At 37.9% G+C, this 72,089-nt stretch overlaps 1 protein-coding gene and 1 long non-coding RNA gene across 3 annotated transcripts in view; one reads left to right on the forward strand and one right to left on the reverse strand.

The window, feature by feature from the left end:
* The first annotated feature begins 19,056 nt into the window (after nt 1-19,056).
* Nucleotides 19,057-49,428, forward strand: prkcq (protein kinase C, theta). 2 transcript variants are annotated; one of them, XM_006633341.3, is made up of 19 exons: nt 19,057-19,213; nt 26,757-26,952; nt 27,059-27,201; nt 30,490-30,689; nt 32,016-32,076; nt 33,555-33,723; nt 35,103-35,134; nt 35,230-35,315; nt 36,632-36,761; nt 36,909-37,018; nt 38,567-38,690; nt 40,077-40,231; nt 40,824-40,997; nt 41,581-41,672; nt 42,524-42,586; nt 42,995-43,133; nt 43,713-43,901; nt 47,517-47,645; nt 48,973-49,428. In XM_006633341.3, the coding sequence occupies exons 3-19, from the start codon at nt 27,087-27,089 to the stop codon at nt 49,144-49,146; spliced, it is 2,142 nt and encodes a 713-aa protein (XP_006633404.1). In that variant the 5' UTR covers nt 19,057-19,213; nt 26,757-26,952; nt 27,059-27,086; the 3' UTR covers nt 49,147-49,428. The 2 variants fall into 2 exon arrangements, with proteins under 2 accessions (XP_006633404.1, XP_015207938.1); XM_015352452.2 differs by lacking the exon at nt 19,057-19,213 and adding an exon at nt 26,026-26,043.
* An 11,242-nt stretch (nt 49,429-60,670) lies between these two features.
* The window catches only part of LOC107078002 (uncharacterized), an 11,906-nt gene continuing 487 nt past the window's right edge, over nt 60,671-72,089 (reverse strand). The window contains exons 2-3 of the long non-coding RNA XR_001478980.2: nt 65,029-65,142; nt 60,671-61,657 (exon numbers count right to left, since the gene is read on the reverse strand). This is a non-coding gene — a long non-coding RNA (uncharacterized lncRNA). The remainder of the gene's footprint in view (nt 61,658-65,028; nt 65,143-72,089) is intronic.

Consider the following 72,089-nt stretch of genomic DNA (forward strand, 5'->3'; position numbering starts at 1 on the left):
GCTGCCTTCAATCTTCTTCACACATAACAGCGTTCAATCTGATCATTATAAATTGGAATAAGAAAACCGAGACCAGTATGTATTATTAGAGTTTAACTGATTGAATTATTTTCATCAGCACCTCAGAAGGCTGGAATATTTGCCATATGTCTTTAATAAACTATTTATTATTGTAAGGTTGTCTACTTTCAAGGTTTTCACTTATGCTCAAATCTAACAAGCTTACTTTTGAGTTCCATATCTTTTTTTGTTTTCTGATTTGGCCTAATTTAGAAGTCAATTACAAGGGACATAAATAGAAACTAATAAGGATACTAATAAGTGCAATCCATAGTACACTCAGCTTGTCTGGACTATTCACTAGAAACAGATACATTGCTTTTACAAATCTTTATTTCAGAGCATACATAGTCAATCCATTTTGTACTCCCTAAAATAGTTATTTTACACTACAAAGTGTTTATAACAGAACCTTTGGGTTTGTGATATTGTAGCTCTAGAATGCATCGCAATTGTTTTGATTCCAACGAGTTTCCATCGTCAATGACATTTTGTGTAATGTGAACAGAACTTTTTATTTAACTGATTAAAACTGATAACTAAATCGGAAAGGTTTTTTCTTTATCATGTCAATGTTTGAAAAGTGCAAAGCTGTAATCCAGGAAGAGCACTAAAAAATAAAATAGATATTTGCATTACTCATACAGTATGTGTATTCCAAATTATGTTAATTATTTTATTGCATTTTGTTACATTAAAAAAAAAACAATTTACAATTTACATACAGGTCTTCACATTATCTACATTATTTTGACATTAAAAAGATGTTTCTCTGTTTCAGGTGTAAGAATATTAGGTTTTGTAGAACCTAATGTTAATCTCTTTGAAGTAAGATGAAGGGCTTGATTCAGTCAAAGGAACACCCTTATGATAAACTGTAGGGAATTAAGTAGCTTATATTGAAGCTTTAATGAATTATGCATATCTGCATAAAAATGCTTGTTCATGAGGCTCAAATGTTATAGAATTGCACATGCCAACAGTGTATCCTAATTCTGTTGTAATAAATTTCTAGAAGTTACATTTCCCAAATGTGGAAAATGCATAATTCAGATGAAATAATCTTATAAACCTAACTTTACATATCAGAAATTCTAATTTAGCTCCATTAAGAATACAATCTAATGAAAAGCATTTAGAGCAAGGAGCATTAGCTCCTTTGTTATTAGCATCCTATGGGGTTACTAAAATGAGTGATTTTTTTATTTCACATAGATCTAGCTATTACATAGCAATGAGTGTATGAGAGAAATGACAGTACCCCTCAAGATGTTTTTGATGATGTGGAAAGTCACAAAGTGGCCATGTTAATGGACAAATCATTTCCAAGGTAATATGGTTCAGTTAGTCATTCCCATATAAAAACAAAATCACAGATTTTTTTTTTGCAAGTTATGAGTTTTTTATTAAAACGCAACAATGTGGGTATCAGGGACCCATTTTCCGAATCCATCTCCACATTCAAACTCTAATTAGTTTTTATTTAGGATTTCAGACATTCAAGACACAAAATACATCTGATAAATTTCCGACGTGCTGCCTGATTTAATCTTTCTGCTAGTCAAATCTTCTTGCATCTACCCTGTGCAAAGCTGCCAGCTAGTATCAGGTTTGGAGTCTTCAGCTGTCAAGTGTGTCAAACTTAATCCAGGCCCAAGTCAATGCCAGTAAACACCAAATTTTCAGCTATTTTTAAATTATAAATGCAAGAGCACATCAGCTACTTATTTTAGGATACTTTACGTTGGAAATATTATGTAATTAATTTGGTTATCTCCAAGGATTATATACTATTCTGTAGTTCAGCATCCAGTGTTGGGAAAAACAAATCCCTAACAGTTCAATTGACCTGTTGTCAAATCTATTACCCGCTTTAACTCGTATTCAGAGAAGGCTAGGTGATGGATCCTTACAAATATTTTTTTTTGCAAAGTGTACATAAACACTGAAGAAGCGTACTGACTGAAGATCGACTAGCTTTCTTTCCTTCTTCTGACAAATTCTTAGGCACAAGAGGAAGAAATGCACTGCAGAAAACATGTTTTCCACTTACTGTTCTGTTGTCATGGCAGTCCCTTTCCTAAATTATTCCAGATCTGTAGCTTATGTACAGTATAACAATGGAGAAATGTGAACAAAATGAATATTGATTATATTCTTGAGGCTTATTTGGGGCTAAAGGAGATACTAAATTTCACATTTTGATATATAGAATGACAGATTAATTAAATGTATGCTAACAATATATGACAAAGTCTTTTTCCTTTATCATCTTTATGGAAATTTGTTTCCAGACCTGTGAAAATCTATAGGGACCTGTCTCTGCTCCAGTCTTTTTTCTGACAGGCAGAGATGTGCTTTCATAATGATTCATTTACAGGTTTTACCAATACATTCCAAATGCTTTGTGAAGGGAACACAGACACAAATGTAGCAAACAATGGGTGCAAGGATTTCATATATTCTTTGTTCAGATTTTTCAGAACTGTTTTTCAAACCTATTTGTTATCATGTCAGAAATCCATCCAATAAGACATCTACTCAAATAAGAATATAACAGTTTGTTAGCATCAGAAATGGATAATCAATAAGCTCCAAGATGAACATAAATATCACAATCAAGATGACAAATTCTCACAAATAAATAAACCTATCTTATATATAAAATGTATAAACACATTAATCTCTATTTGTTTAATAATGATAATAGAAAGATCCCCGGTTCACCAAACACCAATATATTTTATTTTTTTAAATAGCGCAATGGTGCTCTGTGCAAGTAGCTATTTTTGGAAACAATGAATTTTAAACATCAGGTGAGTTTCACTGCTGTAGAGTACACAATGTAGCTCATGCTTCTATGCTGAAATGAATTCAATTCTCAATTCTTATTGCTGGTGCAGGGGTATTTATGTGCAAACTGGAGAACAGATTCTTAAAAATAAAAATCAATAACTATTTATGTGAACACTCCCTGTGATCGCAAAAACTATTCTTTTTCCACAGAATGTACTCTATAAATAAATCTCTCAAGTGTCTACCAGATTTACACAGGAGAGGACCCCATGAACAGATAGATTGATCGTGATAAATTCTGTGTGTTCTGATTCATATCATCCTTGTACATTTTGTCAATATCTGCCATTCCATTATAGCCATAAAGATAACCTATAACACAGTAAGCCTTAATAATAATGGTGAGCTTTATGTGATGTTTGTTCAATACAGAGGGGTTATTTTCTCATCACAATGAATCTACATGGCAGTCTACTGTATGAGCTATGGGGTCACTCTTCATTAAAATGATAATCACAGAGCATGTGAGTGCGTGTTATCTGTTTCAATAACAAAGAATGAAGAAGATTATTCATCTCCATTGGAAATTCCCTGAAATGACACAAGAAAACAGATATTTCTTCTTTTCATGGGGGGCTTTACTAATTGCCTACCAAAAACAGAAACAAAACTCAAAGCAAGAGACAACTTTAAAAAATGGATGAGTGAAAATGAAAAAGGCACATACATAAATGCTCAAATAAAGAGTCAATCCAAGGAAACAACCAGTTCTCTCTGACTCGACTCTGAAACTGAAATGTTTCCATGGAGATCAAAACTCAGAACTATTCCTTATGATTAACCTTGCTGTGATTGGTTTGATAAATATACAAATGAATTATAGGTATAATTACAATTGCGAACAAAATCTTAACATCAGTGTACAAAGATTTGTCATACCAATGTGCCCTTGCAAATGCAGGTAAAAAGAGTACCATTGAATTGTAACTGGAACTAACAGAAAAGAAAATGTAAACATTGTTTTTAATGATAATCGACATAACCCAAAATCTTGTCATTTCTTAGGCCATTAAATTATTATGCTACCCCTTTTCAAAATGGATGATAAGGGCTCTAAACATCTCAATACCTAAGTTAGAAAATGGTGTGCACTTTCCTTGTTTTGGCTTTTTTGGTGAAAGTAGGACTTTGCATGAAGTGCAATTTATCATTTTATAAAATGTATATATTTCAATTAATCTCCTGTAATGTTCGGTACTTTTCTAAGATTAAAGCAAGGGGAAACAATATAAGTATTAGAAGATACTATTATTATATTGTTAAATGAAACTAAATTCTGAAAACTAGTTTGAGAGTGTCTTCTTGACTTGGGCCCACATCTGAACATGAATTTTCAGCTGAATTAAATCAAACTGGTCCTCCAGAACTTCTGCGATTATAGGAGGAGATACACTAATTTGCCTTTTATTATATTTCTCACTCACATAAATACAGTGTAAAGTATAACAAGTTGTTGTGTATTCATAGCAATACATAGATAAAATAAGAATGTATTACAACTGAGCACTCCAATGCCTTTCAATAATTAATTACAATACTTTGAAGTGCTCTAAAGGAAGATACACAATAACATTTTTCCAACTGTGAATCATAAACCCTACTGACCTACTGGGCACAATACAATTCCTTGGTTAGAACAAGAATGTAAAAAACAATTAACATTGCACACAAGGAATAAGTTAATTTAACATTGTAGTTGTGAAATCTAATTTGTCTCGTTAACAGTTTCTGGACTGAATGAACAAGATTGCATTTAGACAAATTGAATGTCTAACTTAATTTTTTACTGCATTGTGATACATTTCTGATCTTCAGTCTTTAGCCTATTATGCAGTACCAGAGAATACTATTTAAAATACTTTTATTGATTTGCAGCATCTGTTTTTATTAATGCACCAATAGCTATTCCCTTGTGTCACCTTTTCTACCATCACAAAGTAATTTTAACTAAATATTGGGCCCATTCCCTCTAAAATTATGCTGAGAGTTACTCCCAAGCAAAATATCATGGGACACAGAAACTTAGAGTCTGGAAAAATCATATTGGTCTGGATCTGTACAGGCTGACGCAAAAGCGTGCTTCTTTATATCCCCTTACGCCAACTTTGCAATCACCATCAGCAGGGTCTAAAAACATGAAGCGCCCCTGTACAGGCTGTAAGAGTAGGAATCTCATCAAGTTTGCCTTTTAATCATTGCACATCGTTAGAGCTCAGCTTTCTCTCTCCCTCTACACTGAGTTTAGAGCAAGGGAAGCACTGCCAGCCCGTTTGTGCCAGAAACATCGTTGAGGGGCCGCTGAAACATTTTTGTGACATTGATTCAGAAGTGAAATGCAGCACAATGCAGCCAGCCCGGACCTCTGAACTGAAAGTGAAAGAAGCACTCAACACATCGAAAAGAAACCTGGGAGATCCCAGAAAGGAGATCAGCTTGCAGAGCCCAGAGGAGAAGCTGTGGCCGTCACCATCCCAAAACATTTACTGACTGCAGCAGCTTTGCCTAGTAGTGAAGATTCTCCAGGGGCAGATAAACAATGTCCTCTAGAGATTCTGAACAGCAGAAGACAGCTTGAGTGCCACCCTGCCTGGAGACAGAGGAAAGAGACAATTAGTTCCTGAGTGGCAACACATCCTAGACTTACAGTGACTGGGATGACCCTGCTATAGTGTTGAAGCTGATGCCCTGGTTTGCATTTCAAGAAATGGATGAGACCCTCGGATCAATAAACCACTCACTACCAGACAGGCTACACAGGCCAAATGACTTCCTCTCTTTTATAACCTTTCTTATGGGATAGGGCATGACAGGAACTATGACCTGTACTAGGGGTCAGGACGTTGCCCCTCAGTAGCAGGTAGGGGTCCACAGCCCTTTTCAAAAAGAGACTGTCACCCAAGCAATCTCCTCCTGGGAGGAACTTATACAAGGTTCAGGAGTGATATACAAGGTGCAGAGGGATGAGGAAGGATGAGGGCATGACTGGTACTCCACAGGGACCAGCTGGCTCTGTATGAGGAGTGGAGGAGGAGCCAGATGACAGTGTTATGGGAAATTATTCATCAGAAGAGCAGGAGACAGTCTTCTGAGGTTCCAATCGTTATTGAGCTCAATACGTACAACAACGCTGTCTTGGGTCTGCCCTGCAGGACACACACTGCAAGGGTTTCCCCGACTTCCCCTTCCACAATGTGGTTACATAGTAATATCGTAGGACATATGCCACAATTGTCGTCCCTCCTCTAGAGGGCGATCCTACCTTTTTTATTTTAGTTTCGTTATTACGTGCACCTGCCCCCCTTTTGCTGATTACTATTTGTACTTACTAAGTGTGGCGTTTCCATAGCTCTCGGCTCAGCATCTGGAAGATGGACGTCCGGAAGCCCACCTACCAGCAGGTCCAGGAGCGACTCCAGAACAGCATCCTGACCATCTGGGTCCGGGGCTCGGAGTGCCTGGCCTCGTTATCCTTTTAACCTCTGTGTTCCTGATTGTGTTTCCCCTTCCAGGGGATTTGAATCGTCCTTGTCTTGGATGGACCTCCCGGTTTTGGATTATGGACTGAGCCCTGGTTTCCCTTTTTGGACTTTGTTGGGCTTGTTCGCCTGCGCCACGACCCCAGAGCACCGGATCACAGCCATCCTGTCTGTCATCCCATCCTGTTCCAGCCGTGTTTTCCCTGATATCCTACTCCAGTCACTTCCAGATTATACTGTCTACATAGGGTCCTAAACAACATATTCGTGAGTCAGGACCTGCTCCTGTTACAACATATATATTACACATATCTTGTGTCCCACTTCAACAGAAAGTTTTCTGAAGATTGGCCATGATGAAGTAGAATCTAAACATGCAGCTTTCTGTGCTCAATGCTTCTGGAACATACTTCCTAAGTTCCAAGACCCTCTTGCCGATTTTTGCCCTTTTTTGCCCTTTTTACTTTCTGCTAAAAATTGGATGGAAAGCCTGGATTGAGTGACAATATTGTGTATGTGTAATTTTAGATGAAAATAATCTCTAGCAGTCATAGATACAAAATAAAATAAATTAGTAAATGAACAAAGTGGTGCTGCATGAAACAAGCCTCGTTTCTCAAAGGTTCGGACTATTCCTGTTACTACTACGTGCCTGATTATTCTTGGGTCTGGTGTCAAGAGTTTCACTATTTATGCAAGTCAAATAGTTGGTTTTAAGTCTTACGTCAAAATCTGAAAGCAGAGAGGATGTGGACCTATGCCAGTAGTACCACATAGATCAACCAGAGAGTGGTTAATACAATTATTGCAAACAGAATTTTGAGCACTAGAGGGCATAAAGGAACAATCTAGTTATGAGTGGGTGACTACCATACTGCTTCAACTGAACTCCTGAAGAGCTGTAATCAAACATTGAACTAACAGATGAACACTAGCTTTTTAACTCCCACTTCTTTGAGAGATTTTATATAAGAATTGTAAAAAATAGCTACCAGTAAAATCTGTTTTTTAATAAAAGATCATTAAAGTCTTACCTGATTCCACAGGCTACTACCCTACAGGTCACAGGCAGCAGGTATCCACTCACTTTCAGCTTAGAGGGAAAACGCTATTTTGCTTTCACACTTTTCTCTAATTATACAGCTTTTGAAATGGCCTTTTAATCTTAACAAGGCTATAAATCAGATAAAAATGTAAATGTAAAAACAGAATACAGTGCCACATTTCTAACCACAATGTAACCATCCGCCCGATTTTGCACATTGATTTGGCCCTGTTATATTCACCGCTGATCTAATTTGTGACCCCAGATTGGATAAGTGGTTATTGAAGGTGTTGTGATGAGTCTTTTAAGGCAGTAATTCCTAACCATAGTCCTGGGGTATCATTGTCTGCTCATTGCCCTTTCAGCAGAGTTCTGAATCTCCAGTGTTAATTGATGATTTCAGTGGCTTTTCACTTATGCTTAACGTTTTTCTGCACTCTTAAGAGGTGAAAGCCAATTTATAAATGTCCGAATAGAAAATTGAAATCAAATAGCTTGGGATTAAGAATTCAATCGGATGAAAAAACATATGTCCTTGCTTGGATACCATTGCTCTAAAGTATTTTAAAGAAATCTGATGACAGTGGTAGAGTCCTTGAATAGAGGGGAGAGTTTTTGCAGCACAGTGAATGATTTTGCTGGTCTGATATTGCTTCTTGTAAGAACTGTTAGGGCTTTCATCCAAAAGTGATTAAGGTTAACATTCTACTGAAGCTGGCATAGAGAAAGCAAAACCCATTGTAAGATACTGTAACTGGTGAGAGAACAGTTCAGACCAGGTGGGTCTTCAGTCAACTCAATAACACTGAAAACTTTCTCCAGTATGCCAATTAAAAGCCATTATGTTATCCTTGTCATTGATAGCACAAGCGTCGTGTAACCAACTATTTAAAACTAACATTTACAGACTTTCAAAAAAAAAGTGAAGAATGTCACGAAGCGTTCTTTCAGGGCCCCCGGGGTGATGCTAGGGGCTGGAAGGAAAACAGGGGGCGTGTCCACGGTGCGCTGGTGTTCGGGGGAGGAGTGGCCGAGGCAAACAGTCCAAGGGAGTCCGAGGCAAATCCATGAATGAAGCAAAAGTCCAAAGCCGGGTAATCCATCCTGACAGACATACAGAGTTAAAAACCGAAGCAGGATCCGGCGGAGGGTCGGGGGAATAAAAAAAGGGTAATGGGACCAGACGCTCCCTGATCCCTGATGGTCAGGACACCGTTGTGAAGCCTATGCCGTCGAGTCACTCCTGGACTCGCGGGTAGGCGGGCTTCTGGGCGTCCATATTATAATTAATAATAATAATAATAATTATTTACACTTATATAGCGCTTTTCTGGACACTCCACTCAAAGCGCTTTACAGGTAATGGGGACTCCCCTCCACCACCACCACCACCAATGTGAAGCATCCACCTGGATATTCCAAAGCTGAGCCCCGATAGGCAGGAACATCTGGTTTATATAACACGGGGGGCTGGAACTGGAGACAGATGCTGGAGATGAGTATAAACAAGGTACTGTAGGGCTGGAGCGTCCTTAAGAGGAGGGGTTTACGATCGTGACAGTATAATATGGTTGTGGTATTGAGTATTCATACAGTATATTTGTTAACTCTTATAATATATACTGATTCATTTACAAGCTGCTTGTGCAAGGTGCAATAGCAGTGATCTTTTTTTAGCAACCCTCAGTAAAACAGATCCACAAATGCACCCAGTCATCTGCTGTGATGAAAAAACAACCTTGGAATTTAAAGCATAAATATGGCCTATGAAGGCCATTCCATTATTTTCCCAGGCTTTTAAAAATATATGTGTCACACCAATACATTTACATTTTTAGTGTTACACTATGCATACTGAAGTATAAATGTTGAATTTGCATGAATCATTTGATCAGGCTTGAATGCATCTGTACAGTAAAAATAAAAATGCTCTTTATTTCAGTGTGTACAACTCCAGGCCAAAAAACAGTCTAGCTCTTATTTGAGCTCCAGCTGCTCTTCTGTCCTTTTCCATACATAATTGGGCAGCTAAACTGCCTATTGGCGTCAATACCAAAACGTCTGTTCCAAAAAACTCACAAAAAGTTAGCTCTCCTTCCTTCTCTCCCTGTGGCAGAGGCACATACCACAGCACAGCAGAAGATCCACTGTCTTGTTCAGAGTGCAAAAACTGACCAACACAAAACAGCCTCTACTGCCAGGTTTTTAAATGTCACCCAACCAATTGTCTTCCTTCAATCGGTCAGGTGAAGGAGGGCAGGTAAGTCTGATTGCTCTCTTGATAATATGGTTCAGACAAGAAGCTTGTCTTGACCTTCCAACCTCCTACAAAACTTTAACGGTCTTTTGTAGAGAACACATTTTTAACCTTATATACTGTACCCTATAAGTATATCATGGCTTTTAAAGATTAAACTAATAAGATGTAGTAGTATTTTCAGTGCAAGCTTTATTGTCCTCTGGGGGAAATGTGTTTAATGGCACAGTGCAATACAACACTAAAAACAAGGAAGACGAACGTTACCAATAGAGAATAGAGTACAATAGAGTTACAGGAGATAAGAGAGTTTATTTTAGCTTATATTGTTTATAAGATAAAGCAATATAATACTGTTACATTGTTTGGGAAAGATATTGCAGTGGGAATGAAAGATTTCCTGAGTCTAATACTCTCTCTAACTCTCACACAGAGGTGTCTCCCAGAGAGTAAGAGCGGAGGAGACACACATCCTATAATGCTCTTGGCCTTCCTTACTAGAGGGCATTTAGGTAGATCTGATTTGCCCCAGTGACTTTGCTCCTCATCTTCACTAATTTTCCCAACCTGTTGCAATTAATGGTACTGACATTGCCAAACCAACACGTGAGAGAGTATCATAAGACAATTTTATTAAATGACTTGTAGAAAAGTGTTAAATAGTCTTTACAAGAAAAAAACAGTCTCTGTTGGCATTTTTTATAAATGGCGTGACAATATTTGTCCCATCTAAGGTTTTTGTCCCAAATACTTGTACTCGTTAACAATTTCTATAGTCTGGCCATTAATTACATTAGGTTGGAGGGGTGCTGCATTTTTCCTATAATCAATGACCAGTTTCTTTGTTTTTAAGACAATAAACTTCAAAGAGAACTCGACATACTGTGTAGTGAAATCGTTTAGAATGGGCCCATGATGATTTTCTGGGTCCTTTAATAGGGTGACCAGGGCGGTGTCATCAGCAAACATAATGAGATATCTATCTGTGTGTTTGCTCTTATAATTGTAAGTGTACAGCAGGGGGGATAAGACATAGTCACGTGGTGATTCAGTGGAAGTGCAGCAAATGTCAAATAACCATTTCCCCAATTTGACGTGTTAAGTAGTTTACAAATTACAAGGGGTTCATAATGAAAAAAGATGTAGTATATATTTTAAATGAATATTTCCTACATATTTTTACAATAGAATATGTCAACAACATACTCCATGATAAAGACAGTACTGGATAATTTTAGCATAGCTAACATGGATTTTCAACAGGGGCTAAGGCAGCTAAAATCAATAAATCATCAAGAGCTGATGGCATTTTCCCAGTCATACTTAAGGACTCGCGGGGTGGTATTTATGGATACCTAGTGGGGATATCTCAACTCAGCATTTCAAAACTCACTTATAATGAAAGCAGTACCCACAGACTGGAGAAATGCTGATGTAACATTAATTTTTCAAACAGAACAGAACTGAACCAGGACTTGGCAAATCAGTCTTAATTCTGTTATACATACATTTGTGGAACTGATAGAGCTAAATTTGAGGAATAAACCTATGGTATTTAAGAAAACAACCAACATGGATTTAGAAAAGGACGTTTCTGTCTAACTTGCTAGAATTCCTTAAACAAGCAACAAGGACAGTATATAAAATTTAAATATGTGATGTAATACTGTAACGCATAAGGCTGACATTACGTCACCGCCCTTCCCTGTGAATAGCAGGGACCGTAGCTGGCGGGCTGATAGGAGATTTCCCTTTAGCTCAACCTGAGGTGGCAGCGGCAAGGATGCATACCCATGTGAACCTGAGAGCGGTAGAATACATTTCAGCTTCCTTTTGACAAGGTTCCACATAAATGTATGATTCTTAAATTAAAAGACAATCAATTTTAGGCTTGTTGCCCTTCCTGATCTTTGTTAGTGATTTAGATTCAGGTGTAATTAACAATCTAGTTCAATTTGCGGTTGATATAAAAATAAAGGGAGAGGCCAACACAAAAACAGCAGCATAAGGCCTAGAATTGCATAAGGCTTTGGACAAAGTCATGGACTGGGCAGGCACGTGACACAAAATTGATCCACCTCAGTGGTAGGAATATGGTTGTCTGTCGTGGCCAATGATGACGGTTGTACTTCATGCAGTTTATCTGTTTGGAAGATGAGCTGCACGAAGACACCTGTGCGGGAGAGCTTTTTGAAGTGGGAAAGCCATTGCACTGGAGCAGTCCCACTGGGTCCTGGGGTACAAGTAGTCGTCTTGACTGATGACATCATTGACATCATCGCGATCAACGGCTGTCTTAACGCAAGCGCCAGGCAATCGCCACTGGACACCCATCATACTGTATATATACACACAACAAATATATAGTTCAGGTGTGTAGCTGCATCAGCATGCGTAGGCTGCAAAGGAACAAGAAATAGGTTTATTCCATGCTGAAAAAAAAAGAAAGAAAACACAACGTTTTGGCCGTGGAGCCTTCTCCAGATGTAAGTTGTGTTTTCTTTCTTCTCTTTTCAGCATGGAATAAACCTATTACTTGTTCCTTATAGTTTCACTGTATTGGTTGTCAAACCATTTTTATAAAATGGTAAAATGGTATAAAATATAAAGTGATGAAAAAATAACAAATTAAACAATAAAACATTTTCAGCTTTCATGGAAATTTGTATTACAACAGAGTTTATTTGGTACTCTATTCAAAAACAAAGGTTTAGGTAGTGTGGTATCATGCAGGGTGTATTCAGTGTAGAGGCAGAGCCCTTTTCTAAGGGTGACAAATTACCTTGACAACCACCGCTGGGGCAGGTAATTTTGGGGACAACTGTGGGGACCGTTTAAGAGCACAATGAACACTTCTCCGGAGGGACCAGCTAGCAGGACTTTAGTCTTGAACCCCCACAAGGGGAGAATATTACAGAGACAGTCCCAGGGGGGATTGTGAAGAAAGAGCTTAAGGCTGTCTTTTTTTTTCCTGTCGTCCTCACTGGGGCAGGCTGAGTCTTTAGGCTTCACTCTTTTTTTTTCTCCAGTCTGGACCCCGCAAAACAGGGATAGTCCAGGCTGGATCCCACTGTTTCAAGCAGTGTATTTTCCTTTTCCTTTTCTTCTTTTTGTTTTTCTCTCTTTTTTTTGGTTAGCCTCACATCGGTGCCTCCATGCCCTCAAACGGGGCGTTGACTTTTTCTGGTGTTCGCTGTGGCTCCTGCCCAAAAGGTTAGGAGGTTAGCAACCCAATGTTTTATTTTTCCCTCTCCGCCTCCACGTGAGGTGCAGGCTGGGGTTTTTAGGCCTCACTCTCCTTTATTTTCCTCTCCTCTTGGAACAGCGGCGGCCAGGCTGGACTGTCCTTATTTAGCAGGGTCCAGCCTGGACGCTGCTGTTCCAAGAGGAGACTTTTTTTTTCCTTTTCTCCTTTTTGTTTTTCTCTTTTTTTTGCTAGCCACACACCAGCGCCTTCGCCCCCTCAAACGGGGGGTTGACTGTTACTGGTGTTTGCCACAGCTCCTCCTCAAAACCCACAGTTTTAACAAACATTTAACAAAGTGTTGTTGAAATTCGATTGAATTAGTATTGCTTTCTTTTTGTGGCAGCACATAAACTAGAACGTGTCCCAAGAACAGTTCCTTTGCAGAACGTCTCTGAGATGTTAAATTAATCTGGGGCTCTCCTGCCACAATACAAAACAAGTTTTTTTTTTGGCAAGCAAAATGAAAATGTATGATTGTTTCAAAACAGTAATGGTTCTTGAAGTAAAAGACCGATAAGAGTTTCAGATTTGAAGAAATTGAATTGTTATGTTTATAAAGGTATTTTAAAGTACAGTTTTGTGGATCACCATCTCTTCTTTGTTTTACATTCCAATAAGAATGAGATTGACCTTGTTTACTCATTTTCATTAAATCAGGCTATCAGAATGAGAAAGGTATGAGCCAGTGGTGAAGGGATCCGGCCTGCCCCTAATTCCAGTCCCATGCAGCTGCTGTTAGGTCATGACACCCTGAAACACAAGAGAAGCATTGAAATGTAAAGCCACCAAGAATTGCCTAGGGACCCAATACGCACTAATCTACTTGAACTGCAAATACGACCCCATTCTGGACTCTAGTACAGTACTCTAATCTGCACAACAAAGTAGTGTTCTCCCCTGGCCACAAGTAAGCAATGCACTACAGTACTGAATGGATTTCTTTAAATGGGTGATTTCTCAAAGCCTGTCGCCAGCTGTCACAAATACAATTATGATTTTATTTCTTCGCTTGTGGAAACTTTTTTTTTTCCATTTTAAGACTGCTTCTGATTTCACTGAATGGCAGTGATTTTACTTATCTGAAAAAAAGCATTATATATATATTATATATATTTGAAAAGAACAAAATGAAACCTGGATTTATTGGTGCATGCATTACGTGAGCATTGTGGAACCATCTGTGTTAATATTTGACTGCCCCTAAGCAATGGCTTTTATCAGCATCTGTATTGGTTACCATTGTATTCCTGCTGCTATATTTATTCATTATCCAAACATATTTGTGACTACCTTATTGTGTTTTAAATCATTTTAAAGAGATTACAATGAGTTAGTAAATGTGTGATTATGGGGCTTTGAGTCAGTTACTGCCAAATGCGTTTGTATTATGCAATTGTTTTATTATTTATGCAAAATATAGAAATATAGAAATAATATAGAAATATTAATAAACTCAGAAACCCCTTACATTATACATAAAGAATTTGACCATGTCTCAAAGCTCCCAAAGTAGTAATGATCACATATTATAAGCAAATCTACTTTAAGAATGACACTTTCCTATTAGTATTCTGGATTTATTAGTAAAACTTTGCCTTTACAATACTATCTGTTAAAAATCCATATCTGCATTTTACAGTTATGACATATATTTTGACAGACAACCATGCATCCATCCATCCATTTTATAACCAATTATAACCATTTTATAACCACTTTATCCCAATGAGCTGGAGCCTAACCTGGCAAGCAGCAGGAGCAAGACAGGATACATCCTGGACTGGATGCCAGCCCATCACAGGGCACACAGAGACAATTACAGACTCACACCAGGGCTAGTTTTCCCAGAAACCAGATAACCATGACTGTGGGAAATTACCACAGCACCCAGAGGAAACCCACAGAAACATAGGGAGAAATACAAATGCCACACAGATAGCACCCCATGCCCCAGAGCTGCAAGGCAGCAATACTAACCAGAGCACCACCATGCCACCATGATTTCAAACACTTTCCAGTAGTTCTTTATGAACTGCAATGGATACTGCTGTAATGATTTTTATTGTAATAAATCTAAATCTTCTATGTGTTATACATGAATTAAATAAAGAGATTTGGTTACTGCAATGGCATAGTGGGCACATAGTCTTGCATTTTGCATTGTACCAGCTGTACAGACACTAAAGAATCTGACAAAAGCTTTTCATTACCAGCAGGGGGCAGAATACTAAAGAGCTCTGCTATGAAAGGCGGTTAATGGAAAAAAAAAGTCAATTTATCACATTTGGAGCACTTTGCTATTTGCAAAAGCTGGCAACATCTGAGTATATGCCCCATAACGGATATAATGGGAGTTTACCAGGTTTTTACTCCTGCATTTATAAATGGACGCAGAAACTCAGACATGTACTGGGATAGTGGAGAATTCCAGTCAATACACTCCACTCCAAAACCTTACCATGTGGTGTCAGGAAGACATACTGTATGTGAATGGCTGTGATTATGAATTCAAAGGTATTGATTAAGTCAATCCAGTGGATTTCTTCAGAATAAACGGTGAAACAAGAATCAAAGGACACAAGTGAAAACTACACAGCGTAGTATAGATGTAAAATGGAGAACAGTGGGCTTCTCTTATTTATGTTATGTATGTTATTTCTAATCTGTGAAGTTTATTTTGTGGATAACTAACAAGATTTGCTTTATTTGTTGACTTATCCTCATACGTGTTATATGAAGTAATGAGGAAGTACTGTATCAACATCCAATATTTTTCTAAGGAGAGAGGGACTAGTGATGTCAAAGTAGCAGGATTATAAGTAAAAGTAATAACTTACTTACCTAACTGAAAGCTTATTACAATGGTTTGTCTACTCTACGTCTTAATACAGAACTGCTAATAAATATTCAAGTGGTGAAGCAGTTTCTCACTTCTCTGCTGGTAATGCTATGTAGCAGGTCTGCAGAAGCACAACGACTTTTTCACCTCACCCAGGTGCTGCACTTAAGTGATGGAGTCCTCTTCTATATATAAACCAAGTGATAGGTAGTACAAATGCAAGACAATAATTATTGTAGTATGTACAGTATGTTATTATTACTAAGAATCTCTACAAGACTGAGGGTAGTATAGCAATGTTTAAAAGCAAGTCACATTTCAATATCCAACAGTCTACTTCCTGAAGAGGGTTAAGGAGGTTAACATTATCAACAATTCTGGTCAATAACATAAGCATTCATCCATCTATTTTCTAACCACGTCTTCCAATTCAGGCTCAAGGGGGAGCTGAAGCCTATCCCGGTAAGCAACGGGCACAAAGCGGGATACAGTTTGGACAAGACACCAGTCCATCACAGGGCGGACACACAGACACAGACAAACACACCAGGGCCAGTTTTCCCAAAAGCAGGTTAACCTGCCATTATGTTGTCGGTCTGTGGGAGGAAACCAGGGCACCTGGAGAAAACTTACATGAAGAACGGAGAAGACGTACAAACTCCACACAGACAGAACCCCAGGTCTGGAATTGAAGCCAGGGCCCCAGTGCTGTGAGGCAGCATTGCTAACCACTGTGCTGGCATGCCCTGTGAATACACTCATATGTGCTCTACTGTATATCTTAACTGAAGCATATTAGGGTATTGAAAATTAAAATGCCCAGTGAATTAGTATAATAAAATTACTAGGTAATTATACTAGGTATTATACTATACTTACTAGGTAGGTGAGCTTCTGTTGAAAAAACACCCAATCACAAATTAACATTTGTCAAAAGAGTTTTAAAATGTGTTACAAATATGTTATTATAGCTGTATCACCTCTAAAACTGTTAATAATCACAGTGCAGTCTGGTTTGTATTTTCTGTGAGGTATCCCCTTGACATTTTCCTTTTCAACATTTTTGATCAACTGTCCTGACACCTCAACTAGGAACAACTGAATTTCTTCAGAATAAACAGTGAAACACAAGACACAGGACGCAAGTGGAATCTAAACAGAAGTGCATTTAAAACGGAAAAGAGTAAGTACTTCTTTACCCATAGGGTTGTGGAGGTAAGGAATCGGCTAGCACAATGCCCAATTCATATACAGTAACTATAGTTGAGCTCAAGCTGCAAAAACACATTTCAAATTAATACTATTTTTTTTACAAATATATTTCATTATATATATAAAATATATAATATTATATAGAGAAAATATAGAGTTCTGTCAGTTTTTATTATGCTAATAAGAGTTACTTTCTAAGGTTTTTAAATCAAAGTGGAAAGTAAATCCTGACACAAATCCATGAATGATTTTAAATCCAATTAATCCATATTTTAAGCTACAGTCAAAAACATGAGAATCTTGATAATATTATTATGTGCATTCACACCTTTTAAAATGCTACACAAGAGATAATATAAACTTAAAAAAGCAATTTAAGAAACATCTGAATATTCAGAATGTTGTGATATGCAAATCAAAATAACTAGTGTGTCTTCAACAAGGGACTGCACATTTAAAATTAAATTAAATAAATCATGCCTACATCATTCAAATGATAAAAACTCATTTAGTAAAACTAATGTTCAATTCTGATTAGCAGTAATGTACCATATATATTTTGCCCCGCACTAAACATAGTGTGTTGCAGTGTTTCAAATGAAATGGATTGGTTAGGTTTAGCAAATTAAAAGTTTGAGTATAAAAGAAAATCTCTCCAAAATACAGTAAGTCAACAGAAACAGCATTACCTCAAGATGCAATGAAGAATGAATTACAGAATTCAGGTGGTAGAAACTGCTTTTGAACAGAACCCATGAAGAAATTATTACATAAACCTTCGCACCAAAGCTTGGAAAGCAATGAAAAGAGCTCATGGAACTATCTCTTGAATGTTTCTCCATAAGTGCTTTGAAGAAGTATTTTTATGTTCCTTTTCTGTTTTCAGTCGAGTGTGGGTGTTCATAACAGATCACACACAGGAAAGAAAAAATGATCAACTGAGGCAGTATTTTCCAAATGAGAAACACATACTGCTAGATATTTTTATACATTTCCACAACACAGCACCCACCATGCACCTTTTCACTTGCAAATAAGAGTATCTGTGCATTTTGATGGTAGTTCGTAAAAACACTTAAAGGTCAAAATGTTCATCTCTCAGTGGTACAATTTCTGATCATTGTTGGCTGTGGACTGATTTTCTCATCAAAAGAACATGGAAAATTGTATTAGAATTCCTCAGGCCTAATTTATTTGTGTGCAACTACGAGAGTTGAAGTTGCTTAAAACTAAAGGACAACAGGCCTGCAGAATCAAGATGACACAAATTGTTGGGATATTTTCCTTTCTTTTTCAAACCAAACCCTTCCTTTTTGAGAAGGTTTCTAAAGGTCTGTGAATAAGAAGGAAACTGGAATATTTCTTCTTTTGCTGCACAGTTAGTAATGAACTCTGTAGATACAGAAAAATACAGATTTATCCTGGATTTCTGGATCATTGATCTGAATTAAAAAAAACTACTTTTAGTTTTTACTTGTTGTTATTATGTCTGTTATATATTAAGGTCCTTTGTTGGGTTTACCTTATTATATTGCCATCATGCCCTTAAAGTCATAAAGAATGAGAAGTACAAGATAAACCAGTTTTTAGTATGTCCTGTATCATTGCGAACATGTACACTTATTTTTGTACGGGGTTATCCCCAGCTGATTATTTAAAACGCGTAATTTACACTGCTTTTAGTGTTGTATCTTTCTTGCATTTTAAATACCCATAAAAATGCATTCTAAAATAGTCATACTTTAGAAATCTGTTTAACCTCAGATAATTATATATTACCACATCAAAATTATACTGTGTGGGAATATTTTGTTCTTAATTGTTACTGTAACGTAAAGATGATCAAAACGTTAAAAAGAAAAAACAAGCTATTCCGCTTTGCGACATTATCGTTCTTAAGAGCTTTACAGTTAAAATAACTTATTCATATAACACATTTTAAAACTCTTCTGACAAACGTCAATTTTAGCTCGAGTATTATGAGCTCCAATGAAAATCCGACAGAGGCGGAGTCGTACCCAATAGTATCACAGCCTGCCAACTACAAGTCGGAGTAAGTGAGGGTTGTAACAATCGTGATGAGCAGTGAGCAGTTAGTGTACAGCACAATGATTTCACCATGGTTTTGACAAGTCACATCGATATTTCTGAGGACATTTTGTATTTTGTGTAAATAATGTGGCTCGCTTATTTGTAAATTAAAGCGGAGGTAATTTTGAAGGTAAGCCATTTCGCCCTTTGGGATAATTACTGATTTGTTTCTTACTGAAACTTTATTATTAATATCGTTATCAATAGTCTAACAATAGGGAAACCACAGATTCGCATGAAAATAACTTATATACTTAACCTAGGTTTGGTGGGAGAAAGATATTTTGATATTTGTTTTTTTAAAAAACTTTGCGCCCCTCAACCCCATAGAAGGTGAAGCAGATAAAGTTAAATATTGTATAGAAGTAGCTATGATTAGAATTGATGTCTGTGCAACAACACATATTTATTATAAAGTACTAGTGGGTTGTTTTACTTTTCCATTAGTATCCACAACAACATTAAGTCAAGATGCTGAAGTCTGGATTTCACAGGTTGCGACACGTCGAGGAATTAACTGGATTCCTGTTTGCTAGCTGTCTTTTTCCATTTAAATAGCGCTGTTTTAGCGTTTTCACATCAAATGTGGAATTAAGTTCCTTCTTCAGACTTAACGAGTTCGGTCGATGTATTAATAAACACGTGGTGAAAAAGAGCGTTAAGTTTTATGTGGTACGATTAACTGTTTACTAAATGGGAAATGTGATGCAGGTCTATGTAATGTGAAGCAATTCATGTGGAATATATTTAACCATTAACCAGAGACTACGTATGTGCAGTGGAGAAATTAGTCTTATAGAGTTCTGCCTGTATGTACTGTATGTCTCTCGTGCAATTAGAAGTATTTATAATGGTGTCAAAGTATGCTGACACAACGTGTTTTATTGTGGATATTTTCAGGTATTTTACCACCCCACGAAAAGTTTTGCGTTTTGTAGATGCAGGTGTATAGATGGACATTTGAAACGGACGACTTTTGACATCTGACCAGGGAACAATTCAGTGTAGTCCTACAGAAACTAGTTCGAGTTCTCTAGTACATCACTAGATGAAATGTACAGTCTGCTGTGACTAATGGTACAGAGGCAAACAAGGATTTAGCTATGTGCAAGAAAGGGAAGTGTTAGTGTTTTTGTTTTTGTTGTTGTTGTCGCTAGTATATATTTACTTGCAGAAGTCCCCACAGACAGAACTGTTGTGATTTTTGTCAAAGATGTAAACATATCTGTGACGTCAATGAACTGATTCCTGGCCACCTTCTTTAAAACAGCTTTAAAATGCATGCTAATCAAAATCTGCATAATATCAGTCAAGTCATCACTGGAATTTTGATTTGTAAGTGGTACAATAGGTGCAGCGAATGAATGAAAGTGAACATGCTGGATCATAGGGTATTTACAGGAAAAGTGTTGAAAGACTGGTGTTAAAAATAATCATTTTCTGATGACTGCTAAGAAGGATTATGTAAGATTGGCCTGCATCCTGTTGGATCATTTTGTACTTTTTTTTTTAAAAAAAGAGGCTATCTGCGAGCAGCACAGTGATGTTGCTGTTATCACTGCTGCCAAGTCATGGGGTGGATTCTGTGTGATTTTTCCATGTTTTCATATGGATTTTCTCACAGTGATCCAGCTTGCTGTCTGTGATTGATTGGCTATTCCTAAATTACCCCTTTTCTAGCCCTGCAATGGACTGGTGTTCTCCCCAGATCACATAATTTCTATCCTGCTTTGTGCCTCATGCTTCTAGGAGAAGGTTCTGTGTTGCCATGCCAGGCCCTCTATCAGGACAAGTGGCTTTCTGATAATGGATGGTATCTCTCAGGACTCACACCTTTGATCGCAGGACTGCCAATGTGACTAACAGCTGTGCTCTGTACAAGGGGGTCTCTCATTAATATCAACGCTTGAACACATCTGCAGGGATGCAGAGAGGTCAGCTCTTCTATCGCTGATCAGCCCTGCTATTTCTCACAACTGCTGCAAAAGTAAATACTGCTAAATAAGTTCTCCATTCATCAAAGCAAGAATGCTACTGATGCATGACATCCTCATTTAATGAGAAGTCTCTACATCCCCTGACAGCACAACTTGTTTTGCAACATTGTGCTTTTGGAATTAGTTTGGTTTAGGATTAAAATTGAACGGTGTTACCTGTCTCTTGAAATGTGGTTCCCCAGTTACAAAAAAATTGATTGCATAAAAATAGCATTTAATTACATTAAAGATGACTCAGTTACACATTTAAAAAGGACTACAACGACAACACCTGGCAAAATTAAAAGTGGTTATATTATTTACAGTAGCTTGTTTGAATTAGATAAACCTTTCTAAGAAGAATGTAGATAATGTAATACCATCCTGAACAAGACTAGTTTTCCCCTGGAATCAAAACAGTTCTGCATAATAAAGCTACAGTGTATTATTTTTCTGGCAAATATTAATTAATCGTGTAGTTCGTTTAATGTTGAGCACCAACATTGATACAGGTCAGGGTCCTGTTATTTAAACTTTAGCCAATTTGATGTTTTTTAAGTGAATACAGCAATATACATGACTGAAGGCGGCACAGTGGCACAGCAGTGACTGCTGCCACTTTAGAGCACTGGGGCCCTGGGTTCAGTTCTGGATCTGGGGTGCCATCTGTGTGCAGTTTTGATGTTCTCCCTGGGTTTGCGTGGGTTTCATCCAGGTGTTCCAGTTTTCTGGCCCTGGATGAATTTTGTCTGTGTCTGCCCAGTGATGGACTGCCATTCCATCAAGTGCATATCCCAACTTGTGCCTGTTGCTCGCCAGGACTTCGAAAATGGATGGGTGGATTTACAGTGTGATTGCTAAGACTGGAGATAAATTGGTAACAATATAGGGAATGTACCTGACGCTTTAGAAATGCATCACAAACAAGCTATTGACATTACATTGTCAGTTGATGAAATATTTATATATGAAAACAATGATTGATTAAATAGGTTATTAATCATCATTAGTAGGGATCAATTACTACAATGCTGTATTATTTTTTTGTTAATCCATTACAGGTTTTTAAGAATGTATCTTTATAATAACACTAAACTATTAAGACATCCATTAGGTTTCAGCAGACCTTTCAAAATAATGTTGAAGTGTTTTTTTTTCACATGACTTAAATGAAGAGCGCCTTAAGCTAACAATTTGCAAGCAGCACACCTCCGTTTTGAAAATAAAAGCTCAAAACCTTGAGCTTGACTGATTTAAGATTAATATAGCAGTAGTGAGAAGCTAAGAAGTGGCCCAGTGGATGTGCTGTTACAGCAGCTCGACAAGCATACAAATGCAGTGGAAGTTGTACATTACGGTTCTTGTTGGCCTTGTATTCGAGCCTCTGAAGGCAATAGATTTCAATTGTTGCTACACCTCTGAAGTTTCTAAATGTAAAGGTCAGTGTATTGATTTTGAACATTTCTGACCTTCTGCCAGCCCCTTCACAATGTCTTTATAGGATCAAATCAAAGTGTGCTTTTAGAGCTAGACACCTGCAGGTACTGCAGCTTCTGTAATTCTCTTTGAAGTCATGACAAAGCACAATAAACATAGTAAGTGTAACATCAATGGCTAAGTGTGAAATCCCATCCTTACAATAACATTAAAACTGTCATATTGATAGCTTGCTCTTCTTTGCTTGTGTGTAATATGTAAGACGCATTGCAATATCAAAAAAATAATCTTACAATACATTTTTTAGTTGTTTTCGTTGGGAATCAAACAATACTTTTCTACTGAGTGCTTTGGAACTGTGTGCTGACTTTTAGGTTTTTTAACCCACATTGATCATAGTTGTTTTTTTAATTAGTATGAATCACTCATTGCATTTGGTGGATGCAATTTAAATATGAATTATGCATTTGTAACAATTATGAACAAAGATATTTTAAAAAGTTTTGTTTGGATTCTGTCTGGATTTTCTGGATGACTGTGCTGTGCTTTGCAGTTTATGCCCCTGTGGTAATAAAAAAAAATACTTTTTTGGTGGAATTAAGCAGATTGGTGCTAGATATATCCTCTGTTGATAGCACCCAGAGCTGTCTTTTGGTTGCCAATGCTACCCATGTATATCAAGCTTGTAGAATGTCTTCTATGAGGAGAACCCACCTGTGTAATTTTTCAAAAGTAAACAAATGTGCAGGAAATGTGGTTTACATGGTGTAATTTAAAAGCTACAGGAAGTGCTGGGTTAACGAACAACATATCACAGTGAAATTATTGAGCGTTCTTTAAGCGGCAGTTATTCTTTCAAGTTCCCGTAATAGACACATACAATTATCTCCTGAGTTAGTATGACTTCCTCAGTTCTAAGCTTTAGGACATATTTTTGATTTTTAAGAAGATTGTGTGTTTTCACAGCAAGGTTTGTACTCTAAAGTGTAATGTGTGATGGTAAAAGCTTGATGATGTATAAGTGTTTCCATCTGCCTTGAAGTGACATAAAACCTGAGCTCCACCTGAAAGCAAACATTCCTGTGCGTTCTTTGTGTTTACATTCTACACAGTTTTAATTTTGTTATTAAAACTTGTTTTGGAAACCAGCAAGTATGTGCAAATATGTAATCCTCAAAATGACAGTAATAGCATTTTTAAATTTTCTATTGTGTTTTAACTTTAGAAAGGATGGTCTTGTTACCAGTTTAGAGCAATGAAGAAAAATGAAGTGTTTACCAGAGATACTATTGGAGAAAAATTTATATTTGTGAGTTAGCAGTATATGCTTTTATCCATATCACTGCACTAAGCATATCCAGTACTAGTCTAAAGAGATTTGGTACAGTTCAAAATTATAATTTAAAGATAGTTTTTTTTTTCAGGTTAACTCCTTATACTTTTAATATGCTGCCACAAGCAATTGGACATATATTTTTTCTTCAGTTTCCATTGTGTTTTTGAAAAATGTCATTTTACTTTCTTAAAAGACATGTCTCATTTTCTACTGAAAAAAATCATAATTAAAGAGATTACAAAAGGCTGTACCTTTTCCCCTAATAAAGTACATGAATAGCATGAAAAACATTGATTTCTGTCCCCCTGAGTATCATCTTGGTCTTATGCCTTTCATTGCGTGGCTAAAAAATGTGTCCGCAGTGGTTTTTTGATAGTTAGTGTCAGATTGTAGAAAAGATTCTGGTGGTAATTCTTAGCTTGTCTAAGTTTAAACATCAGAAGTATCTGTGTGAGAGAGGTGGGCCTTTCAATCCCGTGGTTTTTTAGTTTAAAAAAAAACTATAGCTGACAGGATGTTTTGCTTGAGCTCTGCCCTCAAGTGGAAAGTGCTTGTGAAAAAAGTACTTTCAAGACCTGCTCTTTTTTCCTTTTATTGTATTCTTTCCTTTCACGGAAATGTTAAAATCATCTGAAGCCCTAATGTGAAGCTAATAAGTCAGTGCACCACTGGCAAACTTGCTTTTATGGCTTTTACTGGAGACGACAGGCCTTTATAATGGCTGGGGTATGTCTGTTGGATGCACTGCTGTAGTTCCCATTTCAGAGTCATGGTCTCACTCATTTTAAAGGTCTCTTTAAATTGCCAGCAGTTTAAGACCCATGGAAAAGGGGGATTTTCCCCAGTAAATCATCCAGTAAGGCACAAAGTCCCCCAGAGTAACATATACAGATCTGCTCCCCTTTTCTCTGACTGGAGCTAAAGTTAATGCCCATGCCTCAACCATCATGAGAAGACTGAATTAGAATGGCTTTCATTGGAGGCCTGGAAACCCTGAAGAAACCAGTGCCCTCTAAAAGGTCCACTTGTTTCAAATTCACCAGAGAGTACCTGGATGATCCAGAAGACTACTGGATTATTCTGTGGACTGACAAGTCAAAAGTTGAATATTTGACCGCAGTTAGAAATGTTTTCTACAGTGTAAACCAAACACCACTTTCTAACAGAAGAACCTTGTCCTGACAGTCAAACATTGTGGTGGGAATCTCATGCTTTGGATTTGCTTTGCTGCCTCAGAACCTGGATGGCATGGCTTGCCATCACTGGTGGAACCATGAATCCAGTATTTTATCAGCAAGTTGAGGAGGAGAATGTCAGGCCCTCCATTCAGCTATACTGTAGGTCATGCAGCAGGACAATGATCCACAAGAAGATCTACAACAAAATGGCTGAGGAAGAAAATAAATCAGATTTTGGTTTGGTGAAGTCAAATTGCAGACCTAAATCCTACTGAAATGTTATGATTGGATCTGAAGCAGGCTGTTCATGGAAGAAAAACCCTCAAACGTTCTTGACATGAAGAGGTTCTGTAGGGATGAACGGATCGAAGTTCGTGAAAGCAGAAGTGAGGGACTGATAAACAGTTACAGGAACTGTCTAGTTGAAGTAGTCATTGCTGCCTAATGAGGTGCGACAAGGATATCTACTGTTGGAGTTTTGTGTTAATTAAATAATCCCAAAATATTTTATGTTCTTGTATTTAAACAGGCTATCTTCTTCTTGTATTGAGACCCAAAAATATGTAACAAGCCATTCAGAAGCTTTTCTTTGGCATTGTTTAAGAATGTTCAAAGGATTTATTCTGCATGTTATCAAAGGTTAGCATTGAGAGGATTTCTGCTGCTCAAAGAGATTTACGCTTTTTATTGCTGCAGTGATATTTCTGAAGATGCAGTCAAAGTAAATGCTAGCAATTAAGGTCCTACATGAAAGGTTTATTTCACGTTTTAGAGAATGTCCAATGAGACTTCATCTACTGTTCGCGTTAATAGAGGTTTAATGATCATCTAATTCAAATTTAAATGTTTAACTTCGCTTTTAAATACAGATTACAAATTTATGTTTTTAAGTGGATACAGGCATTGACGTATAAGTACGTGTATTAACTGCAGCGGACATTGCTATGATACACAGAGCAGGAGAAATGACTGGAAACACAATGCACCTTGTGTCTGAGAAGAGTGTGATAAAGAAAGTGATAAAATCTCATAGGTAAGAGATGAAATAATTAAGATACTGTATAAACTTTATTCCGTAGTTTCTCTTTTGTGGTACTTATTCATTCTTATACGAACTTTATTCGTCTTATTCAGAAATATATGCATATTTAAAATTGAAAAAAAAAACAAAGTAAAATCAAGAACATTAAGAGAAGTGCATTATACTGTGGTTTAGTACTGTCTCCTATGCTCCTGTATCCTACTTCCCTATTTCAGATTAAGGCTGTTGTTGTGCATTGAAATAATTTCCTTTGGTGATTGTTTTGCTACAGTGATGTCTGTGATTTGAACTGGCATAACCTGGAGTCAAATGCTACCAGGAGGTTTCCTCAGTTTTGAGTTTAGGTAGAGAGCAGCAGTTATTGGAATCACACAAGATTACACCCGGAGGGGTAGACTGCAGTGAAGGCGTGTTACTAGGCAGGAGGCACAGCAGTGCAAGACAGTCAGATGGGTTTGAGATTTCCGTTGGCCTCTGAAAAACTCTACCAGTAACACGGAGGCTATGCTGGATGCATTCCTGTAAAGGTGTTGTATTTCTTTTCTATAAATAGGCCTGAATTATTTTCTTATGTCATACTCAGCTTATGCCATGCAGACTTCAAGTCGAATCTTAGAACTCTACTCATGAGAACCTTCAAGTGTGAAAAAAAATGGTGGTTTTGTTTTGTGGCTTTATTTTATTTTTAAACCCTAATGTTTTAGAGCTGTGGCCATCAGCGAGTTCCCTCGAGCAGAGTCTCCGGCTGACGTGACTGCAGGCTCCAGTGCCCCCCAACCAGGGCAAGCCCATGGAGTTTATCTAGAAGAGAAGCAGCGTCACAGGCAGGGCTTTTCACACAGATACTCCCCACAGCGCCTACTCCTTCTGAAAGGAAACCGCCTGTCACCGTTTGGTCTGGTGAGTACATTTTTCCAAATGGCCACTGTCAGTTAAAGATAAAAGGCTAATAATAAAATGAGGCCTTCCCAACCCAACCCTCACTGTTTCCTTGACATTTGGGCAGGTTGTTTGGGCCTTCAACAGTGAAGAAAATGTCTCCCTTTCTTCGTATTGGATTCTCCAACTTTGAGCTGGACTCTGTGCCATACCAAGAGGAGGTGCTTAACCCCTATTGTGCAGTGTACATGAAAGAAGCAGTGGACACAGGTAAAGCATTGGGATAGCCTTTGTTTATTGTGTTTTTTTAATACATTGTTTTCTTTCGTCATTTTTGTAGATGTCGTTTTTTTTTCCTTGATGGCTAACAATCCCCAGTCAATTAACTTTCACTTTCCCAACTTCTCAGTACTGTGCATACATTCAGGTACAGCCTCAACAAAGCTTGTATGACCTGCTAGTCAGTCTGGATAAACATAAATGACGGCAGCTGTCATATTGAAACTATCCTGGCTGTCCATTTGCAATATTTGTTTTTTAATATACAATAATTCTTTGAATTTTTGCTTTTTACAAGAAGTCCGATTAACTATTTATTGACAAAGATATAAATGATGTGTCAACATAACCTCTGGTCTACTTAAGCCAACAATGAGCTGAGTCAGATCACATTCAGAACAAGTGCAGCTGGACTGAAACCTGGTCAATACACAGGCTCTGAAGGACCAGGGTTGGGGATTCATGTTTTAAATATTTAACTCTGCTGTAACACCGGCTTGTGAACCAGCAATTTATAAATGTTAAGTAAAAAGACGCCACGCTAATAAGGGGATACCAAGATAACAAGGTTCCTCTCATTTTTAATTTTCCCGTAACACAATTATTAATAAACAGACTACAGAACACGAGTCGAAAAACAAAGAAGCCAAAATTTACGTTTGGAGAGAGTTCTTAGTGCTCAGAAGCTTATATTCAACATCATTAATGTTGACCACTCCAAAGCACTCAGAACTGAACCTAAATCAAGGGTAGGTGAGACTGCTTTCATATAACAGCCAATCTTCCACAGGTGAGCCTGAGAACTGACATTTCTTTTAGCTGAAGATAAAAAGGAGACTTTGGTCCCTAAAAATGCATCCAGATAACTGATAAATTGTGCCTGGGAGATCACCTATGAAAATGTAAACAGTTCCACCAATATGAAAAATGCATTTCTTTGCCTAAATGTAATCTTAAATTAATTGAGTGCAAAATATTTTTTTTCACATATAACACTGGGGCGAGTGAGCACCTGGTCATCTTTTTAAACATTTCCAGCCTCAAAGGTTGTCCAGCCACCTGCTGTAGTGTCAACTCAGATAGATACAGTAAACCTGCTGCTTTGCAAACATCTCTAATTTTAGTCATACTGGTGCCTGGGGTGGGAGAAGTTCTTTTCTAAGATTAGGGACATCGGTTAATATAGGAATTTTAAGACCAATCCAATTTTAAATCCAAGCACTGTGAGTCAGCTATAATTGGTAGTCTAGCCACTTGCTTGAGATAGAGTTTTGCCTGGTATTTCAAATAGGTCAAAATGGATTAGTAGTAATAAGATATATGTACACTTTGAGAGGCAAACTAATTATTACTCTAGTAATAATATTTTAGTACTAGAAAACTATTCTGAATAAAAATTATTCACTATTCTGAATAAAAATCATAATACAGTCAGACATTACTGAAAATATATTATAGAGTTAGTACATTGATTACTTTTTTGGGATCTGTACACTAAGATAGTATTAGAAGAAGTCACAATGTGTGCTCTTTGCGTACTTGCTGTATAAATTGCACGCTTATTTATCTCAATTTTGAAATGTGATTAGACTAAGCAGAAACTGAAATGATGTCCACGTCTTCTGTACACAGTGCTAAAGAACAGTCAGCTTCACACCCACTTGTGTGTGATTGGAAAACCCACAGTTGTGACCTCTAGTGGATGTGGGCTGTGTGGCGTTCTTTACAAAACACAAGAAACAACTTGCAGCATCTTGCTTTGTCAATATAGTTAAATTACACTGAAAAGAAAATAAAATTCTGATACTGTGGAAATGTTCCATTTTAATTCTGTTTGCAATTTATTTGATGTTACCATGTTGCCCCATAAGAAGCACCAGATATAGAGTTTCACACTGGAGGCTAGAAATTGATCTGTTTTCACTGGTAAAGCAGATCTCTTGTAGGCTTAAAATCAGGGTGGTACTCTTGTGTGTCTCCTCATATTGTACCAAGCTGAAAGAGTAACTCATCTTTAGAAATGGCACTCTTTTATATGGCTGTAGCACTGGCGTTCTGTGTCTCCCCGCAGTGTCCTAGGTGCAGGGACCTCAGCTCAAAGAAATGAGGATTATTCCTCTCAGTATATACTGTCACTTTTGCATTACTGTGTTTGAAGCTGAAGAGCCAGAGCTGGTCTAAGATCAATGCAGGATCATCTCTTCACTGATGTGCAGGCTTTGCTGTTGTGCTGTAGTAAACCACAAGAAATGCTTTGAGTCAGTCTGTCAGGAAATATCAACATGGCCTATGTCGCAGGTTCATTTAATGTTCCATTTTCTCCATGAATGTGTTTTCCAGTGTAGCCTACATCTTTAAGCTCTCCAAGATGAGACATGCATAACCTTAGTGACTTTTGTTAATATACTGTAATACATTCAGTACTTAATGTTAAATATGCACAGCATGCAATACATAGTGCTTATAAGCTGACTACCTGCACATTGGTTTGTTGTTCTCCAAGTAGTACTGTAAATGCCATACAACTTTGAAGCACATGTAAAGCAGCACAGTGTGTCTTTAGTAGCTCAGGTGGGTAGCTGTGTCAGCATGCATAGGCTGCAAAGGAACAAGTAATAGGTTTATTCCATGCTGAAAAGAGAAGAAAGAAAGCACAACGTTTTGGCCATGGAGCTTTTTTCAGGTGATATCTGAAGAAGGCTCCATGAACAAAAACGTTGTGTTTTCTTTCTTCTCTTTTCAGCATGGAATAAACCTATTACTTGTTACAGTGTGTCTTTGTTTTGTATTTCAAAACTTTAACCCAACTGTTTAGGATATGTAACATCTGCCAGGAAATGAAATATATATTTAAATGTCTTAATAATTGAGAGACATTTGATATTTTCTTTTAAAAAAGGAAACAGATTTCAATCTTTTAGTGACAAACCTTGTGGTTATCGTTGATGATTTTGAAAAAATGAAGTCTCCACTATGTCAAACTACATGTTTCACAACTCACCAGAAATTAGGGTTGTTCTGTTCTTTGTTCCTTGTGTAATGCCCACAGTTGGCCAGATTACTCATAACCACCTTAATCTGACAACATCAGAATCTTCCTGAAACATTCTAGATGTTTCATGCTGTGCACTATAGAAAAATTACGGCTTGTTTCTGCTGGCAAATTGTAGTAGTGCAAGGATGTGTGCATATCCAAGCTCAGGTATAGTTATATTATTCTCTTCAGCCAATCAGTCCCTTCAAGATGTTTGATTTCTTGTGTTTGACTTGTTTGAACAGAGAAGGGGCAGGTCTATAAGCAAAAGAAGCCAACCATGTACCCTCCCTGGAACACGACCTTTGACGCCCACATTAACAGAGGGAGAGTGATGCACATCATCGTGAAGGATAAGACACTGGAGCTGAAGTCAGAGGCAACGGTGCAGCTGGACTCCCTGGCTACCAGGTGTAAAAAGGAAAATGGAAAGTTAGAGATCTGGGTGAGTCTAGGGACGTTAATATTCAGCCATTAAAAATGAGAGTGGTGTGCTATTAAAACAAAGTTTAACTGCAGACAAGTGCTTGAGATTAAAGATTAAACAGAAAGTGGTGCTGGCCAAAGCAGTGTCCTTGTCTGAAACAGAAAACAGTCAAGTGGTAGCAGTCAAGATGGAGCAAAAACTTATCAGTCAGTCTTACATAAATGCCTATCATTCATATACAGTACGTGAGCAGATGCAATCCCTAATAAGAACAAGTAGCTCATGGTTGAATTATGAAACAAACAGAGGTAAAAGAGTTTTTCAGACTTTGCAGAAATACCAAAAAATAATGTGGAACTAAATGATTTAAGTTGGATTTTAGGCATCTGCAGGAACCTCTACCAGTTCTGCACTGGGTGACTGTTAAGTGTGCAGAGTAATCTTAAGTTCTAAAGGTTAGAGTCAGGGACACAAACACAGGTGCCCTGAATTCTTTTTCAATTCTTTCACGTTGCATAAGGGGAGTGAAGAAAATTGAAGTTTAAAACCAAAGTATTTTAAAGAGGAGTTTGTTTCAGAGAAAACAAATTACTCAGAACAGATTACAGGGAAGTATATAAAGATAAGTAAAAAGACTTTGGTTGTTTGTATTGGGTGCATTTCCTTTCTCTAGCATTGAAAATGTGATGTCATGTGAAGTACAAAAAGTGAGATAAAATATCTAAAAAGAGATTTAACTATTTAGACATAGTATTCAGTTCTGTTCAGGTTGCCATCATTGCTATATTTGTTAGCTTTAGTATTGCTAATCGCTCTGTAGAATTCCAATTATTAACAACAAAATAAAGATTGCAAGAGGTTAGTCTTGTTGCAGCAGACATAATGGTCCAAACGTCATAAAACAAACTGAAAATGAGGATAAAGTAGCTTGGAAATCGCTTTACTTTAAGATGAAAAAAGTACTACTCTAGCTATGGTTCAAAATGAAGGCATTAATAATCTCAACAGTATTGAGATTTCAAAGTATTATGTTTATGGATTGTATATTCTCCTCATGTTTGTATGGGTTTCCTTTCGGTACACCAGTTTCCTCCCATAGTCCAAAGGCAAATTTGATAGGTTAATTCTCTTCTAGTAGAAATTGGCCCTGGTGTGAGTGTGTCTGCGTTTGAGTCAGTCTACCCTGTGATGCACTGTTATACACCATCTCACGTCTGTTGCTTGCCACTGCCTCCTCTGCGACCCTGTATTGGATAAAGCAGTTAAGAACTGGATGGATGGAAATGAGTAAATAAAACACACACATTAGCAAAAAGCTTTTCTTTGATATGTTCTTAATTCCAGGTGGAGTTAACGCCACACGGTCGCCTACTGATGGAGGCCAGGTACTTTCTAGAGAAGAGTGGTAAGTTGCGTGAACATAATCTCTTTTTTGAGTCTCAAGAAAGCTCGAGTCTTTAAGCTGCTTTCCAGTGTTTTTAATGTTGAGACAATCAGATAACATTGACCAGGAAGTGCTCACAATGTTTAAGTTGAATTTGAACGTTGTCATTACCTTCACCTCCATCTGAAATAACATTTGCTTCAACAAATTAGAATTCTGCAAAGTTTCATAGATTCTGATATTCACTTTCATCTTTGTTCTGTGAAAATGAACTGAACCCCCCTTAGATTACATAATATACAAACACCAAAAATCTGTTCTTCAGAAGATTGATTGTCTTGATGTGATTGTGAGATGGTGTGAAAATTGTTCATAAACTTAAAGAAGGGGACATACTGCAGTAAGCCTATTAATTTTACATGGTGTGGTTTTTATGTTTTGCTTGTTAAAAATACAGAAGACATGCAGTAACATTATTCATAGCATGACTTCAATGACAAATGCAGTCATTGCAGCTGTCAGCCTTTGGTTTAAGAAATGCCTTCAGTAAGTAATTTCCAGTCTAGCTTGAGGGCAGTTTGCCAAATGTTTCCCCTTGCTGTTCCACTTAAACCACACAAATGTCACTTTTGGAGAGAAACTAGCAGTACAGTAGAATTATAATGTGGCTCGGGAGACAGTTGAAAACCAAGGCATGGTTTTGCAAATCATTTTCAGGACCCTCAGTGTGTATAATAAACATTTGTACAAAAACACGTTGCAGCATCTGCGTATGTTTTTTAAAAGAATATCTGTCCAAGTTCCCATTTTTCTTACAATATGCTAAACATTTGAAGTTAATAAGTATTCTTCATTATGGGGTATTGCTTTACAGACAAAATCATTCACTGTATTAAGCTGTTTACAATCGTGTAATTTCACACATTTCAACAATACTGTATATTAATTTATTTTGCCTGTCTGAGCTTTTTTTCCATTCAATGTTTTATCTTCCCATTCATCATATTTCTTCTGAATTCTTTAGTTGCTACAAACATGAATTAATCTGAAGCTCCAAACCCAAACACTTTCAAAGTTTTAAGCAATGGATTAGAAAAACAATAATGAATATTTAGAAGTGTCTGTCTAAAAGAAACTAAGGTTTTTTAGTGCATTGTTCCTCTATTTAATGACCTTTGCTTTTAAATACCCCTATTATTCAGTAATATTTAAGGTTTTTTAATAAATAAAGGTATATAAAAGTAACAAGTAGATCATGCCAATATCAATATAATTAGTACCAATATTAATGTGCATAAGGAGTATAATAGTGGTTTCTGGTATTTATAACTCAGTGTTATATGATCAGGCTGTCTGGAACATCCATTTTAAACCAAATTGGGATTGAGACACTGTCCTTCTTGAGAGGATTTTTTTCAAGAAACGGGTAATTTGGTCTGAAACACTATGGTTCTATTAGATTTATTTTGCATTGCTTTTCCTTTTCTGGTTGTTCTTAGATGCTGCAGGACACAGTGAGAGTGAGAGTGAGAGTGAGGGATTCTTTGCCCTGCATCAGCGTAGGGGGGCTATCAAGCAGGCCAAGGTTCACAATGTAAAGTGCCATGAGTTCACTGCGACGTTCTTCCCTCAGCCCACTTTCTGCTCCGTCTGCCACGAGTTTGTCTGGTATGTTTTTATTTTTAAGAATATCTTGCAAAATAAATCTGCATGCACTTCCCCAAACTGTAAACTGTGCGTGACAAATATGGCTCATGTATAAACATACTGTCCAGAAAATGTATGTCACATGAAAACTGGTGACGTAAGAAAACATTCAAGAAGGGCATTAATGCATAAATGCATAAGGTCCTTAAATTGCATTTGCAAAGGGCAGACTCAGTTTATTCATTGGAACAGTGGTGGTAGCACTGAGGAGCTTGCAAAGACACATACTAAGCCACCACAAATTCATATCAGGAAAATATCTGGCTTACATGCAGTGATGTAATTTTATGCTTCAAACTGAAATGCCCCCAGAAAGGTGCCAACAACTGTTTTTGTGCACAGAAATACCATTACAGCACTTCTGATACTTTACAATGCCAATCATAACGTCAAAGACAGGACGGCCGAGTGTAATAACCCTGACACAAGACAGTGGGGTCTGGGTCACACACTTGTGTAGTCACCTTCAAGGAGCAGCTGCAACAGGCAGAACACTGCCCAGCAACCGAAGGATCCGTCCGCAAAAAGTCACCAACAAGTTACGTAAATTTGTCACTGTCGACCAGCAAAACGTCCAGAACTTCAGCTACAATTTGTCACCATGAGTTACAGCTCCAGTGGGGCAGGCAGCACTGCAGTCAGTCTCATTATTGGTGGAGTAACGTCATCTCCACTCACAAAACTAGATTCAGCTCAGTGCGCAGTGAAGAATGACAGTGTCTGAGTCAGACTGCATCATGGTTCCCTTCATGTCCATGGTCCAGGTCTTGTGATGTCTGGCTCTGCAAAGCACGCTTTGTCCAACAGACTTCACAACAGCAACAGATTTCATATATGTCCATGATATGAAATGCCTTTGGTTGAGCACATCTGGAATGAGACTGCTGACCTGTGCAGGGACCTGGTCAACATCTGGAATAAAGCTGCACAGGTGTTCTGCACCAAGGTAATGGGCCCTATGAGGTGCAGTAGCCTTGCAGGTAACGGTGCCAGTGGTGGCCATCAAAGACACTGACTTGGTGATTTGATTTTACACCAATACATGAAGCTATGTAGGCTGCAAAACTTGGATGGGTAAAGTGTATGGATTGTTTTAGAACTTCATGCACTATTAATTTTGTTATATTGTTGCACTTCTGTATTCACAAATATACTGCTTTGCCATTCCATTTACACTTTCTTTTTTTGGGTGCGCTATATGTAAAATCAGACAATTCTTGTGGTTGTGGAAATTTGCAGTAGAATTTTATAAAATATCTTTTGTACGTTTTGTTTTGTTTGTTGTTGACATATTTAAAAATGTATTTCTGAAGGACTGTTTTCAATTGGATTTTTTTCAGGGGTCTGAATAAACAGGGCTACCAATGCAGACGTGAGTACATTCTAAAGAGATCAATTCAGATAGCACACGTTTTGTAAGATAGAGAACATCTGTGTACTTAACATTTTTTTTCTATTTGTTTTTAGAGTGCAATGTTGCAATTCATAAAAAATGCATTGACAAAGTGATAGCCAAATGTACCGGATCTGCAGTCAACAGCAAAGAGACAATGGTATGGACTGTGAGGATGTGTACTGTTGTACTTTTCAGTGAATAAATTTGGTACAAAAGGTACTTTAAAAAAAATAAATGGATATAATTAAATGGTTAAGGATGTTGTAATTAATCTTTTTAACCATACTTTCTGCAAATATTTTACTGTTATATGAAGTTTGTGAAAAGATACAATACTTAAAGTATTTTACATAAGAGCAGTTTACAGAATAAATAAACAGTGTCATGTGTATATATTTTTCTAATAAATATAAATTTCAACTTTAAGACAGCTTATTTTTGGAGAAGAAATAGAACTAAGTTTGCACTTGAAACTAATATCTTTGTTTTGTGAAAAAGTACCCCCAGCCACCTTTTTAATCCTAGACTGGATTTGAGTTTGCCAGAATTCAATTTATATATGTATAATTAAAGATCCAGGAAATGGCTTCTGATGAATGGCCAGGGAAACTGACTTATTCTTTTGATTATGAAATAGAAGTTCTTCTTAGTAACTGGGTAACTTCCTAACTCACCATTAACAGTCACGTAAACCAAATACTAAAATATATATAAAGTACCACACCACACCCTAAGAACATTAGTGGTATGCAAAACTAGAAAACGAGTATCATTAAGTATGTGTTTCTTTAAAAGGCCTTGTAAGTCACAGTTTTGTGTCTTGTGTATGGCCTGGTTCAAAATAGTAAAGTTTATAAGAAAAGCTGCATTGACCGTTTCTGCTCATTAATCTATTTGATTAAATTAATTAATCAGTTCTTTCTGTGCTTTTTTTTATTAAGCGGCTTACACTGAAGCTCACAGATATTTTAAAAGTAACACTATTAGTGTTAAAAAGTAACACATTAGCTTGGCCTCTGACTTGAAATATTTTTTAAGGTTTGAGACGGAGACCAAAGAAGGCTTAGCAGGGTGGCTCAGTGGTGCAGTGATTAATATCGCTGCCTTGCAGTGCTGGGGTAGGCCCTAGGTTTAATCGGGGAGCTGGAATGGTGTCTGTATGGAATGTGTATGTTCATCTCGTGTTTGCAAGAGTTTTCTCTCACAGCCCAAAACCATGCTCGTAAATTAATTGGCTTCTGGGAAATCAGTGTCCCCATGTTTGTGTGTCTACATTGTAATGGACTGGCATCCAGTCCAGGGTGTACCCTGCCTTGCTCCCACTGCTTGCTGGGATAGGCTTTGGCTCCCCTGCAACTTTGAATTGGAAGAAGCTGTTAGAAGATGGATGGATGAAGAGAGAAAGCATAGCAGATGCAGAGCTCTTTCACCTGGGCTTGCAGTTTAAACGCTTGTACTGTTGCTCCTTTTTAGATCCACAAGGAGAGGTTTAAAATAGACATGCCTCACAGATTTAAAGTCTATAACTACAAGAGCCCGACATTTTGTGAACACTGTGGAACACTGCTATGGGGACTTGCAAGGCAAGGTCTGAAATGTGAAGGTGAGCCATTCACTTATCCTTCTAGGCTGTCTGCAAGGTTTCTCATTCACAATTCTGTTGTTAGGATGTACAGTAGGAGCCAAGCATTTATCAGCCTTGTACCTCAGATTCTGTGATGGGCTGTTAACATTTGTCTTCTCCCTACAGAATGTGGAATGAACGTTCATCACAAATGTCAGAAGAAAGTTGCAAACCTCTGTGGAGTAAATCAGAAGTTAATGGCTGAAGCACTGGCCATGATTGAAAGTGCACAGCAGGTTAGTGCTATGATCTTACTAAGTATTTCCTCTTGGTGAGATGCTGCATGCTTGTAGTCCTATTGGAGAGATAATATGTAATTTGTTCTGACTTTCTACCTTTTTTGTCACTTTCTGAGGATACAAAAACATACTAGTCTGCATCCATTAACAAACTTGGTGGTTTTAATTTTGAATCAATTTGAAATTTCTATAGAACATTTCCAGGGGTATGTCCTTATAATTGACTACAATAAGAATTACAGTATGCCATTAGTATGAATGTATAAATTTTGAGTTTTTACACATTCAAAAAGTCCCTTTAAAGTTCAAAGAAAAGCAAAACAAAGTTAAAAGCGCTTCTGAAATGAAATCAAATTTTCAAAATGAAAAAAAACTGCCAAGACTTTTTATAAATCATAATTCATCCTAGAAATCTTTTAAAATGTTTCTGTATCAAAAAGAAAACCAAACAATAACTTTGATACTTTGAAAAATCATTTCGGCACAGAGTATGTACTATATTTTGTCATCACGTTTCTGAAGTGTTTTTTATTTTGTTCAGTATTTATTTTTCATTCTCCCTTTCCTATGAATTAAAAAAATAAATCTTCCAGTTGCAGTGAGTGTGGCTACTTTTGATGAACACGCCATTGCTTGGTAAAAGCCATGTATTCAAGCATTTCATCACACAGAAATAAGAAGAAATTACGTGGGCCTTAGTTTCTAACCAGCAGAAGAAAAACAGGCCACATTGTACAAACTACAGCACCTGATGAACAAACATTACTCATTGAGGTGCCTACACAAGTAACATGTCAATATATATATTATATGTACTATCACTTTTCACAAACACCTCCAGACACTTCTTTCAGATGAAGCAGTAACTGCAGTCTTCACCCACACCGACACCCACTTCACACCCACTCAGCTGTTCATCTCTTAGAGCCTGCAGGCAAAATCATCATCAACAACTGTTGTCATGTGATGGATTTTAAGGCATCAAAGCACACGCTTTTACTGAAAATGTTGTCTGTTATCTTTCCATCCAGTAGGCTGTCAGTTGTGTCATACAATTACTATAGATGTCATTTTAATTTAATTTCACTGCTGCTGCTTAACATTACACAGAAAAGACTGTAAAGAGATATCCACAAAACCCAGAATCTTGACTCAAGCAGTTTATTGAGTCAACACATCTCATAAGATGAGACGCTGTTTTGTACATTTTTATGGTATAGAATTTCTATATTGTGTAAGCCAGCCATTTGTCAGCAAACATTGAAGGTTTGGAAGCCCACCAATGAATGATGGATTTATAATATATCATTTTTTTCTTCATTTTAAAACAACACGGCATATCTGACAATTTTTAAAATTTAAATACATTTTTAAGTTGCTGTATTGGAAAAATACCACCATTCCTGCTGTACTTAGTGTTTTTAGTTGAACATTGGAGATACAGTTGAATTTCACTGAGGGATTGGAAGTGGGGGGAATATCAGGAGGTATTCTCTCACACAACAGGAGGTGAACTTTATCAAAATTAGTGTTTTCATCCATAAGGCCCGATGCAGCCGTGACACAGAGATCATTGGCAGGGAGGGGCCAGTTGACATCAGCCAGCCTGGTGTTATAAGAGAGCCATCTGGTGTTCAGCACATGCCAGCGCCTGTATCCACAAGGAAAGGTAACATAACTCTTCCAGGTAGAATTGTGAATTGTGATGCCTGCATTAACAACATTGTTCTTTGAAGAGAATGAAAAAGAAAAGAACACCGCAGTTCTTTTTGTAGCTGTTATTCTTTGTAACTTATGAGGGAAGACAGTCACAATTACAATGTTTGTACTGTAACTGCGAAGCAGAATGAAAACAGTCAGGTTTAAATTTCAAGATTATTAATCCAGAGACATGGTCAGGTGTTTCTAAATGGTTTTCCTTAACAGAGAACACATAGTTGTAATATAGCAAAACTAAAAAGAACAACATTCAATTTGTGGACCGTCTTCCATGTCAAACCTATATTGTTGGTCAATATAAACCTATATTGTTTGTTATTAGGTATCAGACCATCTTGCTTTGACTTCAGAAAGGTCTAAATGAAAACCAATGAACTTTCTTTTAAAGAAAAGCAGGTAATATAAAATCTGAAAAAAAGAAAAATACCATCAGCACCCCTTTACAGAATTTGGCACACCAAAATGAACAATTTGATATATATTGCAGAACAGGTTGGTCAAGAAAAAACATTTGTAGGTGATGACCTAAAAAATAATAAGAGCTATCAAGGAAAACACCAACAACCTCCAGAGTATGGGAGTGAAGATATCAAATATTTAAGATGGCAGAATTACGAAGGCTACACTGCAAGATGTAAACATCTCATCAGTAGGAAAATAAAGCCAGATTCTAATTCTCAGAGAAGCTTTGGAGCATAGTTTAATGGACATTAAAGATAAATCTAGGCCAAAGTGATGCAAAGGTTAAAGTGTGGAGAAAGGAACAACTGCAGCTTGTCCAAACAATACTATTTCATCTGTGAAGCATGCTGTCACAAGTAGGTTATATAATTTTACCACTCTGGCAAGTCACAGAGGTCACCCATGCGTGTCATGCTGAGGATATCCTGGCTGGCTAAAACCTACCCAGTCCTGGTAGTGCTCAGCCAGTTGAATGCTGTCTCTTGGGAACTCTCTGCCAAGGTTGCAGGCCAGATTCAAACCAGTAGTATGTGGTCCAAATGAGAATTTCAGTTGTAAATGCATGGAGGTATCTAATTTTGATTTTATGAATTTTAAGGAAATATAATATGTTAAAGCATAAGTGGCTATTGTGTGTACTGTCAATATCCTTTTATTTGTTATTTTTTATCACTGCCTTATTGCTTTCACACTACAAACAAACATGTATCACTGACTGTTGTTTAATGTTTAAATGTATTGTCTTCCAACCTAACTCTATACTGGAATCAAGGACGTCATGTCCACTAATGTTTTACTGAATATTGTTATTGTGGGAATTTGAAAGATGCTGATTTCTATGACACCTTGGTATTGAATATATCCCTTCTTTTAGATCTCCAGGGAATAGCCTGGGAATGTCCCAAAGAACAGCATCAAGAACCAGAAATTCCTGAACCCACGTATGCAGTAGCAAGGAAAGAAATGCGCAAGTTTACCATTGATGATTTCATTCTACATAAAATGCTGGGAAAAGGAAGCTTTGGAAAGGTAAATAGTGGAGAAAAATGGCCAATCTGTGCTTACAGGACCATTGACAATTCATATATGCATAAGAGATGGCAGTAAAAAAAACAGGTTTTAGGCATCTTGTGCTGTTGAATTGCATTTTAAAGGCATACATTAGATATGTTACAAACCTTACAGGGTATTCAGACTGTTTAATATTTCTGCACAATGATAATCTAAAGACAAAAATGAGCAAGGTTTCCACATTAATGTATAATAGATGAGCATGGAATTGTGTTATGTAAAAACACTCCTATTGTGTTAATTATTTTTATAAAAGGCTTTAGTACATGTATGAAATACCACAAAAATGTGTATAGTTCACAAAGACTTTGTTTTCAGTTCAAGCAGTAACTCCAGTTTTATATAGACGTGTGCACCTTGTTTGTACTGTATAATCCCGTTTGTTTGTACGGGGTATGTACAGTGTCGTACCTCATTACTGTATTCACGCAAGCCATTTGTCCTTTTGCTTTGAAGTTTTCAGAGTTAGAAAGGAACCGGTCTGTTTATTGAATCTGAGGGTTTTCGCTTTCAAATTTTAGACTAACAGCCCTCTTGTTTGACATTGCAGGTGTTTCTTGCAGAACTTAAGTCAAAAAATCAATTCTTTGCAGTGAAAGCTCTGAAGAAGGACGTCGTGCTGATGGATGATGACGTGGAGTGCACTATGGTGGAAAGGAGGGTACTGTCTCTGGCATGGGAGCATCCTTTTCTCACACACCTCTACTGCACCTTCCAGACCAAGGTCAGTTCACCCCTGGATCACCACCACTGGCAGGGCTGGAGTGAGCCAAAATAATCGTTAGCCAGCATTTTTATATGTTGATTTGCGTTATGGGCATCACCGATTCTAGTGGTGCTCAGCAATGGGGATGACTTTCAGAAAGTGAATAATGTGAAATAAGTCACAAGCTTTTGTTTTTATTTTTTGAAATGTTTATGCACCAAAAACATAGTACAAGACAAAGTTTCTTTGCCTTATGAGTTAATTGAATTTCTCTACAGGGCAGTTTCAGCAGAGAGCAATAGTCGTGTTTTCCTGCAATTAAATTGTAGATTCGGTTTGGGGACAAACCTCATACCACTGAAACAAATGAAGGGCTTGTACTTACAACATGTTAATAAAGAAATCATCTGATTTTCCGTTGTTGCCATTGATCAGACTTAGCACACTATTCCATGACTTATTGCTGATGTCTTATAGATGGTTTGATAGACATGAGGTCACCAATTCTTCCAATCGTGTTCACATGCCTGAATTTTACCAATTAATCATTTGCACAGAGGTAGCTCAGCTGTGATTTGATAATGTGGGTTTCTTTTGATAGGAAAACCTCTTCTTTGTGATGGAATACCTGAATGGTGGCGATCTCATGTTCCACATACAGAATTGCCATAAATTTGAAATGCCAAGAGCAGTGTAAGACATTTTACAGTTTTATATATCCATTTTTCTCATATCTTAGTGGAAGCTGAGGTGGCTGACAATATAGGACAGAAAATCTTTCCATTTTTCTTGTCCTGTAATAAGTTTTGTTATGTTGTTTAATATTCCGTGTTACATTTACTTGGGATAAACGATTAAAGCACCTGTTCGGATTACTAGCTCAAATTAATTTATTTAGCCGATGCTGTGTAGAGCACTTACATTTGTATTCATTCATACACTTTACTGAAATACCTTGCTCAAGGATGCAACAGCAGTGTCCCAATATGAGATGTGCTGGTTACAGTCCAGAGCCCTAACTACTGCTCCACACTGCTGTCCTGTTGCATGACATGTAAACATGTAGCTCTATGTGAATAATTTACAGTTTGCAATTACCAATACTTGCTTCAACCTTAATTTCATTATCTAAAAACACTTATATCTATGCAAATACAAGTTTCACTCTTTAACCCCTATGATATTAAAAAACAAAGGTGTAGGTGTGAGTGCAGGTGTACTGTACTGCATGTTCTGGGAGGTTGATTAATGAGGCTGATAGCAGCCAACAGGATGGAGATTTTACAGTGGAAAAATGTTTTTTGGGAAATTTAAGCTGATTGTGTAGGTGATCTGTTAGACCTAATGCATTATTTTAAAATGCAAACTTAATATTCAAGTTATGTCACAATTCATACATTGCAAAGATGTTTTATATCTTTGAGAAATCAAAATTCTGAAAAAAAAATGTTAATTTATAAATGTTTAATAAATATTAAAACTGTCATAGTTGATTGTGTTTAATCGACATTGCCCTTTAAAACTATTATTTATATCTGTTACAGGTTCTATGCTGCTGAAATTATTTGTGGTCTCCAGTTCCTTCATTCTAAAGGCATCATATACAGGTAAAATAAGAGATACACCAGGCATGTTTTCATTAGAAAGTAAATTGAACACAGCATACAATGATAGCTGCTTTAAATGATCGGAGATTCTGACTTGAGCAGAAAAGGCCAGTGTACCATCATGAATTCATTAATATATTTGAATTACAAACGTCCCTGACTGCTCGTGGCTATGGGACCTTAAATAATGAGAAATTGCATTGTAACTTGAATGGAAAAGACTAGGGTATGCTTATGAATTATTCCATTAATATATTGTAATGCCAAGTATTCCTGATCGCTAGTGTTTAAGGGACCTTGAATGATCAGAGATTGGATTCTAACATAAAGGGAAAAGGCCAGTATACCCTCATGAATTCAATTCATTGATATAATTTTGATAACAAATTTTCCTCATTTGTGTTTAAGAGACCTGAAGTTGGATAACGTACTACTAGATAAAGATGGACACATAAAAATAGCAGACTTTGGAATGTGTAAGGAGAACATGTTTGAGGATGCCAGGACCTGTACTTTCTGCGGAACCCCTGACTATATTGCCCCTGAGGTGAGCATAATATTAAACATTATATCTAGTAAAATAATGCATCTGATTAGATAAAATGCACATGATTTAAAATCACCTCTACAAAAATATTTTTAAAAATTACTGTAGCCACAATCCAACTGACTTTCCTCTAAAATAATGTACAGTAGTATTCAGCTGCTACAAATGATAATAATAATAATAATATGATATATATATAGGCAGCAAAGTGGCACAGTGGTTAGCATTGCTGCCACACAGCTCTGGGGTCCTGGCTTCAATTCCTGCAGTGTCATCTGTGTGGAGTTTGTATATTCTCCCTGTGTTTGTGTGGATTTCCTCCAGGTGCTCCAATTTCTTCCCACAGTCCAAGGACATACAAGTAGATTTATTGGATTTGTGGAAAATTGGCCCTGGTGTGACCTGTAAAGGACTGATGTCCCAACCAGGATGTATTCTGCCTTGCATCTGTTGCTTGCTGGGATACGTGCCAGCATCCCCAGTGACCCGGTTTTGGATAAAGCAGTTGGAAAATGGACGTATGGGTGATATGTATGCCTGAACGAAAGCACATGTCACAGTGTGTGTTTTATTCTGTAGATTTTGCTTGGTCAGAAATATGGAAATTCAGTTGATTGGTGGTCTTTTGGAGTCCTGCTGTATGAGATGCTCATCGGTCAGTCCCCTTTTCATGGCAACGATGAAGAAGAGCTCTTCCAGTCAATCCGTACTGATGACCCCTTCTATCCAAGATGGCTCCCAAAAGACGCTAAAGAGATTCTTGTCAAGGTAAGAGCAACAGAATTTAGGGGATATATAAATCTTACCCTTTTTAATTGTACTTTTTTGTCTGTTGTCTGAAAAGATGAAGTGGATTAGAGATGTCTAGCCATACTGATTGAATCTGTTCATGATTGTTATAATTATAACACTTAAAATGAAAAAATAGTTGTGTTCTTCAATTCGTTTAATTTCAAACTGTTTGTACTACTATTAATCAATGACTATATAAATATAAATTATCAATATTTAGTTTGAATTGTTCTAACACTTTCATATGTGAACATCCATACAGTATATTAGTGTTACCTGTCACTAATCTGTTCTTTAATCACTATCCCTTGAATTAATCAAGTCGTCTCTTAACACCGACACCGAAAAGCTTTTGGGTATAGAAGTGCCACCTCTCTACAGTGACACAATCTGAAAGGTTTTAATCCAATAACAGTTTATGATACGATGTTTCTTAATATTTGGAATTGTCCATTCATTTTTCAATTATCTACTCATTTGGAATCTCCATATGACAATCAAATTGTTGTATCTAAACAATGTCTGTGATGAATAGGGACAAACAGGATGTTTTAGCTACTTGCAGTCAGAATGGTGTTTCTCATTTGCACATTGTGATCAAGCATCACTGAAAGTGTGATTTCTCATGAGAATTACCATTCTCATATACACAGACAGACCTGTTGCAGAAAGGTAGATTAGCTAATAATAAATAAATAAGCATTACATCTGTATAAGATATTAATAATTTATTTTGCTTCATTCATTTACATTCTCTGTTACTTCCCTATTTTTGGTTCAGAAAGAAGAAGTTAAGGTTACCGACTGGCAGCTCATAAAAAGTGTTTGTTCAGACACAGATAAAGTATATTTAAAAAGCTCTGTATTCTGTGAAACACCCAGGTGAATTTTCATTAATGAACTCTACAGTTATGGAAGATAGTTTACCAAACAGTCTTGAACGATAGTTTATTCTCTTGCACCGAGAATTCTCAAACATTTAACAATAAGATATAATAGAATAAGTATCAAAATGTACGACTATATTTTTGACCTACCTCTAAATGTATTTAAAATGTATATTTTTGGATAAGTTAAATATACACATTTTGGATATTGTTTAATGTTTTGGCCTTCATTTTGATCAATTAATCATTCCTCACTGTGATACACTAGAGTGATTTTGAATAACTATGAAGAAATGAAAATGTAAAACAAATCAGAGGGAAAAGATTGATATGGAATCAAGAGAGAATGAAGGACAATATTCACACAGTACTGATATAGTACTCTTGAGTGGAAAATGTAGCACTCATTAATAAAAACTTAACCTATAAATTAAGCACCATTATCAAATTAAGAATGTATAATAATCACAATGTTTGATAATATTGCTTTTAACAGATGAATTCTCAAAAGGCAGGTGACAGGCATTTAAGAAAATTCATGTATTTTAATTAATAAAATCTCAAAGGACAAGAAACACAGAGCACAGATAAGGGGTGAATGCACAAACTAAGGTAAAATAATTAGTGGAAAACCATGGGGATAGGACAGTTGATCTTCCTGATTTATATTAATGATATAGATTTTGGCATAGTGATTAAACTAGTCAAATTTGCAGATGATACCAAATTAGGAGGATTAGCAAACACTGTATAATCTGCAAAGATGGTATTTATAATGTAGATGAGTATAGAGTAATGCATGGAAGTAGCAAAAATATAAATGACCGATCTCAAATGGGAAATACTGAGCTTGAAGTAACAATTTAAGAAAAAAAAACTAGGTGTTTTTGTTCACACATTTATTTTCCATCTTATAGAAAATATAAGTAAACATTAAATAAGGCAAAAAGAATGTACAGAGATATAGTTGAAAGCATAGAGATGCCATGTTACAAATACCCACAGATCAGTCCAAGGAACAGAAACCAAGTTCATTTCTGGTAAAATGAAAGTCCAACTCTGAAAGGTTAGAAGAACTGAATATTTTTAATCTCAAACAAGGAAGACTAAAAAGTATTAAAATTCCCCAAAGGCGATAACACACTTCTGAATTAACAACAGGAAACAAATGTAATCAAGCACTAAATCACCTGATTAGTGACAGAGTGCTTAGGTACAAGTGATAAAATGATTTAACCTGTTGAATCATGCCCTGTCAAAATTAAGAAAGAAAAACACAGAAACCAACTGATATTCACCACTTATCATGTCAACACCTTCATTCTGTTGGTATGTTGATGGCCAAACTAAATGACTTCTGATAGATTTCGAGAGCTTTGGAGTAAACTCCTCTTTGTTAAAGAACTGAGGCTTTGCATAGACTGGTGGTTCTCAAACTGTGGTACGCGTACCAGTTGTGGTACATGGAGTGCCGCCAGGTGATATGCCATATGTCCCTGGAACTTTGTTGTGTGCACTGAAAAATTGGGATTTAATATTTTCTAATTTAATAAAATTAGTTTGTATCGAATACGCAGCCGATGTACTACAATACAGTGCGCGCTAATACTTGAGTGGACACGAGCTACAGTGTAATTCTATACCATTTTATAGGAATACATGGTACGAACGCAAGTGACCAATTGTATTTAAAAAAAGTTATCTCCAGCAAATAGGGAGGTAGAGAATGTGTGTGATTTTGGACAATGCCAATGTTGTAAGCACAGGAAAGCATAGAAATGCGTACTACGAACACTGGCAATCTGAGCACAGGAAAGCGTGATAATAGAAAAATATTTAAGAACTGTTCTAGGTTCATTTGAGAAAAATACACCGAGCGATTCTATGTTTCGCTCCCATGCGCATGAAATATAAACTTCTTTTAACTTCTGAGACAAACCCCTGAAATGGAAACGGGGAAAAACGCAAGCTTGCGGAATGCTAAAGCAGGTAAGGCCCATACTATTTGTGAAGTAACTTTGTTTACCATTGGCAAAAGAGCTGACACGTATTATGTGTGGAGAAAAAGCTGCTGAAATGAAGCTGCTGAAATGGTGCTTTTTTATTGTTTATTTTTAATTGTTGTTGTTGTTCCTTTTGTCATTCTGTAAACTGCTTTGAGAAACCACCTTTAAAGGCACTATATCAAATAAAGTTTATTATAATATTTATTATATGTATATGTGAGTGTGTGCGCGCACGCGTGTTCATGTTGGTCATTATGATTTTCTGGGGTTCCTATGAGAAGATGACTTGTAGGTGGTACTTGGATGCTTTGGTTTGATCAGGGGTGGTACTTGGTCCAAAAAGTTTGAGAACTTTGGCATAGACCACCCTGATCGATGTCTGCCAGTGTGAAGCAGATTTGCTAATTGTTCTAGAGAACAGACCAAGCAATGGCAAGATCAGCAGTTACTGTATATTTTTATCAGTAGTAAATGTCGAAAATGTAACGTGCCAAGCCTGTCAGATTTTACATTTGGCATGCAAGCACTGCTGCACAAATTCTTGTGTGGATTTTAACAAAGAATTCCTTGCATGTAGTCTATTATGAGGTTTGGATAAATAAGAATAGTGTGATTTATAAAAATAAGCGCAAATATGTAAAGCAAGGAGAGCTATGATCATGCAGTAACCCTGAGGTGCTGGATTTATGTGATTGCAGTTATTCGTGAGAGAGCCGGAGCGTAGACTGGGAGTGAAAGGAAATATCCGCCAGCACGTTTTCTTCAGAGACATCAACTGGACGGTGCTGGAGAACAGAGAGGTCGAGCCACCCTTCAAACCCACTGTGGTAAGAGTCCTCACTTCCAGGAGATTAAAAGAAAAGAGTGGGAAAGAGACTCTTCAACTTCTGTGTCATGTCAGTGTTAGTGAAATTAAAGAAGACTGTTGCATTTTAAATGTGCATATGCTTCTTAGATGATTAAGGTTTAATGGCAAAGAGTATAATACTAACTCAATTTATACAGTTATAAATCTACGGTTTGGTAAGTTTTAAAATCATTATTTTTAAGGAATGACAACAGTTTCTCAATCAACTCTTGACGCATCTGTTTGTGTTCTTGTCAACTGCTTTTCACTGGTTTTCCAGCTTGATCATAGAAGACACTAGAATAAAATAGAAAAACGTTTGAAAGAGTTTGAAATCAAGCTTTTAATTTTCCTAAACTTTAGATGCATCTTAAATCACTTCACAATTATGTCTCCTTTTAAAATCCAATGATCTTGATAATGAGATAATGAGAAAGCACAGCTTGTGAAATAAAACCAGATGGCTAATAGCAACAGATTACGCTCCATAATGTGTTTTCTGTTCTGATGTTTGTCTTTCATGAGATACAAATATTTTAAACATCAGGAAAATTTCTGTACAAAAAGTTCTGTTTTTTTTTTAAGCTGTCTGCGACATTTAGCAAGGTAAGGTCATAACCTGCTCAGCAGGACACAGCCAGGGATCTTTCTTCTGAAAGAATGGATAAATCAAAGCTGTTCTTATTCCATTTAAAGTTGGTTCTGTGAAGTGCTCATGTCCCAGCAGGGTGATCTGCTTATAGAATTGAAGGTCACCTAAATAATCACTCTCCATGTCACCTGGGAAGAAACGTTTGTTAGTGCAGGATGATTTGTCCATTTTTAAAAAATGAATTCAAAAGAAGGCCCTAAGTTTTCTCCCCATGGTGCTTTATTGTGGTCTGATAAGTACAAATCTGGGGCTTTGGTTATGCTTCCACCCTGAGGTACTACTGCCATCAATGGCTATGAGTTGTTCTCAATAGATCTCTTTTTGTGAAGCTCAAGAAAGGAGTGTTCGTGATTCTTGCTGAAGGAAATAAAATATTATCTAGTGAGGAAAGTGTAACCTGTTTACATATGGTCTGAATTTGGATGGAAATGATTAAGTGAACTAGGCTGTTCAGCAGCTGTAACTGAAATTCACTTGATGATTAGTCATATTTTCTATTTTTTTAGAAACCTTAGCACCACTCCTGAGTCTAAACCAATAGTTCTGCCATCTATGCATATTCCTTTTCTTGTGCTTTGATCTTCACATACATCAGAACATTGTGGTGAATATGTATGCAAATGTAACTGAATGTGGATTTTTTTTTTGTTTTCAGAAATCTCCAAATGACTGCAGCAATTTTGATAAGGAGTTCTTAAATGAGAAACCGAGACTCTCTTGTGCTGACAGGGCCCTCATCAACAGTGTGGACCAAACTATGTTCAACAATTTCTCCTTTGTTAACCCCAAAATGGACAGGCTTAATAAGCCTGTGGAAATTGTTCACTGACACGTTGAATGTGTTATGAATGCAATTCATTATATTCCATTTACAGGAGTTCAGTGTGTTATTTGTGACTTCCTTAATCAGAAGCAACTGTTAATTGCTAACCTCGGTCTGTGAAATCTTACTAATATGATTCATATGATTTTTGTTTCTTGAATAATGGTCACAGAAAATAATTTATTAACGAGGATGTGTTATGTCTTTAGATATATTTAATGTAATTTGTGTAATTTTTGCTTTGTTAGTGTTTATAAACTGGCAACATGGTTGCATTTTGCATGAAGATTATTGTGTACTGTGTAATTGTGCCTTGTTCAGTTTGTCACTTGCTCGGTCAGATTCTTATAATGGCAAACAAACTGACAAATATAAAGAGACTGTGCTTAGTACTTTTACTTTAGCTCGCTTACCCAAGGAAATGACAGTGCTGATCGGAGATCGACATTGTCCCAACCCCCCCAGAAGATTCCCAAAAACACAGATGCAGATTTCGAACACTGAGCCAAGATCAAGTCTTAGCAGTGTCACCTGAACCAAGCAGAAGGTGCATGTAACAAATGAAAAACAATTAGAAGCCAGGCTGGCACTCATTTGAACTAGAGGATTCGGATATGTGGTGTGTAAGAAGCACGTATGCAGCAGGCGACAAAATGCAAGTCAGCCAGCAGGTGGCTTCACTGGCAGCTAGCAACAGCAGCATGCGTGGCAAGTTCGATTCGGAACTCAGTGGTGGGCAGTGGAAGATGTTGCAGCAAGCGGGGGGAGTAGTTCAGCACAAAAACAGGATCTTACTGAGTTTCTACAGAAGATAAGAACGTTTCAGAAGCTGAAGTCACGAAAAGAGAAGGAATAACAGTATAGTGTGGATTTGGGAGGGGGAAGGGCTGACTCTAACCATTTTGATGCCAGCCAAAAGAGGGGGGGGAGGGGGATTGGGGGATCCCACTGCTGTAGCTGCATTGGCCTGGGCACCAGGAATAGTGTGGGGATGATGAACGACAAAGCCCGTATACGGTGCAGACCGACGCCACGTGCTCACTCCCGAGGTAAAGAGTAGGAACCAGCAACCACAGGCTCCCGCGGTAGACAGTGAATAGAAGGGTGAGTGAGTGGGTAAAGAGATGGAAACGAGATGTAGACTGGATCCGTAGGTACGATGGGCTGGACGCTCAGCCAGAAATGGAGAGAGAAGGGGAAAGGAAAGAGCGTGCGAGATTGGGAAGAGGGAATGGGCAGGGGAACAAAACCGATGCGGTTGCTCGCAGTTTCTGGAAGGCTTGCTGACGTTAAGAGACCTGAAAGAAAAAACACAATGAAGGTAAGATACCAGCAGCCCTGAGTGTGAAAGACGTTCTTGTGCGGAAGAGAAAGACTAGAATTTGACCTCCTCCTGAACTCTGTTCAAGAACACCATTAATTACAAACTTGTGCTCAGGGTAGCTTTGAACAGTGGCGTTAAATTCAACCAAAGAAATGAATGTTTATAAATCAACCCTTATACAAATAACTACTGTATACGTGATTTATAGGTTTCTACTGAAATGCTCCAATCTATAAATTTAGGACATTTCGATATAAATATTTTTTCTAGGGGATGTTTGGAATATACCTCATTGTAGCATAGAAGGTTCCTTGAATAATGCTGTTTGGATAATCCTACTGAAAAGCAAAGGAGCACTCATGGGAAATGTTCTGCAACATGGACACTGTAAAGGAACAAATGTATATTAATCTACATTATTAAAGAGCAATCCAAATATATTTTGAACACTGTGTAAATATTATCACAATCTGTCCATAGCTGTGTTGCTATATTGGTCCATACTCGCATGTTCTGAAAGTAGTAGGTATACCATATGAACACTTACTCAAATGTATTAATCTTTATTTAGATTATTGTATTCTAAAGATTATTTTAAATAAAAGCATGTTCTTTTGTATAAAAGTGTTACATATAGTTAAGTTGTGAAAATATTACTAGATGATGCAAAATCACCTCCTTGTGTACACATACTGTCAGTGTTACATTCAAACAGATAATGAACACCTAATGCCAGGCAATTGACACACCCCTTCAGTACTGTGATATATAGTTACTGAAGAGAAGAGCATGGACACAGCCTGGGTTTTATTGATTACAACTTTTTAAGGTTTCAAAGTAAAATCAATTGTGTTTTTGTGGTAAATGTTGCCCTACTATAAGAGGTAGAAGAAAGCATGAACATTAAATATCATTGTATTCACTGTTGTTATTCTGTAATGTTGTAATGTAGTATTTTGTAATGTTTTGCAGTGTTAGATATTACCATGCATATCTGTGATTAAGTTGGTATTTTCTGTGAAATGTAAAAGAACATATTTAAGCTTTATTATTCATGTTAAATGTGTTATCCTGTTTAGGTGTTTATTGCTTGATCTGTTGTTTTCCAGTCCAGGTCTTTATCAGGATTTTAAATAACCACTGGAGAATATGCATGAAACTCTCTAATAGCATTTATTTCTCTGTATATGAAACAGTATTTTATAAATATGTCCTGCTAGCAACTTGCATAAATTCAGCTATAAATGAGAAAAGTAATTAAAGATGCTGTTGAGTGCTGAGATCACTCTTCTTCAAACAAGTAGAGGTGTTAACCTCAGTGCCTTGGCTAAATTCCACCTCAAAACAATTTCTTTTTTGCTGGTGCACACTTTGTGCTGTGCATCACCGAGGTAGGTACTGCATTTCAGCATTGAATGAAGCAGAATCTCCTTCCATATGTAAAGTGCTTTGACATCCTCAAGAATGAAAACCTCTGTAAGTCACATTTAATTCTAATTATTAATACTAGCATTACTAGCTATTTCTAAGGCCACACTTCTTCTCCTGCACATTCATTTTCTTTGCCAGCTCGACTTCAAGGCCTTTTTGTTGAACAACTAAATTTGTCTCTTATGAATGCAGACTGGGTGGCATGGTGATACAGTGGTTAGCATTGCTGTCTCTCCTGCTGGGGCCCTGGGTCCGGTTGTGAACATGGAGTGCTATCTCCTCCCATAGTCCAAAAACATGCTAGTACTGTATGTCAACTGGCTTCTGGAAACACTGACCCTAGTGTGAGTCTGTGTGTCTGCCCTGCACTAGACCGTTTTATAAGTAGTTACAGTACCTTGTTCTGTTAATACTAGCAGCTCAGACGTCAGTGAAAAGAGTTTGAAACATGGTGAAATAGGTTGGTTACTTGTTGTGTCTTGCTTGCCCTAACCTTCACTTGGCCTGATATCCTCTTTTACATCCTCACTACCTCAGTAATCAGTCCATGGGCTGTTTTAAGGGTAAAGTTGTCATCCCATAACCACGAACTTTGCCCTGTTGAGGCCGTTGCCTTTTTCTAAAGCTGCAGTAGTACTTCAAATATTTATTGGTTAATATAGGACAGTAGCAGTGTGGGAGGAGAATTGAATATCTGTTGCCATGACCTTTCGTATAGATTGCAACCCTGACTTAAAGAAAGGTATATTTCCGTTTTATTGTTCATCTATTTTTCTTATACGTATTGATTCCCATGTCCTGATCAAGACGATGTGTGGAAATGAGAAAAAGTGCACACAGAATGCTTGGGTATGCGGTAAAAAGTGAAAAAAAAATCAACAGAAGGAAGTTACGATCAAGCCTTAAAAAGTGATAGGCCTCATTTAGAATATTTGGCTGAGTTTTGGTCACCATACCATAAATCAGAGACAGCCTTTAAGAAAGTTTTAAAAAGGCAACAAGAAATATTATCTGCGCATCTACAGTAGATACTCCCTGTGGATTGCCATATATGGATGGATTAAAGGAATTAAACAAATGAGACTTAGAGAAGATTTGGTCCATTTATTATATGAAAAGAGGTGGATATAGGGTCTGCTCAGATACTATTTCACACTAAAGGATGAAACAAGAATGGGGCATTAAAAGTGGAAAATACAAGGGAACTCATTTAGGAGTAAGAACATGAAACAGTTCTTTACGCAAAGAGTGTGAGGGTTGTGGCAGTCTGGAACAGGCTTTGTGCTCCCTTAAGAACTAACTGGAAAAAAATTTAGATTCTCTTAGGATAAAAGACCTCCCCTCACTTGCAGTCTTTCTTACTTTCATATATATACGCTTGCTGTGGTAATGCCACATTTTCAAAAGAGTGTATACCTCAGCGTAGTGTACACAAGTATCATAACCTCATGAGCATATTCAGTTATTGTGAAGTGTATTTGGTTTGATTTCTTTTGGCTTGGCCAGAGTTCATTTGTTATTTTAGACAAAATGCTGCAAAAAATACACAGTCTCGAAGAGTGCCTCATTTCTTGACAGTTTTTTTTATTTCGTTTATCTGGGCATAAATTCTTTGTGGTGTTCAGGCTGTGACATCAGAAGCGGGAGGCATTTTTCCTGTGGTAAACCCGTTATCTCACACAGAGAGGAGTGACAGGAGTTGACTTACAAGAGCTCATGTATAACTCTCTGTAGCGTAATTTTTCAGTTTAAAAGTGATTCCTGCAGACATTACACTTACACCCAGACACTCATACCTACACAACTATGTGCAATGCTGTGCACATTAATACGAAAAACGTCAAGGTTATTGTTATATTTTATAGCTAAAGGCAGGTGAATAGCTTTTTTGCTTCAGGTCTTGCAAGTTTAGCTCTTAAAATTAATACAGTTTTTAAAAGGTAGGTTCAATTTAAGATATGCAACATCTGTGTTACACATAGACGCATACACTTAGCTGTATTACATGTAGTATTGACTTAATTATCTCCAAACAATAAACGTTTGAATAAATTATCTTTGAAAACATTTGTCTATTAAACAGTTTTTGGAACTTCATCTCATGTTCCCAGAACTCAGGCACGTTTTGAAGAATGACATTAGCTATATCTCTCCAGTAACCTTTTAAATGTATTTAATAAAGATGTATCATAGTACTGTACGTGTTCAGAACAGCACTGCCCCCAAGTGGTGACATACAGAATAAAATGTTTTTTGTTTTTAATTCCTTCACCTTCAATGCATTCCTTCTCGCCTAAAATCTGAGAAAATAAGAACATTTCTAAACACTTCATCCAATTCAGGGTCACGGGGAATCTTGAACTGATCCTGGTAAGCAATGGGCATGACATGGGGTATACTCCGCATTAGACTTCAGTCCACCATAGGGCACACACACAGACATTAACACAGACTCACACAAGAGTCAGTTTTTCCAGAAGCCAAAGAACCTACTAGGTATGTTTTTGGACTGTGGGGGGAAACCAGAGCACCTGGAGGAAACCCATGTGACCACAAGGAGAACATGCAAACTCCACACAGATTGGTCTAGAATTGAAACCAGGGCCCAGGCACTGTGAGTCTGCAATGCTAACCACTGTGCCACTGTGTCACCCCTAAATATAAACCTCTGAAACGTAAAGAAAAAATATCTAAAAACATGAGTTGCTAGTAGCTAATTGATCGGCAGATCTCATCTAGCTGCCATTCCTTCAAAAAAGAGAGTATTTCAATGTCCACAACATGGGTGGGTAGCTTGTTCTACCTATCCCCAAAATTCTGTCTGAAAAAGTGCCTCTCAGAGAGTAAAGCCAGCGTAATTAAATGTAGTGTGCAAAGAGAAACAATGAATCCCTTTGATTAGTACTTTTTAGTTGATCATTTTTTGTCCCGAATTCTTATTTTAACTTTAATCTCAGCGGCATGAAATATCAATGTCTAAAAAATAAACGGTACACAAAGTGATTCTAAATCTCAGTTTATTCACTGTGTGTTAACCTATGATTTAAACTGAATTTTTATTTAGTCCTATAAGAAATGGGAAAAAAATATTATTTTCTTTCTCATCAGTGAAATAGCAAGAAAATTGACTTTGATGTTTTTTTTTCCCCCTACTGAGAACTTTGGTTAATATATTTAACATTTTCACTTAGTAAACAGAGTTCTGTCACTCTACGGATATTCCATTCTGAAAAACAATTTACTACAAATGCAGAGTTTCCTGTCTTTATCATAAAACCTGACCTCCGTGTGGCAGTGATTAGGGCTACACTAGTACCATTACGTTTCTTTCGGTAGAATTAAACCCTGACTTTCTCAATGAAGTGCCTCTCAGAGCCCAAGGAGCAACTGTCCTAATCTCACAACCTCGTTAAATAGATCTTAGACTGCGACTGACCTGAATGAGAAAGTCAGTTGTCTAAAGATGACCAAGGTTAAGATGACATCACCTATATCTGTCTTCTCGACTTACCTTGGGCTGCCAAGGAGATTAGAAGACACGGTTTGAACTGAAGTCATTCTCTGTCACAATTAATCGGATTTCAAACAGAAACGCTGCTCTGTGATCATTCCTTCTGGAGGCTTAAATGTTCCTCACCTTGTGAATGGTGCACAAGGCGCAAGCTAAAACGATTAGAAGTGTTTTATATAGAGGTCTAAATGAGCTTTAGAACGGAGGCAATGATTAAGCCATTTGTTCTAGTCATTGGTATCGGCATTTACACATTTCGTCCGCAAGAGGGAGATGTTTTCTAGCAAATAATGGGCAGAATTTAAGGTTAACCGGTATCTGAAGCTCACCTATTGTTCCGAGGGTTATAATTGCATTTCTACACCCACCAATTGTTTTCTTTGTTGTGGGATGAAAAGACTGAATTTGAGCCTTCAAAAGATCCTATTTCTTTTCCATACCTTTTCTCATGCAAAGCTTTAAGTCCCACAGTCATTTCTAGTTTCCATTGGCTTGCATTATTAACGATGCTATTCTGTTGTTTAAAGATTCCCCCCTGGGAAAACAGGGAAAAGTGGTTGAGAGACAATCCGTACTCTTTGGACAAGTAACTGCTATGTTTTTGTTTTCATTACTTAAAATCAAATTAATTCAACCAGTACCCGGTTCATGCAGTTAACCTTACACACACTGTTAAACAGTGAAAGACTGCTCAGGAACATGTTTTCTGTGAGATACAATAATTTGCCATACCACCCAAGATATTTACATCTTGTTTGGTGATGGTTCCCAGCCATGGTTAAAAGGAAACACTATCTGCAGGTGTTTGTTCCTGCTGACCTCTAAAGCTACACTTCTAATTGATGGCTTTATGATGAAAGGGGGGAAATGTCAATGTATGAAAAACTCTCAAAATGAGTGTTTTTATTTTCTCCTAAAGATGCCCAGCCGGTTACATTTCAAACCACAAGCCTGAAAGAGCGTAGTTCTTAATCCCAGAAATTTGATACAAGGTTGATATTTAAGGTCAAATCCCAGTTGACCTTTTCAGAGCTGCAAGCAAATTTCCAGACCTGATCCATATAGAAATTTGGAATCAATATGCCAGTGATTAAGAACTCGGCTGAAGCAAAAAACAAAATACAGTGATGCCCGAGGACCAGGGCTGTTAATCAATCTCTACTAGAATGTCATCTTTGGTTCTGTGTGCACAGAATCTCAGGATTCTTATTTTGGGTATATTAAGCTTTAAGGGGGCAATCAAAACATTTTAATTAATTTTAACTGCGCTCATTTCACTTCTGTTGGGTAATAAATATGAATTTGCACCAGAAGTGAAACAAGTGCAGAGTCATTAGAATATACTGTAAGTGAACACAAGAAAGGTAACAAGGGGGATATTTTTTTTGGTCATCAATTATTGATCTAATGCTCTCTTCAGCCTTTTTACTAAGAGTCTTAGCTAGAATACTAATCTGGGAATAACTCCTACTGAAGACAGCAATTTGACCAATTCATAGATTGATAGACATTTGACGTGCTACAGCAGACATCGCACATGTAATGCAGAAATAGAAAAGAGTAAGGGCTTTAGAGCTCTACAAGGATAACTGCCTTGAGCACTGTGCTAGACTTTCGATGTGTTTGTTTATTCTATCATTAATTTTTCCGAACCTCCAAAGGAATAATCAATTCAATAAAAACAGTACATAAATTATACACCTGTAAGGAATAACCCTTTGAAAAATGTTTTCCTTATGTCTATTAAAAGCTCCTGAAAGTTTTTTCAGTCATAAAAGCTGGTCAAAATCAGACATTCATATTCCAAACTTTTGAATACGACCTACAGATACCTACAGTAAGAACACAACAGTTCTCTTAATCAGCCTCCCAATACATCACTACCTACATGATGCAGTCTGATTTTTCCCAGATTGGCCAGGTGCCCAATACTACTACAAGATAAGCAGGATGTCCCACCTACACAGTCACAAGATTACAGATATGATGCAACATCTAGCAAAAAAATTTCCAACTACAATTCAGTCCATAAGTATTTGGACAGTGAAACACTTTTTGCTGTTTTGGCTCTGTACTCCAGCACATTGGATTTGAAATAAAACGATGACTATGAGGTTAAAGTGCAAAATGTCAGCTTTAATTAGAGGGTATTTACATCTATGTTGGGTGAACCACATAGGAATCACAGCCCTTTTTATACATAGTCCCCTCATTTCATGGGACCAAAAGTAATTGGACACATTAACATAATCTTAAATAAAATTTGGCATGTTTGCAGATGCTTTGCAATTGATGACGACCTGAAGTCTGCGACCTATAGACATCACCAGACATTGAGTATCTTTCCTGGTGATGCTCTGTCAGGCCTGAAATTCAGCCATTTTCAGTTCCTGTTTGTTTCAGGGGCTTTTTGCTTTCGGTCTTGTCTTCAGTAAGTGTGCTCAGGTGATTGACTTGGCCAGTCAAAAACATTCCACTTTTTGTTTTGGCCCTAAAAAACTCCATATTTGCTTTAGCAATATGTTTGGGGTCATTGTCCTGCTGCAAAGTAAAGTGCCATCCAATGAGTTTTGAAGCATTTGGTTGGATCTGAGCAGATAAGTTGCTTCTGTACACTTCAGAATTCATCCTGCTGCCGTCTCCAGTCAGATCATCAATAAAGACAAGTGGGCCAGTTCCACTGGCAGCCACACACGCCCAAGCCATGACACTACCTCCACCATGTTCCACAGATGAGGTGGTATGCTTTGGGTCATGAGCTTAATCTCATCTGTCCATAAGGCTTTGTCCCAGAACTCTAGAGGCTTTTTAATGTACTTTTTAGCTAACTGTAACCTGGCCTTTCCATGGCCTTTCTTACCAGTGGTTTGCATCTTGTGGTGAAACACTCTGAGATTATGCTGGTGTATTCTTCTCTTTATGACAGTCTTTGACACATCTTTTCCTACATCCAACAGGTAAAATTTCTGCTGCTGTGTGTCAGCCTTCATGTCTACCGTAGAAATCATAAAGCACTTCCTGGAGCATAGCAAAGATGAATTTCTTACCTCTTCTATTGAATTTCTACCACAGCACTGCAAGGCAGCAATGCTAACCACTGTGCTACCAAAGTCTTAATGTTGTTAATATTAATTTTTGCTCCTTTACTTTAAATACAGCTGTACTGAAAGATGGTAGCACTTCCTGTCACAAACAACTCCAAGATAGAGCACATTTTGCAATACAGTTAACAAGACTCATTGTAGAACTGTTGGGTATCCCATGCATGTTGCTATCATTCTATTTCTCTGTTGGGTGGTTCCTTTCTGGTAAGTACAGGTAAAATGCATTGCTTTTTTCTGGACAGGAACAGAGACATCTTTGTATTAAGGCAATAGCCATGATGAAATTTCCTTGCAACTCTAAACCTTGAGAATTACTCTGGAGTTCACTTTGTACTCTGCTGCAATACAAAAGTATTTCAGGACATAGGTATATTGTCAAGCTTTACCATTTTAGAAACTAAAGTTACATATATTAACATTTGAAAGGGCATAAAATACTCTTCATTACATTACTCAGTTAATACATCTAAAACAGCAGAGCAGAATATGAAAGACAACTAGTGAGGTCTGAGCACATGAAAACTCACAATGGAAGGGAAAAAAAGCTGCACAAAGAGTCATTTATTCTTTAAGAAAGCACATCTTCTGGTATAATCTTTTGTTCTTCACCAGCATCAACACCAGCTAACACTGTACTTACCCTCTATATGCCAAGAAAACTTTATTCGACCCATGTGAGAGAGTATTCACCAACTCTTCATCAATTCGTTTCTTATTTAACTAATAATTGTCATATCCACTTCAGGTGTGATTATTTACTACTATTAGAGGCTTTAACAGCTTCTAGTGGCAAGTCAGCAGCACCTACAGTCCTAACTACAGTTGGCCTGCCCGCAGTGTTGAATCAACAATTCTCTCAATGGGATTCAACGATCCCCAAAGGCAGACGCAAACAATGTATTTTTAGGCACTGTCGCATTGGATTTCGAGAGGTCGCTCAGAGAATACGAGAAAGAGGAAAGCAAAAGAAGAAAATATTTTATCATTGAGGCATTAACTTGGGGCAGGGTTGTCTGAGGACACTGCCCAGGAACTCCCGTGAAATCATGTACACCTAAAGAGACATGTTCTGTTTGAAAATGAGAAAAACTTAAAACATAATTGTCAAGAATGTGGAACCTAAAGGTTCAGTTGGAAAAAACGACACCCTTCATTTGCCTGGGGTCTTGTGTTTCTTATGGCGCTGTTAGCAAATCGTTTGAAAAAGAATCAAAATATTAAAACCTATAATCCCCATCAATGAAGAGTCACATTAAATTAATCCACTTGTCAGTCTGAAGCGGAAGGCAGGCTAGAGGCTGATCCTCTTCTGGTGTTTATTATTCGACCACGTGACTCTTGAGAAGCGGAAACAGCGACAGTGTGACTGTGCTGGGAAGTGCACCGTGTCCTCACTTCACCTTTCTAATTTTAACTCTGAATTTCCTGCTCAGGCCGCAGCGGTCCGAAGCTCTGAAACATGTTAGCCGAAGTGCAGGTCTGACGGAGAAAACCTTCTTGGCGTCAGTCCAGTGTTTAGTTTGAAAAATATGCGACAATAAAATTGTATACTTATATATCATACTATATCGTGCATATGTGATACTTCCATTTTTATGTAATGCATTTTTAAACCAAAGAGTATTTTCTTAGTTTGTTTTCATGTTTATGCAATGCATAAACTAAAGGGTATTTTCTTAGGGTTTTTTTTTGTTTTGAATACGATTTGAATGTTGCTACATTGTTGTCAACAGCACACCTGTCAGCACCTCGTTGTTTTATTTCAATATAATGCACATCTGTTTACTTCCTAAATAGATCATTACAACCCTAGACTTTTATGTTAGCGATATTAACTAAGATAAATCAGTGCATAATTTATTCATAAGGTTTTACAAAAATGTATTTGATTTAATGAGGGGTTTTGACGGCGTCTGGGTTTTGCAACAATTATAACAAAGAGCACTTAAGTGTTGTTGTTTTTACAGTCATTAACTTTATTGTGTCAGATCTGCATCACAAAACCACAAGAGACTACTTAGCACAGTCTGTGATTGTTCCCAGCACATTAACCGCATTCATTAATATGAATATTCAGTCTGTTAGATAATGAATGAATACTATTAATAAAATGTATTTTATTACTATTAATCAAAAGCCATTTAGTGTTGCCAAGTTTTCATCAACTCTGTTTCCTGGAGAAGTCTGGATTTGATGTCAGAATTGATTCACACCGAAAACACAAAATAATCGTAATGTTCCTTTGTTTTAGATGCTTACTGAAATGTTTACATAGACTTCTTTTTAGGCATAGCTTTTAGAATCTACATCTCGTATGATTCTGACAATTTTGCCATATGGCACTTTGCCATCACTGGGGACACACAGATACAAACACACACACTCACACCAGGGCCAATTATAGTTCAGTTTATTTGTCATATGCACAAGTGCAATGAAGAGCTCATTTGCATGCATTCTCCACTTCGAAGACATTAAAGAAAGACCAACTTAAACACACAACAACAGTGATAACAACAAAGCTAAGCACTCAATTTAAATAAAACTCAGCACTAGCTGGTATCCAATAACCAGAGGTTATTAACCATCTCTACAGCCACCCCATTGATGTGAACAGGGGAGTGGTCCCAACCCCACTTTCTGAAATCGATGACCAGCTCTTCAGTTTCGCTGACACTGAGAGAGAGATTATTGTCCAATCACCACTCCACCAGGTTCTTGACCTCATCCCTCTAGGCCGTCTGATCGTTACTGGTGATTCAGCCAGTGATGACAGTATCGTCAGCATACTTATGGATGCATTTGGAACTGTGTCTTGCCACACAATTGTGGGTAAATAAGGAAAACAGCAGGAGGCTAAGCATACAGCCCTGAGGGGCCCCTATATTGATGACCAGCATGGAAGAAAGCTTTCCATCGACACTCAGTCTGTGAACTGCCATTTAGGAAAACCAGAATCCAACTCCAGATCCAAGACCGGTGCTGATACCCAGATCAATAAGCTTGGTGATTAGTCTGGATGGAATTATAGTATTAAAGGTGGAGGTGTAATCAATGAATAGCATTCTTACATATATGTAGTACAAGGAGGTAGCTGCATCAACATGCATAGGGATGCAAAGGAACAGGTAATGGGTATATTCCATGCTGAAAAGAAAAGAAAGGACAATATTTCAGCTGTGGAGCCTTCTTCAGGTTTGAGAAAGACAGGGTAGATGGCAAAGATTAAATAGCACAGGAGAACAAAAGCTGGAAAAGGTGAGGAGGAGGGAAAGGCAGAGAGGTGACTCAGGAAGTGTTAAATGGGGAGGGGTGGAGAAAGATGTAAAAGTCAAAACCTGCATGCAAATGGAGAAGTTTACACAAAAATAAGTCTTTCATTGAGAGAAGAGGAAAGGTGTGAACCTAGTTTCAGGATGAGTTAAGTTTCTGTTGTCTTTCTGCTGTGAGAGCTGAGAAAGCCTTCTTTGAGAACAGAGACATTCTTAGATATATATCAGTATGGAGAGCCAGGGAAACAGCATCATCAGTGAGACCTATTACATTGGTATGCAAACTGCAGGGGGCCTGAGCACTCAAGGTACCTTGGAGTTAACATGCCCAGCCTTTCAAAGCATTTCATTATGAAGGATGTGAGCGCTAACGGTGTGTAATCATTAAAATAGGTCACAGTATTTTTCTTCAGCACTTGTATAATAGTGATGTTCTTAACACACATGGAAACGGAAGATTGTAAAAGTAAAATATATCTGTAATAAAGGACCCGTCCAGGAATGCCATCCAGGCTTGTCGTCTTCCATACGTTCACCCTCCAAAAATCTGTCCTGGCTTCAGCCTTCATGACAAACACAGCCATACCTCTAAAGAGGCTTGGAGCACAGTTCCATAACTTCATTCTCAAACTAAGCATAATAGGCATTCAGCTCACCCGGTCGGGAGAAATCAGTGTCAGTTCATGTAACAATACTTATTTAAGCTTTATATAAATATTCATATATATGAATACCCCACCGCATTTGGTGCACATCTGGAGAGGTAGCTTGTATTTCTAATTTGTTTCTATATTGACTTTTAGCATCCCTGATAGCTCTCTGCAGGTCAAACCTGCTTTTACAGGTCTTAATTGCTAGATTTAAAAGCTTTAGATCGTGTTTACAGCTTGCTACGAAGATTGCTAGTAAACCATGGTTAGGAAACCATGTTTGTCTTAATAAAATCGGTGACGACTGTAGTGAACTCATGCAGGCTTGCAGATGAACTTTTAAACATGGCCCTATCCATACATTCAAAGCAGTCCTGCAGAACGTCATCTGTCTCTTCCATCCAGTGTTGTATCGTTCTTGTCAACACATTCTCCCGCTTCAGCTTCTGCTTGTAAGCCTGCAGGAGAAGCACCAACAGATGATCCGACAGTCCAAAGTGCGAGAAAGGGATAGAACGGTAAGCTTTCTTTGAACTTTGACAGTCGTGTAGCAGAAATCACGAAATCACCCCAAGTGGGGTGTGGGACATGCTGGTAATATTTCAGAAGAACGTTCCTCAGGTTGACCTAATTACAGTGGGGTGGAATATACACCACAGACATAAAATTAGATGAAAATTCTCTTGGTGGATAGAAAGGACAACATTTCCCAGTCAGATATTCCAGATCCAGAGAGCAGCATCGCTTTAGAGTTTCCACATCTAAGCTCCATCAGTTCTTTATCATAAGCCATACAACACGTCCCTATTTCTTACCAGACGAACCTGACCAATCCGTACGATACATGGAAAATCCATCAAGCTGAACGGCTGAGTTAGGTGTGTTTGAGGTCATCCAGGTCTTGCTGATACAAAGAATACATCAATCCTTTATGTCCTGCTGATAACTTAACCTTCCCATTAGCTTTTCCATCTTATTCTTCACAAACTGTACGTTGGCCAAGAGAACACTCAGAAGTGGTGTGCAGGAGTTACTGCATTTCCCTCTCACTTGAAGTTCTCCCTGTCTACCGCACTTCCACATTTGGCTGGTTCTGTTCTGAGTTGGGGGGGGGGGGGGTAGTCCATTTGCAGAGATACACAAGATAGTCGAATGTCTTAAACTGGCAGGCTGAAGAAAATTATCATTTGTAGTCTTCAATAGATAAGTATATAATGGTAAGTGCTACACATATTCAAAACCCCCACAGGCAACAACAATGTCAACCCAGTGAACTTCTTCAGAATAAAACCTGAAACAAAAAACAATGTGAAAGTGCTTTTGAATCCAAAAACAGGAGGCATTTCATTACCTAAAGTGAACTGGGATTATAGTACAAGCTGCTCTGCTGTGCTGTTGAAGCCAACAACTTGGCTTCCTTCAAAAACTGGCTGAATGAGATCCTGGAATCCTTTGATTAGTAAATGATCTGGATAAGCCCAATGTCATCCTCTACTTTGTAACCTTTCGTATATTCATATTTGAAGCTGGAATGGTGGAGCAGCTCATTATTATTATTTACCCAACAGCTGCCATGTGAAGCTGCCTCTGTAGTGACAGAGGTAAAATCTGCACTTCTTTGCAGGGAAAGAAGGTTATGATAACGACCCAACATACCTTTCAGGTGGAATGCAGTCATTAGCTCAAAGGATAGCTGCCAGAGGACAGGCAATTACAGTTCACAAAGCAACTTGGAAGCAGAACAATGTGAGGGAAATGGCTGATGTTTAGAAGGGGTATTTCACTCAGGTGTTCAGAAATGAAGAAGTCCACAACACAGGAAGGACAACGTTTTCTGTTAAATACTATTAGCATAGAAGAGGTTGAAGTGTGTCACCTGAAGAAGGCTCCATGGCTGAAACGTTGTGTTTTCTTTCTTTTTTGCAGCCTGGAATAAACCTATTACTTGTTCCGTTATCCTACACTGTCCAGTTGAATGCAATGAGCCTTTTTAGTCTTAAAAAGAGACAATTAGAAAGGGATACTTGAGAATTCAAAATCCTTAAAGGCATAGACAGCCTAGTGGACTTCTTCAGAACACAAGTGGAAATTTATGTAGGAGTACATTAGAAGTTCAGGACAGGAAGCACTTCTTAACCCAAAGGGTTAGGAGTTCCGGAACAATCTGCCCAGCCAACAGTCAACTGTAATTGCTTTTTCCCCTTTTTTGCATTTTCCTGGCATTTTTTATACTCTCCATACTTCTCCTACCTGTTGCTCGGGAGATCATTGTCCCTCTCCACAAAAGCCACCTGGTTAAGCTTGTGTATCGTGACCCAGAACCTGCCACTTCAGTCCCAAATCCCAGTGGTCGGCATCCCCCTCGGGATGTGGCTCCCATGGAGAAAGGGAAGGAAATACGACCACAGGGAACACGTCTCCGAGTTCAAGGATATTGATGTGAGCTAAGGCTCATAGGTGTCCACAGACATCGCTGATACCCAGTAGCATTATGATTAGCTCCTGAGCTGGTCTTAAGGACTTGTAAACCATAACACACATCTCCACAGGCTTGGTGCAGATGGATAGAGTCTCCAGCCACCAAGAAATAGCTTACCATCACAATGACAGCACACCTAGATGATGTGTGGCAGCCATTCTGCAGCACTCCACCAACTGAACTTCAGGGGCGCCAGACTGGATCATAGGCAGAACACCAGGCTTCACTCCCCTGCTCGTACAAAAAGTGAAATGAGATATTTAATGTAGTAGTCCAGGACTGCATTTAAACACCTCATCTACAGAATGGCACGTCCAGCAGCACAGTGACTCCTGATACCAGACTGTGACATTGTTTTTTGGAAATTCGAGACCACAATGAGGAAATTCGAGACCACGAAATCTGCACAATGAGGAATAGCACCTGCTGCTACAACAGCACCATTTGTAGCAGTAACCTGAGGTCTCCCATCCCACTTGTCACTAGGTCCAACTTTGCAAGATCATGCTTTAAGATGGTATCATTGCTACTGAGCAGCTCAAGACAGTCTCTTCACACAACAGTGCATTGAATGCTTTATGCAGGTCTAAACAGCTGTTTTAACCATATGGTAGTACCCCTTCATGACGGATTGCACTCTATTCCTTAATTTATCTACACAAACTACTGCATTATTGATGCATCGTAGGCCTGCCTGTCCTGAGTCTCCTTTTTATTGTAATTAATCACAAAAGAAGATAACCACCAAGGACAAAAAAAACACAATTTAAAATACATACATATACATACATTTGTATATGTGATAACAAAATGCGATAATAGAAGTTTCTTAAAAAATACAGGCTTTGGTTGCACGTAAAGATGAACCATTTAAAGTGTAGGGTGAAATAGTAAACTTAAATGTGCCACTTTGGGCTGAAAAATATGGTCTGTACATGACTCCATTCTTTTTTTTAAATGAGATAATCAATTAAATAAAAAGAGGAATACACACATACTTATCTCATAAAACTGAAGTCTTTAATTTTATTCTTATTCTGTTATTAACAGGTCCCTCGTGGCAAACTCTGTTTCCTAGCGACCGTGGTGTGGAAACAGGCTGGGAGAGGTGAATCAGGCTTACACACGTTTATTGCGCTACTATTTAGAGAGGAATGTGATAGTCACAGTCAGGAAGAGAGGTGGAAAGACTGAGAGAGAGATGTAGAGCACCTGATGGACAGACAAGAGCACAAAGAGACAGAACAGGGACTTGCCAACGTGCCCTCCATATTACAGGAGGAGATCCCGTTCATCCAGAAGTGTAAAGGTTATGGGACAGTCCAATGCCATGGCAGCACAACACTTCAAGGATTCATTTATGAAAATCAAAGCCTTTTGTTTCACATCATAAATAACTCGATGTAACAAGGCTATAAACCAGTTATTAATCTATTAATCTAACCAATATTAATCCCTACTGAACAGAAAGAGGGAGCTCCTCAGACTCCTACAAAGTCGTCACTGGTAGACAACATTTTTTTTATTTAAAATCAGATCAAATCAAAGTTTATTTATCAAATGCACAAAAATTCAGCGTGCAGCAGTAGTTGCTGGCAATGAAATGTCTTTTCTTCGAGCTCACAAAAATCACAAAAACACAAAAATCACAAAATTAAGATTAGAAATTGAATAAAACTCAATATGAATAGAGTTGCTATGTGTCCATGGTGTATGCAATATATACAAGTAGTGCAGTATGCTAAATACAGTGAAAACTGTGTGTCCATGTAGCCATTACAGGTGATTTGCTAAAGGAGCTGCAGGTTGGCTATCTAGCAGTCTTATTGCCTGGAGGTAGAAGCTGTTCCGTTGTCTGTTGGACTTGGACCGAATGCTTCGGTACCGTTTACCGGATGGTAGGAGGGAAAACAGTTTGTGACTGGAATGACTGTGGTCCTTGAGAATGGACCTGGCCTTCTTAAGACATCTAGCCGAGTAGATATCCTGGATGTTTGGTAGCTCACAGCCGGTAATGAGCTGCGCTGACTTCACCAACCTCTGCAGTACTTTGCGATCCCTGGCAGAGCAATTCCCATACCAGGCAGTGATGCATCCAGTCAGAATGCTCTGCTCTCAATAGTGCACCTGTAGATGTTGGCCTGCATATGTGATGGCATGCCAAACCTCTTCAGCTTACGGAGAAAGAATAGGCGCTGCCATGCTGTTTTGACCACGGTGTTGGTGTGGTGGGTCCAGGTTAAGTCCTCTGAGATGTTAACTCCCAGGAACTTAAAACTGCTGACCCTCTCCACTGCAGTAACATTGATGTAGAGAGGTGTGTGATCTCCTCCCTGATGTTTCCATGTTTCCTATAATCCACAATCATCTCCTTAGTCTTACTGATGTTCAGGGAGAGGTTGTTCTCCTGGCACCATGCTACCAGGGTTTCAACCTCCTCCCTGTACGCAGACTCTTCACCATCTGTGATCAGGCCGATGACTGTTGTATCATCCGCAAACTTAATGATGGAGTTTGAGTTATGCCTGGCGACACAATCATGGGTAAATAAGGAGTAGAGGACAGGGCTAAGCGCACAGCCTTGGGGGGCTCCAGTGTTTAGAGTCAGGGTAGAGGATATGTTGGTGCCCACCCTCACCACCTGCGGACGTTCCGTCAAGAAGTCCAGGATCCAATTACAGGGGGAGGTGTTCAGTCCCAGGTCCTGGAGGTTGATGACAAGCTTTGAGGGCACTATGGTATTGAATGCTGAGCTGTAATCAACAAACAGCATTCTCACATATGTTCCATTCTTATCCAGGTGTGAGAGGGCAGTATGGAGGGCAGTGGCAATAGCATCTTCTGTTGGCCTGTTCTGGCGATACGCAAATTGCAGTGTGTCTTGGGTGTCAGGCAGTGAGGAGGTGATGTATGCTTTGACCAACCGCTAGAAGCACTTCATGATAACTGATGTGAGTGCAACAGGGCGGTAGTCATTCAGGCAGCTGACTCTGGGTTTCTTAGGAACAAGGACAGTGGTGGTTTTCTTAAAGCAGGAAGGAACTGTAGACTGAGCTACAGAGAAATTGAATATGTCCGAGAAGACATCTGCCAGCTAGTCTGCACATGCCTTCAGAACACGGCCAGGGATAGCATCAGGGCCAGGAGCCTTGCGTGAATTGGTCTTTTTAAAATCCGCTCTGAATATGATCAGTGGGTTTCCGTCTTGGATTTCTGGAATCTTCCTGACTGGATCTGCGTTACTGACCTCAAACCAAGCATAGAATTAATTTAGCTAATCAGGAAGAGAGACAGACTGCTGTGCGATATACAGTAGTTGGGTTGCGTTTTGTAGTCTGTAATGGTGCATATTTAAAGTAAATAGATTACTTTAAATTTGTTGGAGCTGTGGATATGGTACACAAGTTCCCATTACTGTTAAAAGAATATTGTCAAAGCGCTTCTTCTCTCAGCAGTTGGCATCATTTATCCAAGTATACCAATATCAGTCAATCACAGGACCCAGATGCGAGTTAAACGGCTCTGGAAATAATTATCAGTATCACCTGAAAACTGCCTGAGGCGCTAAAAAGCTAAAGCAGCTGAAATCACATGCTAAGTGAAAAGCGTCTCAGTTTTATAGTAATTAAAAGCTTTTAGTGTACCAATGAGGGAGGGCAACTTCATCCAGTTTTTTTTTTAAGACCGAACCCTAACCCGAAGGTCGACCGAAGGTAAATTTAACAATATTTGCATGTGACAAACAATAATTTCCGTTACTGACTAATTTACATAAAATACATGACATTGCTCGGTTTTACTGGAACAAAAGCGAGGGCACTGAACACCTATATGCACAGTGCGTTCAATGGTTTTGGTATAGTATAGTGACATCAAAAAGAGCTGTTCGTGTTTAACATTAAAAGTTCTTATTTCTATTTAAAATTCTTTTTAACATTAAAATCTCTTATTGCTATTTAAAGTTTTTATTAAATAGATTTACAGACGTAAATAGGAAAAGAACTACTCTCTACAATTTGACTGAAAATCCGTGTCCTAGCGACCGTCCTGTCCTGGTGTTCCTGGAGTTAAGGTTCTCTCGTCGTAATCAGCTTGGAAGAAGCGATCGTTACTGCGTCTTTAAGAGGGGGGGGGAGAGAGAGACACGAAATCTGCTCGGATACAGAATCATCACGGCGCAGCAGCAAGAAGCTTTCATGCGATGTGAGGAAACTCACGTACACCTGAAAATTCTCTTTACGAGCAAAACTGGGATCCCGCTTGAGCGATAGAAACTGGAAAGGGCACTCAAGTGTGTTATAATTCAACGGTGGCGCAGATGCCTTGTGACCGGAGTGCAATTTAGCAGACGAATTCCTACACTGTAGACTTTCATTGTTCAAATTCCATTTTATTTCACTGAGACTAATTCTCCTATCAAAACTAACATTTGCACAATTTCTCGGACAGAGTTTAAGTGTTTCCATCCTTTTTTTTGCTTATTTAGATTTCTCAGAAATAACTTCACAACAACATCTTTTAGGTGTTCACGTCTCTCAAAAGTTATTTTAGGAAACGGATATGTTCGCATCTGCTACCAGAAAGGGGTATTTAGAGATTAATTTAAATGGCATTTTCTTTAGAAAAGAGACTCAGTAGTTCAGACAGAAAAAAGTTTATGTAAATTTGACCATTTTAAAATGCTGAAATGTTTCCTTCCCAAGTATCTCCACTGTGTTGTTCATAGGATGTACTCTAAACAGCAAGCTTTGTGTTATGAAAAAGAAAATATTTTAAATATCTTGCCTACCTCCAGACAATTATCTAACACTGTGAAGGTCAGAAAAATGGATAGCTTAAAAGGACAAGGTTACTGAGGATATTTGCTGATATGTTTTAATAATAATAATAATAATTGCTTACACTTATATAGCGCTTTTCTGGACACTCCACTCAAAGCACTTTACAGGTAATGGGGACTCCCCTCCACCACCACCAATGTGCAGCATCCACCTGGATGATGCGACGGCAGCCATAGTGCGCCAGAACGCTCACCACACATCAGCTATCAGTGGGGAGGAGAGCAGAGTAATGTAGCCAATTCATAGAAGGGGATTATTAGGAGGCCATGATTGGTAAGGGCCAATTGGAAATTTGGCCAGGATGCCGGGGTTACACCCCTACTCTTTTCGAGAAGCACCCTGGGATTTTTAATGACCACAGAGAGTCAGGACCTCGGTTTTACGTCTCATCCGAAGGACAGCGCCTGTTTACAGTATAGTGTCCCCATCACTATACTGGGGCATTAGGACCCACATGGACCACAGGGTGAGCACCCCCTGCTGGCCCCACTAACACCTCTTCCAGCAGCAACCTTAGTTTTTCCCAGGAGGTCTCCCATCCAGGTACTGACCAGGCTCACACCTGCTTAGCTTCAGTGGGTTGCCAGTTGTGAGTTGCAGGGTGATATGGCTGCTGACATATGGCATTAAATGTAGGAAAAACTCAATATATTTCACACACTTAAGATCCTGCAAAATCAAATAACAGAAACAATCTCATTTTTAAAAAATCCTTTAAAAAATTGTATTTTAATAAAAGGCAAAGTGTTTACTATTTTCTAATATACTGAATACAAATCTGACTGTTAACTAACAAATCCTCTTCTGCAGTCTTGTTCTAACCAGCTATTCTAGAGCCACAAGTCTTTTAAAAAATTGAAAAATCAAAATCATGAGAATGCTGGGAATGTTTTTTGTTTGTTTGTTTGTTTGTTTGTTTGTTTGATCTGTAATGGGTTTACAAAGGCACAGTGCTTAGCATTGCTGCCCTGGTTGAATTTGGGACCTGGGATGGTTTCTGTGAGGAGATTGTAAATTCTCCCCATGTTTGTGTGGATTTCCTCCCACTGTCCAAAAATATACACAGGTTAATTGGCTTCTAAGAACATTGGCCCTGGTTTTGTGTATGTGTGGGTCTGTGTGTCTGCCTTGCAATGGACTGGCGTCCTGTCAAGGGTGTAACCTGCCTTCCACCTGTTGCTTAAATAGGCTCTGGCTTCTCCGTGACACTGAATTAGAAAAAGTTAGAAAATGGATAGAGGAGCAACATTTTTGCTCTCTAGTAAGCATGGTTACTACTAGTAATGTTGTAAGGAACTGAACCATTTAAGTCTTGAACAGAGAAAACAATTAGGGGACCTGATACTAGTATTAAAAACCTTCAGAAGTACTGAAAAGTCAACCCCATGTGAAACAACCCAGAGGACACAAGTGGAAACAATGGAGCGGTTTATTTCTGAAACAGAGATTGAGGGAGGATGTGCTTGTATACCCAAAGTGCTGTGGGAATATAGAACAATCTATCCTGCCATGCTGTTGAAAATGCCAGAGTATTGGCTTCACGAAACAGCTGGATGAGATCCTTGGGTCAATTACTTATTATCTATCAAATGAGCTCGATGGATCAAAGGACCTCCTCTCATTTGTAACCTGTACATTTGTAACCTTATGTAATAAATCTTAAGAGTTTGTTTTAAGAAATCTTTCTGGATTTATTGGAGTTGGCAGTCTTCCAATCTCATTATGAGACATAAATGGTGTTTTCTCACACAAGCAGTGACATAGACTGGCAGGCCAGTTTTGCTAAGTTTGGCTATTATAACACAGGTCAGCACATTGTGTGATGTTTGACTTTACAGTGTGGAGAAATGGTCATGATTCTGAATGTATTACATGGGTTCATCTTCTTGCTTGAACACTGCTATGGTACCCTTGGGCATGGTGCTTTTTAAAGTGCAAAGTCCAGTAAAATCCCAGTGAAATGCTCTGCTGTATAATTGGGTGCAAATGTAAGCATAACACAGATAAATCAAAAATAATTTTCTGCTCATTTTATGGTATCCCACCAAAACTCTACCATATTGTTGTGTTATGTGAAAACAAAATTTGTAGTGTGCATTCTTTAAGTACATATGTTCAGTTGTGACCTAGGAGGATACAAAATATTTTTAAAAAGATTAGTTTAAAGTCCTGAGATGCTGCATATTTGTTGAGACAACAGTGCTTAAATCTTCATCGTTAGTAGAACAGAAATACTAATAAGATGAGGACAGGAATTTATCTTGAAATCTGAATGTACTTAAAAAATGCCTTTTCTTCCATCAAAAAGTCATACATCTCCCATACAGCTATTAATTA

Source organism: Lepisosteus oculatus, chromosome 7 (genome assembly GCF_040954835.1).
Source record: "Lepisosteus oculatus isolate fLepOcu1 chromosome 7, fLepOcu1.hap2, whole genome shotgun sequence".
NCBI classification, from domain to species: Eukaryota; Metazoa; Chordata; class Actinopteri; order Semionotiformes; family Lepisosteidae; genus Lepisosteus; species Lepisosteus oculatus.

What these genes read in the sequence shown, in the direction of transcription:
- prkcq (XM_006633341.3), top strand. Translation starts at nt 27,087, where the DNA reads ATGTCTCCCTTTCTTCGTATTGGATTCTCCAACTTTGAGCTGGACTCT. An exon ending in GTCTGCCACGAGTTTGTCTG is followed by an intron (nt 33,724 to 35,102) that starts GTATGTTTTTAT and finishes GATTTTTTTCAG; the next exon opens with GGGTCTGAATAAACAGGGCT. An exon ending in TTTGAAATGCCAAGAGCAGT is followed by an intron (nt 41,673 to 42,523) that starts GTAAGACATTTT and finishes TATCTGTTACAG; the next exon opens with GTTCTATGCTGCTGAAATTA.